Below are 71,278 nucleotides of genomic sequence, written 5' to 3'. Positions count from 1 at the left end.
CATAAGAAGCAATATGATGGTTCTAAGTTCCTTAATGAAATGACGATACAAAATCACAAGCCCAAGAAAACTATGAGCCTTATGAATATTCTTAGACTCAAACCAATCTACAATCATTTGGATTTTTTTTGGATTAACAAAAACTTCCTCATGTGACATTATAAACCCCAATAAAATCGCTCAATCCGTAAAGAAAGAACACTTAAATAAGGTGATCTAAATGTTTTTCCATAGTTTTGTTATAAATAAATATATCATCAAAATACACCGCCAAGAATTTTTTCAATAAATAGCCTAAGCACCTATATCATTACTCTCATAAAAGTACTTAGCCAAAATGTATTAGTAGCCACTCATATAAGTCATTCTTAGTCTCAAATATAATTTTTCATTCATCTCTTGGACAAATTCTAAAATGATGATATTCGCTCCTCAATTCCTCGTCTTTCAACACTTTCCTTACCTTTTTAGGTGGTTTATTTGAATAATTTTCTACATTCTCTATGGCCACTAAAGCAAATGCAACATGCTTTTCATAAACCTTTTTATCAAATTTCTTATGATTTATTATGTTGGGCCCCCTCTTTTTCACTTTTTCCTTCTTCTTGCTACTATTATTAGGCTTTGGTAGTAATCTAGTAAGTTAAATCTTTTTACCATAAAAAACAAAATGAATATGAATTTGATCATTCAAAGATGGTAATGTCTAAATCATATAACCAAAGCCTATCTAAAATGATGTGTCCTGCATCCATAAAAATTACATCACACCAAATCTCATCATGATAATCCAAGATCTTTATAGGAAAAAAAACATATCTTCTTAATTATTATGGATGTATTGTTAACTCAAGGCATGTTATATGTTTTAGGATGCGAGATAAACTTTAAGCTTAAGCAATATGTTATCAGAGGAAATTGTATTGATATAACCCTCACTATTTATAATGATCTTGCAGGATTTATCTCCACATTTAATATAGGTGTAAAAGATAGCATTTCTCCTTCAATCCTCAATTCCTTTATGCTATGTTAAGGCATATCTAATTACACTTAACTTGGTTGTCTTCCATCCCATAAAATCTTTCTTGATCTGGCAAATATTGATCTAACACATCCTAGTAGTTTGAACTCATTCTCCTCAACATCTAGGTCTTGAAAATCATCACTCATATCCTCTTAATCCTTTATTAACAAATTATTGGGACAACTAGAGGAAACATGAATAAAACCTTTATACTTAAAAATTTAAGTCATTGAGGTTATCTTAGATGCTTAATAGAGAATACCCTTACCATTATTTTCCTAAGCATTTAAGCAATAGTAGGATTAGGTTTACAAGGTAAAGCACTCAATAAAGAACTATTATTACTAAGTTAGAACCTAGAAGGGATATGTAATAGCTCGACCTAACTTGCCATATATTGTCTGCTTTGGGCCTTAACGTCCTCACAGTTTTGTTCCTAGTGACGCGAGCCCACTTCTAAACCTGACGCTTCAAAACAAGTATGACAAGTCTGCAACCAGCACTCTTAATAAAGTTAGTTACCACTCTCTCACCTGCCAATATGGGATATTATAATCCACCTTGTCATATATTATCTGCTTTGGGCCTTACGACCCTCACGATTTTATTCCTAGTGACGCGAGTTCATGTTTTAATCTGACGCCCCAAAACATGTATAACAAGTTAGCAATTAGCACTTTTAATAAGATCAATTATCACTCCCTCACTCGCCGATGTGGGATATTATAGGATACTATAGGTTTCCTAACATCTTATACACTGACTTTTTATAACCAACTTGCAGTTTTGTATTAGGGTAAAAGCTTCATCAATGGTGGACACACTCTAAGCACAATCTCTCTTTTAAAGTCATCATTCAAACCTTTTTTGAAATCTACTTAGAGTCATTATCTTATCCTTCCTAACCATTCACCTCTTTCTATACTCATTAATTATGTCATATATTTATTAGTAGACTTATTTCCTTATCTAAAGTTATTCTACTGGTCTAAGAGATTTTTCCTATAAGAATGATATAGGTTTTTCTCTTGTAACTTAGTTTTCACCTCAACTCAATCAGTAATAAGAGATTGACCTCTCCTAACCAAAAACTTTTCTATACTTTTCTAATGAAGTTGAGCAATACCACTAAGTTTTATTTTTACAAACCTTACCTCCTATTCTTAGACAAATTATACTAATCAAATAATTGATTCATGTTATGAAACTAGCTATCAAAGATACATGAGTCAAGTTAAACCTCAAAAGTCAAGTCAAGGCTTCTATCTTGATATGTCTCATTACTCGATCATCAAGGTCATTGTAGTTGTGGTGATCTTGATTATGGTTATATTAGTGATTCCTAGGGTGAACTGGTCTTTAATGATGGTTTTTAGAATGCTTATTGTTAAGGTCATCAAAGTTATTGTGGCTTTAGTGGTAGTCATGTTGATAGTTTTTATGAGTTATTCTTCAATGATTGATCTATATTGAAGAACAATAATTTTTTTTAGTTGTAACCAAAAAGATTAAAGGGTTTTTTTATCAAGTCTATATCAATAGTTGATTATAATTCAACACAAGCCTTAAGAAATCAATTAATTTCTAAAAACATTACTAAAAGTTGGGTCCATGGTAATTGTTGAGTTCTAGATTGTTCATTAAATGACCACTCCGTCAATGCATGCGATACTAATCCTAAAACTATTATTGAAATCACAAATGACACTAGTAAGTAAAATGCAATATAAAATTAAAGCTGATGTTTAATTATTTGTTTATCTTAAAGGCCATATAGTTTATCTTGAAAAATAAGTAATAATATATTAAACCAGGGAAAATAACATGCAAGCAATGTTTGTCCTTTAAATACACACAAGTAGTCCAAACACAATATTCCAAATTTCCTTACAAATTTAGCCAAGCTCTCTAATTAATTAAAAGGGTAGAATATTCAAGATAAATGAATCAATAAGCCAAAAAGTTAAGATAGCTCAAATTGCAAGACATGTTATATATTTTTATAGTCAAGCATAAAAGAATATTATCAATTTTAATTCTTGTTCAACAAGTGTAAAATATACCAAGAATAATGATATTCAATGGTTAAAAAAAGTTTGTAGAGGCTTAATGACCAAATTATAATGAAAATATGTTAGAATTCACTACATATTATGCAACACTAACATGGTAAAGAATGATGACGTTAAGATGACATTGGATTGGTGAATTAAAATTCCGCTGCCTTCAGTGGATTATTTTCCTTCTGTAGAGTGTAATTATAAATGATGCAAATCTTCACAATCACTAGCTGGGTTGATCAATTCTTCAAAAGAAACACAGTGCGGATGTTCATGGCACCCTCACTTTAGGAGCTCACCACTGGATATTTGGAGAAGCATTCTCACGTGCTTTCTTCTTTGGTAGCAAGTTGACAGAGCAAGATGAGCTATGGTTACTTTTCTGTATAAAAGGCTTGGAAGTTTCAGCATTGACTGAAGGTCTTCGATGAAGTTGAAGACTTGCTTCAAGTACCGCATTGGGGGTTGACTTCCTTCCAAGTTTTGGTGATCGAGGTCGTGTCAGAGGGATCTGCAAAACATGAATGATCTGTAAAACTAAAAAAGTAATGCATCTAAGCCCAGATCTGCAAAACTTGTTCACCCCTGGCCCTATGACAAAGGAAAACCTTCTCATCCACGGAAGAAATACAGGCAGGATCGGATTTCCGTGATTAAACTTCTCAAGTACGCCAACGTAGGAAGTTATTTCCAATGACTGAACTTCTAGATTATACCTACTTAGCAAGTTCGATTTCAAATTTCATAGTATTAGGTTCTTCTAACTGTTAAGCTTATGCCATAACAGTTCTAAATTACAAATTACAGCAAAATTTAGCTGCTCGATGCACCTCCCATTGACCATGAAGTCAACTTTATCATATAGAGAAGTTGGGCAATAGATATAAGACGAACCTTCGTCATTGAATTGTATGGAGAATGTAATCCACGATGCAAGTCATCACTTGGTTTCCCTCTGAAGACAGCACTCTGTCTTAGTTTCTTAAGGTCATGCTCTGCCTTCTCCTGGGCAACATTAACGGGAAAGATAACTTTTTGAAATTGGCTTTATCAAGAAACAAGGATAAAATTGAAGTCCACAGTTGTAATCATAAAACAACTTTAAAAAAAAAATATTGCATGGATTTTATAACAAGTTTGTAAATTTCCAAAGGATTTTGACCTGCATTTCAAAAATACCAAACATTTTGGTTGGAATCATTGGGTACCAAAGGAAACTGATCATTTTAACATTGGTAATTCACATGCCACCGTACGAACACTACAATAAAGTTATGTGAGATGACCTTAGGTCTCGCAAGCAGATGCTTTTTTTCTGTGTCCACCTTTGCATTGTTTTTCTCTCCTAGCTTCTGAAAGAACTAGAACAGCCAGTAAAACGAGATATCAAAACCATGACATTATTGCAAGCAAGGAATTAATAGAAAAACTACAGAGATTAATCTTGCCTCTTTTCGTTTTGCCACTCTTTCTTCACTTCTAAAGCTAAACGGAGAGGATATAAGTGGAGGTCGTGATTTGCTTCCTTTTGCACTTGATGATTTCGAGCAGCTGTAGTTCTATAAGTTTAAAATAATGTTGAACATAGGAAAAATGGTGCTTCTCTGTTCTAGTTACTAATTATTCATTCTCCACGTGGAATGAGCAATCAAGATGAAGAATGCAAGACTGCCACAAACTTAAATTTAATTTTATGTTTTTCAGCTATGGACATAAATTATCAATGATGCATTCAGTGTGTTATACTCTCTAGTTCAGTAGAAGCAAACATGACTGTGGCATGAGTAACATGGTACAGACAAAAAAGAACCATTCAGGAAACCCAGGAGCAAAGTCCATACTCTGAAGAGAGGGTCTGTGATATTTCACCAGGTGTAATTTTTCCTGAAACTGACTTGTTGAGCTCTGACTTACTTCTGCGAGGATAAACTGTGTCAATTATAACAATTAGAAAGGGCCAGCTGCTTGTGTTTGTAGAGACAAAATACCTTCTATCTTGTGAATGCTGAAATATTAAAGGAAGAAGCTTTGATACACCATGAACAGATCCCTGCAGTTTAGACATAATTCATCTTGGTGGGTTACAAGATTCTTACTGGTGTGAGTAATAATTGAAGTGTGTGCACGCATGAGTGTCTATACTGCATAAAATGATTAGCATCAAATGATCATGGTATGAGGAATGGAGATACCCTGGTTGGATTTTCTGGAGTAGCGGACCTGTCTTTAGATAATCTGACAGAACTTTTGTTGGTGTCTTGCAAGCGAGAAGCAAAATTGATTGACACATGGATAGATTTTGAAGTTGCTCTCTTTTCACCCACCAATTCTCCAGCAAACTTCTTACTGTTTGGAGTAGCATTTAGTCTTGTGGAACTTGACAGTTTGGCAGAAGACTTAGGAAGTTTCGATGCTCTACTCTGACTCAATTTGTTTGATAAAGAACTCATTTGCCTTTTATTTTTTGGTAAAGCTACATTCTCCATTTCAGCGGCTTCCTGATTGGGATGGTTGTTTACCTTATTGGGCATCTTCTCTTCTGGCATGGCCACAATAATGTCACAGTCATCAGCATTTTCAATCTGCTTTGAATTTGCCACGTGAATAGAGTTTTCCACCTCAACATTCTTTTCTCCTGTCACTTCAAATCCTTCCACCTTTGCATTTTCTGAATTATCCATTTGACCATCAGCATAAAATGCATTTGCTTCAGAAGAATGAACTAGGCCAGCATCAAAAATCCCCTCATCTTGTCCATTGATGATCACTTCATTGATTGCTTTAGAAAACTCCAAATTAACATGAGAACTGCTGGGAGCCTTGTCTGCAGCTTCTACTTCAGGAACATCGTTAGATGCAGCGTTTGCTTGCTCAAGCAAGGCTGCTGCTTTCATGGCTGCCCTCTTCTTGTAATAAGCCTCGAAATATGCCTTCTTCTGAGCAACAGAACCTGGCTTGGAAAACTGCTCAACTTCTTCTAAGAACCGATTGTGACTAAAGGTTGACCACTTCTCCCAAGCCAAAGATTCTGACATAAATCTCCCGAACGAGATTGATTCAGTCAGGGCTAGAATGGGATTGCCCTGGAACTCAAAAATATTTTACATGTTTGCTCAGTGATTTCTTTGATGCAACTCATTATTATCTATTTCAAACCAATGATATCCATAAAACAATTAACACAAAATGCAAAGAAACTTCAGAGACTCGGTGTCTTCTTTATCAACTGAAACAAAAAAGAGCCATAATCTTGATGGATGCCAGATATATTAAAAAAGCCAACCATACTAAAGTCCAAAAGAAGTTTCAACAATGGAAAGAAAAAAGGCAATCATCAACACGAAAATGCCCGAAAAATGAGATTTAACGAAAGCCAATCAAGGCTGCATTTAATCAAATATATGCAATTCTCCGGAAAATATTAGCAGTTACGGAAAATAAACGGAGAGCTTTAATCACTTCCGTTTCAAGTGTTCAAAGCATTGAACAAAATCAAGAACAACAGTAATTAATTCAATAAAAACGAGTAAATCCTCAAGCATTATGGTCTGTTTGATAACCCAAAAAGCTAAAGGAAAATGAGCAACAGAATCTCACAACAGCCATTTTTCCATTTCACCAAAAACCCCAGTAGTCATAATTTTTTTCAAGATGTCTCAATATCAGAGGCAAAATCACAAAAATTGAAGCAAAACCCACAAAATATTACTAAAAACAACACCAAAAAAGGAAAACCATTCCTTCAAACCCCAGAGCATGATAAGACAAGACATGAAAAAAATAATAAAGCAATAATGCTTGAAGGACTAACCTCTTTGGCTTCTCTGGAAGCACTAGATGGATGAGAAAAGGACCTCATAAGACAAGCTGATTCTCCCATTTTTTTTTTATCTATCTATACACAGAAAGCGAATCCCACAAACAAAAATGCTCTCTTTTTAATTCAAAACCCTTTTCGCTACCGACAGCAGGTACGTAGAGCTTATCTTAGTTTTAGTTTAGTTTATGGCAGAGTCAATCACTGGTCTCCCTTTAAATTATGAAAATCAGGGTGTAGGCTCAAATGGGTCCATCTCATTTCATGTCTTGCAGGCAACAAAGGCAAGAAGAGAGCGTAAGAGGCAACTCAGTTCTTCTGCAGAGAAAGGGAACCTTCTTCCTCTGTCAGCGAGTGAGTGAAGAGACCGTTGTTGTTGGGTTGCCTTTCTTTCACTTATACTTTTAACAAAGAAAAGACTGAATCTTTATATTTTGATTGATGGATATATTTCTTCGGGACCTACCTGAACAAAGCTCCTAACGTCTAGTTTCACTTGTAAAAAAGCAATCATGTGAGAGGAGGGGATGGTGACAGATAAAGAGAATCTGATGGATTTTACTTATGTTCAGTGTGGTTTCGTCCATTAATTTGAATTTGAAGGGAAGAGAAAGGTCGAGGGGGACAGACAGAGAAATTATTAAAAATATTAAAATAATATTTTTTTATTTTTTAAAAATATTTTTTATAAATCATATCAAAATCTTTCAAAAACATAGAAAAAAAAATTAATTGTTAAAATTGAGATTAGATTTTTTTTTGTTAAAATTTGATTTTTTTTTAATTATTTTTTAATATTTTTAAATCATTTTTATATGCTAATATCAAAAAGAAATTTTAAAAAATAAAAAAAATATTATTTTAATATATTTCCAAACAAAAAATATTTTAAAAACCAACCTCTATCATATTCTCAAACACCTTATTAGAACTCATTTGGTATTATACTAATAGTTGCTTTTCAAAATATTTTTTTCTTTGAAGATGATTGAAATAATGCTTTTTTTTTAATATTAGCATATCAAAACAATATGAAAACACTGTAAAATATTAATTCAAAATAAAAAAATAAATTTTTTTTCAAAAGCATTTTTAAAATACAAAAACAACTCATTGTCAACAATTTTTTTCTACAATTAGGTAGTGTTTGTAATTATGATAACTATTATTTTTTAAAATATTTTTTTACTTGGAAATATATTAAAATAATATTTTTATATATTTTAAAATTTATTTTTAACATTAGCTTATCAAAATAATACAAAATTATAAAAAAATTCAAAATAAAAAATTCAAAATTTTTCAAAAATAATTTTAGAAGGTAAAAACTTATTATACTCTTTTAAGGCTATATTAAAGGACCATGTTTAACGAATAAATAAGCTTTCATATATTTATTGGTCAATAAAATGTTAATATATGATATGATATATTGAAAATATCTTGTCATAAATACAAGATGTTATCGATCAAAATCAACTAATAAAATAATATCACATGGCATTAAAAAAAAAACTTGAAAACCCTACAAATCTCTATAAATAGAGGGTCTCACCTTAGACAAAAAAAAAAAGAATTCTCAGAGATACAAAAACAATTTCAAGATAAACACTTCAAGCAAGAAAACTCTTTCAAAACCTCTCAGGCCTCCTTCATCTACTATTGAAGTCTACAAAGAATAAAACTCTATTGGGTTAAGCATAAACGTCCTATAAAAGTTCTTCAACAACATTTTGAAGATAAATAAAATATACCATCAAATCACCAAATCTTGCTTTGCAATACACGCTCAAATTTACATTCTTGCAAAGCACAAAGGTTGGCTTGATTTCACAAATAAATCAAGTCATCACATATCAAATCCAAAAGAGAAATCAAATGTTTGTTTATTCTTTTTGTAAGAAATTTTTTATATAAGGATTATACCTAGTCATATATTTTAATAAAATCAAATATTTGTAAACGTGTGCTTATCTAATTTTAAATACTCAAAATTGTGTTCATAATTTTCTAATGACTCCATTGGGGAATCTTTACCTCACATCTCTTCCCTTTTAGAAAGAATTTTCAACAACCTCTTGATGATAACTAGAAAGAATATAATCATTATTGTCGCTTTCAAAAGCAATAAGGGTACTAATTCAAGTTGCCGACGTGCCATTAAAGATTCTTCAACCTCGCCATTGAAAAGAAGAACCATCACCAAGTTGTATGCATAAACTAAGTCGATTCTTAAGCTAATGTCAACATCAAATTCAAAAAAAGTACGAGAGCTCACTTTAAAAATAAAGTTACAGGTAACTCCACCATAAAAATCAAGTAGGGCACATGGACTTCTCTTCGACACTCAATATGACTACTTCAACAATTCTCCTATAAAGACCTCTTCATATCGATCACCAAGTAAAGATTTAGGTTTTGGCACCATGTTAATGATGATGACTGGATTACATCTTTAAAGGATCAAGTGACTAACTTGACAGAACTCATTAAGAGGCTTTCAACTTCACTCGAGGAAAAAGACTAATAGATAACGAAGCTACTAAACAAACTTGAGAGCATGAATGAGCGAGGTGAATTTTTGGTTACCAAGGCTTTACAAATGGATCAAATAGATGTCATTGAGGATTCTATAATCGAAGCTATAAGGAATATCCATGATATTATCGATGGCTTCTTCATTATGAATAAACTAAAAGAACTTATCAAGGAAGTCATCACAGACCAAGTAGAAAGATCAATTTAACCTTTATATTTTTATGTAAAGTTTGACACGTAAAAACTCCACATGCTAAAAATATCTTTGAACTATCAACCATTAAAGTTTTGACAATTCAATGACAAAGAGAATCCTAGGCAACATATAACTCATTTTATGGAGACTTGCAATATGTCAAAACTGATGGTGATCTCATGGTAAAACAATTTACTCATTCTTGAAAGATAATATCTTTGACAGGTACATTAACTTGAAGTCTGGTTTAATTGATAATTGAGAGAAATTGAAACATGATTTTCTTAACAGCTTCTACAATGCTTGTCGTGTGGCTATCATGATTAAACTCACCAATACATGTCAATAGAAACAGTAGTTTGCCATCAACTATATTCATCGGTGGAGAAACCTTAGCCTCAACTTTAGAGATTGGATTAACAAGACTTCTATGCTAGGTATATGTATTTAAAGGATGCATTCGGGACTAAACTATATATTACAAGGCATTAAAACAAAATCTTTTAAAGAATTAGCTACTCAAGTGCACGATATAAAACTTAGCATTGCTATAACTAAAAACTTATCATTGCCTAAGTAAAAGCCCAAGAGAAATAAGCATAAAGGTCATAAATTCAGAAAGAGTACTCCAAAGATTGAGGGAAAACAATATTTTATAATTAATTATACTTCTGTAAAGGTATCAACCAAAGTAAAACAAAATGATCGTATAACACTGATTACTTTTTAAAAAGGTAAAATAAAGAAGTTAACTTTAAAAAGGCAATAATAAAAAAAGTATCCATTCCCTAATTCAGACATATCAAGAATGCTAGATGATTTGCTCGAAACAAATCTTATCGAGCTACTAGAGTTGAAATGGTTTAAAAAAGCAAACCAAATGGACAATCTAAATTATTACAATATCATCGCTTGATCAACCATTCCGTAAAGAAGTGTCTTATCTTAAAAGACAAGATCATAAGGCTACATGAGAGTGTGAATATTGTTTTTTATGATAAAATAACATCTTCTAATATCACAACTATTGAAAATTTAGGTTCATATCAATTACTCTTAGTAATAAGTTTCAACTTTTTTGAACTTATGATACTTGATGTTCTTTTGCTTACAAGTTTCACCACATCCTTGAGTCAAGCCTCATGTATAACCATTATATAAAAAATTAGTAATGTGAATCCTAGCTCATCTAAGAATTGCAATAGTGAAGGACAAAATTTAGTCACTTGTAATAAAGGAAGAAAAAAGCACACACGTGTGAAATACTACTTTGGTTAATTTCATAAGTATTACTTTAATATTTTTAAAATAAAATACTTTTTAAAACTCATCCAAAACAAAATCTACACATTCCTAAACACTCATATAATTTAGAATGGAGAATCACTTGTAGAAAAAAGGATCATTCCTTCTAAAAAACACGAGGTATAAGAAATTCTTCACTAAGTAAATGTTTCTATTTTCTTTCACTCATTCCCTTCTTATTCAATCAACAAAATAAAATATATAAAAACTCTAAAACACATTAACAATAAACTATAAGAGCTCACCAATTCATTGTTTCAATTATTATAACTACTCATCCTTGTATTTTTTTTCATATTTTTTTTTAATCCTCATGTACTAATTTGCAATAACACCTTGTATTTTTTTTCATATTTTTTTTTTAATCCTCATGTACTAATTTGTTTCATGATTGCCTAAGTATTTTGTTTTTTGTTTGCTTGTCAGGGTCTTTTTATTTAGTAAAAAAAAAATCTTTTCGTTGGTTTTGCACTCAATCTTGCAAAAAAACTATTTTGATATTTTGTATTCTAAGAGATTAAATCTAGAAGGATTGTAATTGACAATTAGGGGAAAAAAAAAGTAGCCCTTAAACAAAAAAAAAACATGAAATTCAGTTGTGGAATTCAAAGATAGAGAGAGAGAAAAATAATCATTGATGCTATGTAATTAAGAGGTAGCCACCACGTGATACCTTAGATGAAAGATCCTATCAAGATGAGTTCAAAAACAACAATGAAGACCGCCTTTAAATGTTGGAAGAAGCCAAATACACCATCCTAATATGACAGTTTTCTTATATGTTAGCACTTGTATTGCACATGCTATATTTTTTTTACCCTTTTTGTTCATTCAATCTCATATTTTATATCAACTTTTCAATTGAATCTTATTATACTCGAGCCCAAATCCTCTTCTTTTAATGTAGTCCTTGTTTCTTGAATAACTTTTTAATTTAGTGTTGAATTTGATCCGACTCTTTAGTCTAAAAGAGGCTTAATTAAAAAAAAATAAAGAAATAAGAAGAAAAGAAATATTCACCCCATCAAGTTAGCTCACTATAATTGTGTTCAATTTAAGTCATGAATCTAATAATTAATTCCGGTTGATAGGGTGTGATTTATTATCTTAATATGATTTTTTTAAAACTAACTCATATTTTTACTAATTAATTAGTTTTTTTTTACTTGTTAAATTAATGGTGTCACGCTAATTTCTTTTTTTTTTTGAAAAAACTTGTAGGGACATTATTAAGACCTGAATCCAAACCTTTAGCGTTCTCGAGCAACAAAACTAATCAAAGCTGATAGTCTTAAAGATAATAGTATTCAAAGCAAGAAATTTTAGAAATTTTCCCACATAAATTGAAAAAAACTTAGACTCATGGATTGCATCATCAAATTGGGTTATAAGAGATATATTTGGTTATCAATTTTTGTTTACCTCTTATATTTTTTTATGGTTTTTCCAAGTATTTATTATTAAAAATAAAGGTAATTTAGCTTAGATCTAACCAGAAATTTTCCCATATAAACCATTGTCTTGAGACTATATTAAGGCAATAAATTACTTACAATAATATTTTTTATTTGTTTGTTTTGATAGAAAAATTGTGTACCTTGTAATTTAATAACTCTTTAGATTATTAAATTTCAAGTAATAAATTATGCGAGTAGCTCAGGTAATTCATCTTGGTTTAAGTTTTCTTTAAAAAATTAAAATAATATTATTTTAAATTTTATTTAAAAATAAATAAATTTTAACCGAGCTAATTAAATTGCTCAAGTTTTATCAAGTAAACCATCTAATTTTTTTAAAACCCTACCAGAACAAGTTCCCAGGCCAAGCTACACAAATTGAGCCAGATTTAATATCACTACATTCTTTTATGTCATATCTTAATAATATAAAACACTTAATAGTAGTATTATTTAGAGTCCTCCATTTTATCTCATTTTTTTTATATAGTTTAAGAAACTAATTTTGAATAGGTATTTCGAGATCCATAGCGTTACTCAAAATCAAAAGTCCATTTAGAGCACCAAAATTATAAAAAGGCTTGTTTTTATAAAAACTAAAATAAAATTGTAAAAGGCATGATGCATAGTCAACTAACTAATTAAATAAATAAATATTGTTAGAAAAACAAGTTGATTCTTAAAATTTTATGATTTCATTAGTTAACATGTAGTTCATGTATCAAATTAAATTAAAATTTTAAAGTTAGAAAACTCAATCAAACTCAATTAACCTTATTTAAATTTGATAAAATCAATAAAATCAAATTAATTTTATAAGTTTGAAAACAATTATTAAATTATGCATTCTGATAACTTGTATCTTAATATTTTCATTGTTTCAAATTTATATTTTACAAAAATTATACAATTTAATAATCAAGGGCTTGATTTTAACTATAATTATTATAATTTTTTTAACGATACAAATTATTTATAGATTTTATTTTTGTATAATTAAAATACCAATTCATTCTTCATAATTTTTTATGTAAATTATTAACATCTCAACTGATATATTATTTTATTTTAACTAGTAAATATATAGAATAAAAATTGTAAATTAGTATGCTTAATCCTTAAAGTAACTAATATTAAATGATTTATTAAAATTTAAAAGAATTTTTTTTATAAATAATAAAGTAAATCTAAAAAGTAGAAAAATTAATGTGAATAAAATAAAAGTGTTTCAAATTTTTTATTGTTTATTTTATTATTTATTTTAATTATAGGAAAGTATGAATTACATTGATTGAGTTTAGTAATATATAATTAATTAAAATATTTTATTTACAATTTTACTATTCAAATTTGCTATTAAATTTTAAATTTATATTATATATTTCATGTCATGTCATGTCAAAAAATTTATGATAAACATCTATCTTGGATGGGATCCCATAAATTTCGTTAGCACAAGGTTTTGGTTCCCTTCTTTTGTTTTTTGTCAAACGTTTGAAACATATCTTGCGATACAGTTATTAAAGGAGCAAGCCATTAACGGAACCAATAAATTAAAAGTAAATTTTAATTTATGCTCCTCTTCTTAAGAGATTAGTTTGTAGCAATCAATTCCCACAACTTTCATCATAGTTTCGATCATATCTATCTGTTTATTTACATCCATTTTCAGAGGTGAGAAGAATGAAAAACGCATGAAAATCTGAATTTCATCTTCAAGATTCATAGCAGAAGTTGTTCTACCAACTGTTCTTTCAATTTACAATTTTCATCCACAAAACTGAAAACATAAGCTGACACCAGAGGAAAGAAGAAGGACAAGCGAGGAGCCAATTTCTAAGCAATCACTGAACATTGATATCATGAATCTTGGCAGTGGCACTAGCTTTGGGTATGGTTATATACAAAACCCCATCTTTAACTTCAGCAGTGATCTTCTCAAATTGAATATTCTCTGGCAGCGCAATTCTACTGCTATACCTGCCATAACTCTTTGCAGACCACTCTCCCTCCTCTTCTTCTCCATTCTCTACGCCATCCACCGTCTTCTTGGGCACCTTTTCAGCCTTAACAACGAGCATCTTCTCCTCAACCCAAACTTTCACATCTTCTTTAGTCATTCCTGGCATATCAAACCTCATTTTGTAGACATCTTCACCCTCTTTTATCTCCCATGGTGTCCTTCCTCTGCTGTACCCACTCCCCTCTACAGGTAATGGTGATGGCCACCCACCTGAGTAGACAAATGGGTCCTCCATCACCCTCTCCATTGTCTCCATCATCTGCTGCACTGTTCTTGCAGTAGGAAACCTGTCCCATAACCCTGCCAAGAAAGAAACCAACAAATTCAGTGAGCGTCTCAAGGTTTCTTACCTTCTAGTTTGAATATTGCATGAGATGTAGTTATTGATTGATTACCTATTGGTGCAGCAGGGGCCACTCTTTTCTTGTTTTGAGATTGTTGAGGGTTCTTCCTGGCTCTCTGCAAGTGGTCAAGATTCTCTCTGCTCTCTGCTGCCATGGCCTTAATGTAGTTGTTGCTCTTGTGGTTGTGGTTGTAGCTAAATGCTATGCCATGAAGGTTTCTTGAAGAAGCACCCTTCATTGATGGCAGAGGAAGAGAGAGGCTTAAATTTGACAGTGCGTGAGACATTCTGATCTTTGTTCAAGAAATATAGCAATTGATCAGCGGTGATTTCCAATTGGCCGTCGATGTCAAGCAATCAAGATGGGTATAAAACTGAAACTTGCTAAGAATTTATCGGGAGAGGATGATGGAGTGATACTTAAAGGAAAGAGTAGAAATTTCTGGAGAACGTTATGTGATAAGGAGGCATGGGAATGGGAGCAGCAGGGATTTTGGTACTCTTCTGGAGTTCTCCAGAAAGTTTTCTTCTTTTTTGGCTGAGATCATGACTGGGCCTAAGATGAACGAAGTGACATCCTAACCCTTCCCTTTGCCCGATGTCTGCCCCAACAATTCTTTATTTTAAATTGATTATTTAAGGAATAATGTTTTATTACAGTGAATTTATACAACATTTTATCTGGGTATTTCAGTATATTTTGAAATTGTAATCCTGACATGAGGATGGATAATTTTCAACTGAAAAATCTCTGCTATGGCCTTAAATCTCCCCATTTTGCTTGTTCATTCTCCGCGAGAGAACTGCAATTTTTAACAGTTAAGTGAGTTCATATAAATGTATATTTTTTTCCTTCAGTCGAATCAAGTACTGATGTTTTTGGGTCATCGCCTGGCAGTAGCTTTGTTGGACTGTGGGCTATGGAGCTGTATTAGCTTGAGACAGATACGGGCTGGTTTCTTGAAAAAAGAAAAGAAAAAGAAATTGTGCGCAGATAATCAAGCACATGAAGGATTTGATTCTTTGGATTTAATGGCATCAGTTCACCATTAAGATTATCCGGTAAAAAAGAAGAAAGAATAAATGGAGAGATGCGGTGGAGATGGTAACTCACAGTAGAAAAGGATGGGGAGATGACTTTTTTTTTTGTCTACTTTTCTGTCATGCTTTTTGAAAATACTTCAATTGTTCGAGGTTTCATGATTTTTTAATTATTATTTTAAATATAATGATTATCTTATAAATAAATAAATATTTTTTATTTATATTTTTAGTGTTAATTTAAAAAAATATAGAGTGTTATCCACCTTTAAATTTTGGATTTATTTGAAATTATGATGGCAATGATAATTTAAAGTGTTGTTCATTTAAAAATATATTAAAATAAATTTTTTTAATATCAGCACATTAAAATAATCTAAAAATATAACTTTTTATTTTAAATAAAAAAATTATAATTTTTTAAAAATATGGTTTACACTACATTTCAAAACACAACTTTCAATTATAAGACATAATATTTAAAACTTTAGTTGCAAAAAAAAAAAAAAATCAAACCATAAAATACTGTACTAATTTAAAAAAAAACATTAGATGAAAAACTATTTTCTAAATTTTCATGTATTTGCTTGTCATTAGAAAAGTTGATCAACGAAAAAATACTTTACAGTCAAAGGGAAATTTGACTTGATTTCCTGAAAAATTTAGGAGAAAAACACTACCAAACACTGAAAAGTATTTTCCAACTTATTTTTCATTAAACTACTAAATATAAAAAAATAATTCATTTTTCTGAAATTTACTTAAAAAAAATTACTTTCTAACAAACAAACGAAGCCGAAGTATGTTATTGAACTCACAAAAATTCTAAAAGGGTCATACCTATTTACCACCTGCATCATCATTAAATACATCAACAACTGGTGATCAACTCCTAACTTAATATTACTTGACCTATTTATTAATATGTATTTAGTATTATGAATTCAAATTTGATCCTCTTTTTTTATTGTTATTTATTTTATTTGAATTGATTGTTAATTATTTTATTTGAAATAATTTATAAAATGTTAACTATTATTATTTTAATTTCTTCATCTTTTATTTTTTTTAATTTTTTAGATTTGATCTCTATTATCTTGATTATTATTTATTTTATTTGAGATAATTTATGAAATTATATATATATTTTTAAATTTCATTCTCATTTATCATTTTAATTTGTAAGATTTGTTTCTCATTATTTTAATAAACTTGAGAAAAATAAAATATTAATAAGTTATTTTTCAGCTCATTTTCCATGACATAACCAAACACTGAAAAGTATTTTCCAACTTATTTTTCATTAAACTACTAAATATAAAAAAATAATTCATTTTTTTGAAATTTACTTAAAAAAAATTACTTTCTAACAAACAAACGAAGCCGAAATATGTTATTGAACTCACAAAAATTCTAGAAGGATCATACCTATTTACCACCTGCATCATCATCAAATACATCAACAACTGGTGATCAACTCTTGACTTAATATTACTTGACTTATTTATTAATATGTATTTAGTATTATGATTACAGTTACATTTCAAAATATTTTTTATCTAAAAATATATTAAAAATTATTTTTTATTTTTTAAGGTTTAGAAATAATCTAAAAACACAAACAAATATTAATTTGAAGCAAAGAATTTTTTTAAAAAAAAAAACACTTTTGAAACACAAAAATAAATAAATAGAATTTTACATTTTATATGGTTAAATCAAATTTTTTATAATATATATATCAAAATTTAATGAGGATATTTTTTTTGTTGATAGTGTTATTAAATACAGATATATAAGTCAATATTAAAACTTTTTTATTTTTATATTTTATTTAATTTAATTTTTTAATTAAATTATGGGTTTTCTTAAAACTTTTTTATTTTTTTATTTAATTTTTTAATTAAATTATGGGTTTGATTCAATTTAAATTAATTAATTTTATAAATTTAAAAATAATCTGATTAATTAATAAAAATATAATTTATTTTAAAAAAATTAAAATAATAATTTTAAAAAAATATATCAAAAGATTCAGTCTCCTCACCACCCGTATTATGAATTTTATTGGATTAAATAACACTTTTATAATCTATTTTTATCAACTCCGGTCCCACCGCTCTCAATCATCCCGTTTGCGAATCCGTATCACTGCTTTGTCGTTTAATGCGTCATTAAACGGGCAATAGAAAAGTGTGTTCCCGTACTGTTTCTGCTAACATTAATGGCTACCGCAGTCACTGCAAAGCAATTACTAAATTTAATATTACATTTCTTCTTATTAATGAGTTCACCTTATAATTTATATATATAAAAAAACCCTAAATAAATCTCGCAATCACTAGAATCATCAACGCTTGCAGCGTGCTCTAAATTTGTCTCCTGTTTGGTTGTTGTTTATTTTTTTATTTTGTATTACTTTTTTTATTTATAAATTATTTTGATTTCTGGTATTAAAAATATTTTTTTAAATATAAAAAAATATTTGTATTACTTTTTTTTATTTATAAATTATTTTGATTTGCTGGTATTAAAAATATTTTTTTAAATATAAAAAAATATTATTTTTATATTTTTTAAATAAAAAATACTATAAAAATTAATTATAATTATGAATATACTTCAAATTAATTTTATTTTTTTAAAGAAGACGCATCTTAAACATGTTTTCTGGATGATTACATGTTTAAAAATTTAAAAATTATTATTTTAAAAAAATAAAATTAATTAGTAGTTTAAAATAATATAAATTTATTTAAATTTAAATTTTAAAAAACTTTTATTTAACAAAGTTTTTTCAAAAAATAATATAAATCACGTTTTACTACCTCACTCATATAATAAAGTCATATAATAATATAAATCATAATCCCCGTCAAAACCATAACAAAAAAACAATTAGGTTTAATCCTATCTATTACCCATTTTAAATTAATTAGGTTTAATCCTATCTATTACCCAAACTTTAGATTGATTTAATAACTTCGATTCAAAGCTTTGTTTCAACGATTTTTTTTTTAATATATTAAAATAATATTTTTTTAAAGTTTATTTTTAGTATCAACAATCTAAAATTAAAATAAAAAATTAATTTTAAAAATATTAGTTTATTTTAAAAACATTTTTCAACCACATAAACTAACAGAAGGATTACGCTGTGCCAAGCTAATCCGGTGAAGTTTTTCGCAAGTGGAGAAGATGTGGAATCGCGTCGCTTCTCATCACATATGCAGATTTTTCGATTGAACAACGATTGATGTGTGTGTCTCACTCATCTTCCTTCATTCAATTACTATAAAATACTTAAAATTTCCAGATATTTCCATTTCTCTCTCTCTCTCTGTCAACTGCAACAACAGCGACAACAAAAACAAGGCCACCACTTTTCGCTGTTGCTTGCTCTTCCTTTCCAGTACTGTTGCTAGGGAAATCTCACAAGATAGACAGAGACCTACTTTTGCTTAGCTTTAACTTGGTTCTACTGATCGAAGTCTATTTCCTCTCTTTGTGCCTGGATTCCAAAATCCTAACAAAAATCCCACATGGGATTGGGGCTAATTGGCAAAGCAAGGTCGACACAGGAGAACATTTTCAAGTCTCAGCAATCAGTATGGAATCGCAGCTGGGTCTAATTGAGAAATCCTTCAACACCAGATACTCTCCCTGGGTCCGAGAAGCTCTCGAGGAATTGCCCCACAATTTCACCATTACTGACCCCACCATTTCGGGTCACCCTATCGTGTTTGCAAGCCCTGGGTTCCTGAAAATGTCGGGTTTTCGGAGAGACCAAGTGATAGGGAACAACGGCAGGATGTTTCAAGGTCCCAAGACGAATAGAAAAACAGTTATGGAAATCCGGGAGGCAATTCGAGAGGAGAGAGCGGTGCAGGTCAGTTTATGGAATTATCGTAAAGATGGGACGCCCTTTTGGATGTTGTTTCAGATGAGCCCTGTTTTTAGCAAGGAGGATGGCAGGGTCATTCATTTCATTGGGGTTCAGGTGCCTATATTGAGAAACAAAAGATCAACCGATGATGGGGCCGATGCTGCTTGGAACGAGATTGTTTTTGGTTCCTGCAGGAGAGAGGTTTGCTCCGACTCTTTGGTGGAACTGGGACGTGTTGTGGCTTTGGATGCCTATACCAAGTGTAGAGGTTTGTTTTTGTGCAGTTGTTTTACTTTGTCATATCATTGTATAGCTTCATCATCAAACTTTTTGGGTGCACATTTCAGTTTTTTAAGATGATTTTCCTCTGTTTTGGACTTTTAGTCTTGCTTCTTTAACTTGCAAAGTCAGGCTTTGCACTGCTTGGGCACTATAATGTCTTTAGCTTTGTCCATTTTGATTAACAATCATCGTCCTTGTTTGTTTACACCACAATTTTCTTGTTCAGGTTTCGTAGGTTCCTGATTTGGTCTAATCCGGACTCTTCTCACTAGTAACTTCTGGTTCTGGCTTGGCTAACATTTTATTAGTCTCGATTTATAGGAGTAGAGACTGAAGAGCCATGTGAGGCAAATGACCTAGAGAAGCAAAGTGCTGCAACTGCCATTAACAGCATCTTGTCCGTGCTGACCCTCTACAGTGAGCCTACTGGCAGACTGGTGTGTGGGAAAAGATGTAGCTCACCTGCGGCAGGACACATTAATTCATCTTTAAATATAGCTCTTGGTAGAATCAATCAAAGTTTTGTATTGTGAGTTGTTGCAAATTCCTAATTTTTATTTACGAGCAGAAAATGTCTTAATGGATACTGCTAACCTCTTTGCTTTGTGTTTCTTGCAACATATATCTGCTTCCTTTTCAGGATAGATCCACACCTGCCTAGCATGCCTATAGTTTACGCAAGTGATGCCTTCTTAAAACTGACAGGTTCTTAAATTTTATGAATCCATATTCATCACACACAACCCCATATTTTAATTTCATTCATTTACCTAGATCGATCATACCATTTAGTTTGTTAATATCTGAACAACACAGGTCAGTCAGCTACTTATATCGCCTCTTTACTTCTATAGGTTATGATAGACATGAAGTGTTAGGGTGCAATTGGAGATTTCTAAGTGGAGTTGGTACAGATTCCTCGGTTTTGAATCAGGTACAAACTTTTTCCATATGCTTGATGACATGGAATAGAGGTTCTTAATACGAGCTTGGCAACAGAGAAGGGTTAGAGAAATGTATGTGTACATTAGCAATGACAATGGTACAAAGCATGTGCTCGGGTTTATATAACCCAGGATATGAAACATACAAGGAAAGAAAATAATCCTAAATAATTATATATATACATGGGTGCCAGTTGAGCTATAATCTCATTGGCCCTAAATATTTACATATTATCTCACAATTATCATGGCTGGATGCCAACCTAAGATTATGCTAACAGCTGTATTGACTGAAAAGTTTTGATTTTGCTAACTGTCCTCCAGATACAGCAAAGCATTCAGGCTGAGCAAGCATGCACGGTGTGTTTCTTAAATTACAGGTTGACACTTGAGTGTTCTTTCAATGTGTTTGGGAGGAACTGAATTTTATTGATTGGTTCTAACTAATAGTTTTCCCTCTTTAATATTAGGAAAGACAATAGTACGTTTTGGAATCTTCTTCACATGTCACCTGTTCGTAATGCTACTGGCAAGGTACTTCTACATGGACAATTCAACCGATCTATTATAATCCTCTTTGATGTATGCATACACGATTATTACTAGTTGTGGTGAGCTTAACTATCAAAATGCCTACAATCAAGCTTGGTCCCAAATAGATCTTTCTTTCTCTAAAGAAGACTTACCATCACCTATTTCCCTTTTCTGCCTGTATCATATCCAAGCACTGATAAAAATTTATCAGGCATCAAGGGGTGAAAAGAATGCTCAAAATCTAGTAAAAGCAGGTCAAAACAAGCACTAAGCAAGCAACATAGACTGATGCATATATGGTATACCCAAGCCTGCTCTACTAGTTGATTGCATCTCCAGGCTCTTTGAGAATCATTATTGTTTTATTAGTGCTCGCAATACCTTAAAACTAGAGATACATATGGGGTTTACCTACAACTGGAATTTCACTACACTAAAGCCATGCTCTCTCGTATTTTTATGACTATCCAGGATCAAAGTTTCCATCTTTATGGTAATAGAGATGTGCTACTAGATGAAAACCTGTAAAGAGAAATGTAGTTAATAATCACGAACAATTTTCAAAAAGAATGTCAGCTTTGCCTTTGGGAACTTTTAGTTTTAGACCATGATTCTTGGTTGTATGGCTCAGTCTTGAACACGGTGAAAAATGGAAAGGAAAAAAGGCATCCAATGATAAATGAAGTTGGAGGAAAACAAAGGAAAAGATAGGCGCACGCAACTGCTTAAAAAATGATTGTTGGCGAATTGAGTTCATTCTAGATTTCAAGATGTCTAGATATGCTCTGGCCATGTTTTGGATCCACTTTATCGAGTTTTCATATATTTTTGTTTTGATATTCTAATTCATACTTAATCGAAAAATCTTGCATTCGAGCAGATGCCTACACCAAATTTGAATATTGAATGCTAAGCTCGTATGCAGTGTTTTCTAGGTGTAGTCCAAGGCTACAACCATGAGCTACTTGTACATGGTAGTTTCTTGTAAGCTGGAAGTGTTAGTGAAGGGTGCCTGAATTTGTAATTGATTAGCACACTATGAGGAATGTTTCTTGGAATGCAGATAATGGTCACTTACTCTTTGTTTTCTTCTTTATCATGAATGTCAGAGCCTGCATGATCTTAAGTCAATCTTCATTCTTGTTTCGCCAAGTGCTTTATTTTGGTTGTTGTCTCTACCATTTATCAGAATCCAAGCTTTGGAAGACAAAAATAAAAATAAAAACTCAAAACTCTTGCATGCAATCTTCTCTCACTGTGCTTATCAATGTTCAGATAGCATACTTTGTGGGTGTTCAGATGGAAGAAAAATGCAATAGCCAGGACAGACGTGGGCTGAGCCCTGAGACTAGGCAGCTTAGTGCTGTTGGTGCAGTCAAGGTAGCTGTAAGGAGTTTATCTATGGGTGCTAGCTGCTCCAAATCATCAGATCGTTTCAATACACTTTGAAGCAGATGATTACCAGATGACAGGACTCCCTCACCATGGTCCATCTTGTTAGCTGTATAATTTCGTATAAAGCTAGCTGCAAAGGTTGAAATTAGGAAAATAATTTGCTCCACGGATTGACGTTTTCGGACACGCAAATTGTTCATATATGAAAAATATCTTGAAGCAACCTGGGGACCTTTGCTCCAACTTCTCAATAAATTCCAAATGTATTGTTAGTAGCGTTTGCCAAGTTCTAAGGAACCTTTGAGGGCAAACAAAAGTGTCAATCAGCGTAATAGAGGCGGAAGTTCCCATGAGAGAGTTAATATTGAATACGGTTATCGTATAAAAATACTAATTTGAAATTATTACATAATGGTTTTTTTTTTTTGGTCAAGTAGTCTTCTAAATTATAAACAAAAACACTTTATTTTATAATTGTTTAAATCTAAACGAAATAAAAAAAATAAAAATCCCTAATAATCAGAATATGAATAATAAAACCAACATAAAAATATTTTTTAAAAATTAAATAAAAATAAAAATAACTAAAAAAACAAGTAAACTTCATCTACGAGTTGAAAAATTATTTTTACCTTGATTTGAGAAAAATTATTCTTACCTTGATTTGAGAAAATTATATATATATAAACATGAAGAACATCTAGAAAATTACAAAAAACTAGTGAAAAACTCAATTGAAAAGGATCAAAATATAAACTAGTGGAGACCCATTGAATTGAAAAATTGAATTTGAAAAGAAAAACTCAAAATTAAATGTTTAAAGATTTAATTAGAGTTTTTTAAGATTTAATTGAATTTACTGAAGGCTTAACTACAATGAACTTTATTTGATTATTTAAAATGATACAATAGCAAATTTCAAGTTTGCCCTGAAAAAAATCTCAATAATAATTAAGGATATATCTACCCATGTTTCTTGATACAAGAGTAATGGACATTTAAAATACCAAAATAAAAAGTGAAATTTTAATAATTACTGAATATCTTTGAATTTTTAAATTTTAGTTCCTCCGCAATACATGGGTTATGGATAAACTTACTTTCTTCTTATTTTTTTTAAATTAATATCTTTTAAACCAAATTCTTAATCTAACAAATTAAAATTTGTTTACTGTAGCAAAGCCACTATAGTAGCCCGAGAAAATTTTAAAATATCATAAGATTATAACAATGATAAATAAAGAAAAACGATATAATTTCTCTCATATAAAGTATACAATAAAGTATACCAGAAATATTATTTTTTTTTATACAACTAATTTATTCCCTGGAATATCTAAAAATTAATCATGATTTTTAATAATTATAATACTAAATAATAATTTTTTATTCAACTAAAAATTAATAAATAAAAATCGCTAATAATCAGAATATGAATGATAAAACCAACATATAAATATTTTTTAAAATTAAATAAAAATAAAAATAACTAAAGAAACAAGTAAATTTCACCTGCGAGTTGAAAATTTATTTTTATTTTGATTTGAGAAAATTATTTATACACACATGAAGAACATCTGGAAAATTACAAAAAACTAGTGAAGACTTCAATTGAAAAGGATTAAAATATGAACTAGTGGAGATCCATTGTATTGAAAAATTAAATTTGAAAAGAAAAACTCAATTTAAAAATTCAATTGGAGTTTTTTAAGGTTTAATTGAATTTACTGAAAACTTAACTACAATGAACTTTATCTAAAATATTATTTAAAATGATATAATAGCAAAAAAATTTAAATTTATCTTGAAAAAATTCTCAACAATAATTAAGAATATATTTATCCATGTTTCTTGATACAAGAGTAATGGACATTCAAAATACCAAACTAAAAGATGAAATTTTAATAATCACTAAATATCTTTGAATTTTTAAATTTTAGTTCCTTTGCAATACATAAGTTGTGAATGAGATCAAATTTTTAATCTAACAAACTAAGATTTGTTTATTGTAACAAAGCCACTAGACTGACAGAATTTTAAAACACCATTAGAGTATAATAATCATAAATAAAGAAAAACAATATAATTTTTTTAGATAAAGTATACTAGAAATGTTAATATTTTTTTTATACAACTAATTTATTCCCTGGAATATCTAAAGATTAATCATGATTTTTAATAATTACTAGATAATAATTTTTTATTCAACTAAAAATTATCCAAACCTGCCCAGAAAAGTTCATCGCGCTCTTGCAAAGGTACAAAACCTATGGAGGTTTTTCTCATTGATTGAGACTCTTGGGTCGGCGCCCAACCATTATATTTTTTTACTCAAAACTTTAACTCTCATGTTTTTATTGATTCATTAAATGCGAGACACTTAATAGCTTTATTTTCAATTTTTAAAAGTAAGAAATATTTGAAAAAAAATAAAATTTTATTTTTTAAAAATAGGAAACTATTAAAAAAATAACCTGGATTTTTGGTATAAATCATCCTCCAAATTAATTAAGGGGGTGACGCAGTTAACCGTGCTTTTAATTTTTTTATTTTATTTTTTATACTTTAAATTAATTATTTTAATGTTTTTAAATTGTTTTTATGCATTTATATAAAAAAATTAAAAATTAAAAATAATATTTTAATATATTTTTTAAAAAAAAGCTTTGAAAAATAATCTTTCCTAGTTCTTGGGTACCGCATAAAGCCTTCTGGGAACCAAAACAGAACAGCACATTGCCTTCCTTTATGTAGAATGACAATATGGAAACTTTCAGTGACATGTTCGTCACTGAAACTGATACAACATCTGCAACACTCTAGAATGAACAATGACAGAGAGGCACCCCAGAATGATGAAGACGGCCTAGAAAAGGTTCGTAATGTAGCATCTAGCCGAGATAATTGGTGAGTGTGATCTCCAACACCTTCATTACATTAAAGCTGTCATAAAGGAGACCTTGGGCTTAAAGTGATAAACCTCCATTTTTCGGGTGCAAAAATCCTTTAAAAACCACATCTTGAGCTCAGTTAAGAAAAAGTCTCAACCTCTCTTGAGCTTAGTTAATGAAAGAATTCAATCTCCTTTGAACTTAGTTCAAAGAAAGAGCTCAATTTGATGGGCAAAATTATATTTTGAATCTTCCAATCGCTACACCCTTACGTGCATATACCCTTACCTTACATGCACATGAAGATACTATATTTTTATTAATATTAATAATTTCAATTAATATTAATATTATATAAGAAATAGTGTGTAAAATTCTTTTAAAGACACATTATATTTCTATCAATATTAATATATATATCAGAAATTTTCTATCAATATTAATATGAGCAATATTAATCCTTCCTCTTCATAATATTTTTATAAATTATAAATAAATTATAAATCCTTCAACTATAAAAATTTGAAATCTTCATTTTCCACTTTATATTTATTTCTAGAGCATTTTTCAGTAATATTATTATATTTGTTTTTTAAAATTCATTTATTTGATCATTGAAGAATCCTCAAATTTACCAAAACAGATCTTTTAAAGGTATTTGATACCTACTTCCAACTACCCTAGTTAAAATGATTAAATTAGATTTATAGAACTAAAATATTAATTGATTATTTAAGATATAAGTTTTACCTCCAATCTATTTGGATTTTTTAGAACATCATCGAAAAAGAAAAAAAGGTTATTTAAACAAAAGAAAAAAAAATTAATAGGAAAAAAAACACAAATTCTTTCATAGAAGATATCATGATAAGTGGTGAGTTTCTAGGCTCTCGCTAATAATCATCCTCGTTGTATTCTTGTGTTCATATGTCCATAATCAAAGGTATTTTCATTAAAGACAGAGGAAAACACAAGAGTGTACCCAATTTGCGGAGATCAATCAATATCGAGATATTGCATATAAGAGCAGAAAAGCTAAACTGAATTTAGATGCTTCTACAGAAGGATATATAAATTCCAGTTTACCAACAGAAATCTTTGAACCCTCTTACCACTTTGTCTGTATTGCCCCATACTTTTCAAATTCAAAGAAGCAATTGTCTCTGCGATTGTCAAGAGTTTGGTTTCTTCACCTTTTGTCTTTAGCTCTGCCATTCAAAACAATCATACTTGTAAACCGTCGTAAAATTTTATATTTAAGACAACAAGTAGGAAGTAAGAGAACGGAGAGTGTTTTATTAATGAAAGTATCAAGCTAACATACGTTGGCCTTTTCTTTTGAAACTTCTTCTTCTTCAGTTGCAGTTGAGTTTAGTGCTGTGAGCTTCCCAAAAGATTCTTTTGCATCGCCAAAGAAGTCTTTCACTTTATCAAGCACTGTTTTTAGTTTGTCTTGAGTTGGAAGCTGAAGAGTGGATTCAAATGTGCCAGGATATGCAAAGATAAGTCCATTGATACACAAACAATCAAAACCCACAAACCATATGGATCGGGGCTGGAAAAGGATCCCAGAGAAGAATAATGCTAACCTCAATGACATCCGTTATGGAAAGAGCAGCTCTCAAGTTACCATTTTCCTTCATATTCAACAGAAAAATAGAAAACAATTAGGCAACAAAAAAGTTGAACTCTTCTTTATTGTTCTACAACAAAATAAAGATGTTGATGAAACCTTACAACGAGCTTGTAACCATATCTGAATTCAGTTGCTGACCGCAATACTCGATGCTGCTTAAATGCTGTTTTCTGTATCTCCTTCTCATCCTATTTGAATTACAGCTTAGCAGTCAGAAGCACATAGGAAGAACGATGGAGAGCAAAGAAAAACTAAAACTAAAATAAAATTAAGGCACCTCAGTCAGAACCACAAGGAAAATGTCAGCCATCATTCTGATTACAGAATGAATTCCAATTTAATTTTGTTTTCTCTGTTTTTTTTCCTTCCAAAACAACATTTTGGTGTGGTTGTGTCTCCCGAATCACCATTAAAACTGGTAAGAATAGTCTTAGGGAGGCAAGGCAAACCACCAAACACTAATGAGATTATGAAAAAAACATTAAACAATGCATAGTTTGTCGCAAAGAGGGCACTATAGCAAATCATAACGTAAAGAGTAAGAATTCCATAGAAGTTAGTGTTAGAAATGTTTGCAGATTCCAGCTAAACCCTAAAAAACAGCTCAATTGGAGAGGCAAAGAAGATCACGAAACAGTAATGAGTTGAGGATTTCCTCACAAATTAGAAACATCCAAACAGAGGAAAATAAGTTCTACTACTTGACAGGTAAACCCCATGTAAGGAACAAGAAGGCCAAGAATGAATTGTTCAGGAAATTTTTCCTCAAAACCCAGGAGATAAATCGTGTGATAAAAAATCAACAGAACTTACTTTGTAAATAACTGCAGCAAGATTTCGAGCAAGAGTATCTTTGTAGATGTACTTTCCCAGAAAATTATCTTTGGCAGCAACCATGATTTTGGCAGTGGTACCACCTGTTATAAGACTAAGCGGGTACCATAGATAAACCTGGAGACAAGAAAACAAGAACATAACCATAAAACATACATTTATACATTCTATTGTTGCGTTGAAATGTCAAGCATATAGCAAAAGTGTAAAATTGAAACAGCTATCATTATTATAATTACATAATTCAGGAAGAAAAAAGCCAAGAAAACTCATTGAAAAAGTATCGAAACGAAATGATGTAGGAAACTTCCAGTAACAGCAGTAATCCAGAGTTGGAATAAGGAGAGAGAAAGAAAGAGAACAAACATTGGCCGCGCGAATGAAGATAAGAAATTTGGGGTTGCCATCATCCTCAATCTTGGGCAAGGAAGGTGTTGGAGGTGGTCTTTGAAACTGACGTGTTTGAATTCCTTTCTTTCCTTTGGCTTTAACAACCAGTAACATGTGGCCTTGGCCTTGCTTCTTGGGAGATGTTTGCGCCGTCGACTTCCTAGTAGAGAAGAGAGAGTGCTTGACTAACCCTCCTCCATCTTCGTGCGGTGACATTGTTCTTGATGACGGAAGCCTAACCAGAGCGTTTAGAGACATGCCCACCTCCATTTTTCACTTCGCTTCTATTTTAGCACTCCTCTCTTCCCAAAATCAACAAGCAAAAAGCTTGCTCTTTTTTCAGTTCTGTAGAGGAAATCTTATCCACGGAAACATGAGCAGTGAGCACGCACCGCATCCCAGAGACACACACACACGGATGACGAAGAGCCAATGTCTGCCTTCCATGTGGCGGAGGTATGGCCTCTATTTAGCACCTGGTGGTCTAAAACGGTGCGTTCCATGACCTTATTATTATTTTGATCAACATTGATATTCAGCTTGCAAGCAATCACCTGGATTAATTTCACATATTTTTAAAGTTAAGATTATTAATTTTATAAATTTTTAAAATTAAAATTATATAAATTTTTAATAATCTTATAAAACTCTAACTAATAATTTTAAAAAATTAAAACTAGAGACTCGAACTAATAATTTTAAAAAATTAAAACTAGAATCTTATCGGTTAAACTATATATATAGTTTCATGTTATATTTTATCATGTTAGTTAAGTTTAAATTAAAAAAATATAATTTAATATAAATCTAGAATATAATTAGTTAAACTATATTTTAAGGTTATATTATTATTATTATTATATAGTTTCATGTTATAGTTTATCATGTTTAATCAGTTAAACTATAACTTCAAGGTTATATTATTATTATTATATAGTTTCATGTTAGTTAAGTTTAAATTAAAAAGTTATAATTTAATATAAATCTAGAACATAGTTAAACTATATCTTCAAAGTTATATTATTATTATAGTTTCATGTTATAGTTTATCATGTTACTTGAGTTTAAATTAAAAGGTTATAATTCAATACATTATGTTACGTGAAAAGCGCCAAGAAAAGAAACTTGGAAGCAGCCAGAGAACAATTGAAGTAAACTCTTAAGAATCTATTATTTAGTTTTTTTTTTTTAAAAAAAAAAAAACTACCGTGCTTGTGAAATATGGAGAAACTGTGGCTCTCCTTCATCCAGGACAACTGCAGATGCACATGCATAAATCAGCAGATTAAATGACCTACCAGTCAGGAGCTATTTTTCTGCAATAATAATTTATACATGATGATCTGTATGCAATGCTATGGAATGCATTTGCAGTGCTCGGCAGAAATTGTACAGCACAGACATGCTATCTTATATTGCTAATTAAACAACCAACGTGGATAACATATCATTACCAGCTTGGCACCAGCAAGGCGGCGATATGTGCATCTTCAGCACTGGATCAAGCTTACATAAAAGTAGGTGGACTTATAAGGGGAAATTCGGATCCAAACAGTGCGATTCAAGAATCAATCAAACTTGCATTATTGCTCAAACGTGTACACCATATATATTAACATTGGGCATAGAGTCGAACCAAAGCATGTTCCTCTTTCTTCATTCACTGACAGAAATGAAGGCATTATGGAGATTAAAAAAAAAAAACAAGAAAAGAAAATACACTCTTCCCTGACTATCCCAAAAGAACAGTCCTACAATGGCCACGCACTAGAGAGAACTGAGACGTGAAGTCACTGGCACGTAGAGGTTTCAGCATGCAGCAATAGAGGAAGGTTTGGTGGTGAGAACCGACAGCATCCAGACAATAGCAGGCAGAATATCATGGTAAAATAAGAATCTGCATTACCATTCACGCGGAGTAATGATAGCAGCAACTTTTAGACCTTGTCTATAGCAGTATACATTCAGAAAACATGTGTTAGATACAGGAGAGTGCCCGGCAGTTAAAAAAAACAATGGTACACACAACGAAAGAAATTGAGCGCGCAAAGGAGCAATGCTTAGAAATGTGATCTGTGATGAAATTTAACACCAGAAGGATGTGATCAGTGATGAAATAACACCAGAAGGAACAAGATGAACCTGAGTTTGATTTATGAAGCAGAACTGGCAGGAGCACAGAACAAGGTAACTCCAAAGACAGCAGAAAGGAAACAGCATATAGAGGCAATGCCGAAGTCCTATGAGCATCCTCAGAGACAGAGAAGGCCAACAAATCCAAGAAGACATGAGGTGTGGCAAGAAGCTGATATCAGAGTATCACTGCAATTCTACTGTTTACATGCAAGAGGCCTGAAACTGAGCTCACAAAGTAATGTTCCTTTAATATCCAATGAGTAAAATTTTCATCAAAATTCAAGTGAGTCCTGCACTCAGACAACCGCAGTATACTTTACAATAAGAGACAAAGACCGTTCCCCTAAATAGAGAACTTGACAAATGAAATAGAGCTAGAAGCGCTGGCTCTATTCCTCGGTGTACAACAGTGCTCATATCTCAAGGGGAAAAATAAGAAAAAGAAAAGGAAAAGAGGCACCAGAAATCATAAAGACAATGATCCTGCACCTACTGAACAACTCCTTCCCCTTCCTGCTCACTTTCTTCTTTTCTGCTCTATTCAATAAGAAAACTCATGGCCTCTGAGTGATATGTACTTCTTGACCCATATAGAGACATCCTCTGCACATGCCTGGGCCTGTGGTGTCTGGAGAAGCACATCAAGAGTAGCAAACTCATGTACAGCATCCTTATAATCAAGAAGAGGTGCATCCACATTAACTTTCCGTAGTTCCTCTGAGTAGGCAATGGCTCGATCTCTCATTAAGTCATGCTCAGCAACAACTGTTATAGTCGGGGGCATGCACTTAAGAGGTGGCTGCCTCCCGGCAACAAGAGGGTTAGCAGCTGGGTGATCTAGATTGAACTCTTCCTTTGGTAAGAAGAGTTTCCATGCCAGCTTGCACATGGTTTTATCATAGAAATATGTGCTTGCCAGCTTAATCTCAGAATGGGTGGGAGTTCTTCCAATAAAGAAAGGAAACATCAGGATTTGTGCCACCACCTTAACTGGATCCAATCGCTTCCCAGCCTCTACAGCCTTTCTTGCCACATAATCTGCTATGTTCGCACCAGAGCTCACCCCAAGCAATACACATCTGTTCTGGTACCAATACAAAGTCAGGGGAGGATGCTTCATTAAAACAGAAGGAAAAAGACAGCCATTGAAAAAATTTTGAGCGACCAAAATGATATTTGGTGATAATTAGTATCGTCTAGCCAGAGTGATTTTGCTGAACAAGCACAATAGTGAACAACTTATATTAGATATCAGGATGGATTCGTCTAGCAAACAACGATCAAGTAGCTTCTAGAAACTCTTCTTACAACAAGAATGATATGTTTAGCATGATCAAGAGTTTTTGATTCTTGGGAAAATTCTGCCAAAAACACCAAGGCCCCAAAGACACTCGGACAGTTCACATGTATTTCAGGTACAGAAGTAGTACAGTCACCAGATCCACATTCTACAATATTCTCCAGTATAAAAATAGATCTACATTGTATCATGGAGCTATGTACAATTGAGTGAAAGAAGATCTTTTGATGATGTTACAATAAGACCACTGTATCCTGTAAAACTTGCAAACCTCTTCAGCAATTTAACAATACCACATCCCTTATTCCAATGCAGAGCTGGCATACTCTCAAGCAACAAACCAATGCATAAACAATATAATTATTAAATGAATTCAAAACATACCCATTTGCACACGATGCTTAGCTTACAAGCAAACTCAATCTTTATAGAATTTTATGTTTTTGATAAAAAAGAAACAAAATGAGTACCTGGAAGTATCTCCATGAGCAGCCAACCAAGGCTCCACCATGGAAGCACCGAAGCTGTCAAAGATATGGTTCTGAGCACCCAATCTCCCACAAACAGCCAAATTAGACTGCTTCGCTAACCAATTCAAAACCTTGAACCCATCTTCGAAAGCCCCCGGATACTTGGTCTCTGGTGCCAATCTATACCCAACAGCCACCACAATCACATCACACAATTTCGCTATTCTCCTGCAAAACGCATCGTTTCCCACCGATTCATTGCTCCCGCTCACAACCCCCCCTCCGTGGAACTGCAACATCACCGGCAACTTCCGGTGAGATCTTCCTTCCACCGGCGAATAGCCACCGTAATTGGGAATTTGATAACTAGAAGCCAATGAGGAGGTGACAGCTGTATCGGGAAGGAAGATCCGGAGAGAAAGAGAAGAGTAGGGATTGGCACGGATGTCTTTGGTGGCTACACCATCGGTAAATGATGGGTTGCTAGCGGCGATGGATTCGTGGGGCCTAGAAGTAATGCCAAATGGGTTTGATTTGTTGGATTCTGGGGTTTCTATCAAGCCTTGTAGGAGATGCTTTTGTTGATATTTGAAGATGACACTATAGAGTTTTACCATTAAGCTTGGCATCTCTACAGAGAGCGAGAGAGAGGAACCGCCGGGATCTGGATTTGTTGTTGATGAATGAAGATGGTGGGAGAAGCGGGCTAATGAAGTTCCAGTCCTCCAGCTCTCCTTTGATTATCAACCAGGTCTTGCAAAGTGTTTTTTCTCATTTTTTCCAGTCCTTAAATCTTACTCAATTTATCTATTGAGTCCAATGCTAACCCTTTTTTCCTTTTTAAATTCTCTTCCATGTTAACCCCCATTGCTAATCCTGGAAAAACACAGTCAAGTTCTTGGGTTCTTTTTAAGGTTGTGCTGTTATGAATATTTTTACATTAACTATATATATATATATATATATATATATATATATATATCAAGTTTAGCAAATAATTAACATATAATTATACTTTTTTTTGTCAAGTGGGAAATATACGAGAAAATAAACATTATACTTTTAATTTTATTTATCAAATCAAAGTATTTTTTTTCTTTTTCCATGTAATATTTCACTTGTCCATATCATTCTCTTGTCAAAGAACTTAATTGGATCATGCTATGGAATTTCTTTCGATGAGGTTCACAATAAAATATATAAAAGAGATTTTATATAAGAGAAAATGAAAATCAAAGCCAAAAATCAACCTTGCCAAATATTGATTTCTCATGACTAAAAAGAAAAAAAAAAAAACTATAAGAGAAAGGAACAACCAACACTACCATTTTTCAACAATCCATCAACAATTCTTTTGTTTTTTTAAAAAATATCATTACAATCGGAGAATTTTCTGACTTCAAATCATCAAAATTTTGAAAAAAAATCTTGGCAGCCAAAGAAATCCATCATAGGAAATAAAACAAAAGAAAATATCAAAATTGAGTAAGCACGCTTGATAAACTAAAATGAAACCAAATGAAAATTTTGAAAAAAAATAATAATTACATCGAATATTCCGAGCTTCGGATCATCAAAAATTTGAAAAAAAACAAACATTCATAGCTGTATAAAAATTCCATCATATATAGGGATACAAAACAAAAAGAAAAAAAAAATTAAAAAAAAAATTAAATCTAAACTCTAATATATGATTGGACTAAGAGCTTGTTTGTCAATATAAATGTAGTTATGATTGCTAATTTTTTGTGTCAAAATATATATTAAAGATATTTTTTATTTTTTTAAAGTTATTTTTTATATCAGTACATTAAAATAATTTAAAAACATAAAAGATATATTAATTTAAAATAAATAAAAATAAAAAAATTATTTTTTTAAAAAAACTTTTAAAACAAATAAATAAACATGCTATTAGTTCAAAGTGTATAAACATAATCACTTTTTTCATTTTATACATTTCCTTGAAGAAAAAAATGTGTTGTTAAATTGGAGATAATACACTCTTTGTCCTTATTTGATCCGCCGACGGTTGTGGCTTTCTCTTTTATATTGCTTTGCTTGCTTAGTCTTCTTACGTTTTCTTTACACATCTTCAAATCATCACCATAAAAAAGTACGAGGAAGCATATAATTGTTGGTTCCTAGCTTGTCTTTTCCACTCCATGGAGGAGGGAATCAGACCACCTTGAATCTGTGAAAACCTTGAAGGTTATGTTACAAGGAGAATGAAGAATATCGAATACATAAACGCAAAAATACAAGAGAATAATTCAAAATTTATATATAAAAAAAATCATTACAGACTCGTGACTTAATTTTTTAAATATAATTTAGATTATTTTTTAATAAAAAATAATTTAAAATTTATTGAAAAAACAAATAATTACATCAAATATTCCGAGCTTCGAATTATCAAAAATTTGGAAAAAAAACATTCATAGCTGTATAAAAAATCCATCATATATAGGGTTACAACAAAAAAAAATTCAAAACAAAAATAAATTAAAAAAAAATCATATCTATAAATCCTAACATATGATTGGATTAAGAGCTTGTGTCAATGTAGTTATGATTGTTAATTTTTTATGTCAAAATATATATCAAAGATGGTTTTTATTTTCTAAAAATTATTTTTGATATAGTTACATTAAAATAATTTAAAAACATAAAAAATATATTAATTTAAAATAAATAAAAATAAAAAATTTAAATTTTTAAAAAATACTTTTAAAATACATAAATAAACATGTTATTAGTTGAAAGTGCATAAACATAATCACTTTTTTATTTTATACATTTCCTTGAAGAAAAAAATGTGTTGTTAAATTGGAGATAATACACTCTTTGTCCTTATTTGATCCGCCGACGGTTGTGGCTTTCTCTTTTATATTGCTTTGCTTGCTTAGTCTTCTTACGTTTTCTTTACACATCTTCAAATCATCACCATAAAAAAGTACGAGGAAGCATATAATTGTTGGTTCCTAGCTTGTCTTTTCCACTCCATGGAGGAGGGAATCAGACCACCTTGAATCTGTGAAAACCTTGAAGGTTACGTTACAAGGAGAATGAAGAATATGGAATACATAAACGCAAAAATACGAGAGAATAATTCAAAATTTATAAAAGAATCATTATAGTCTCGTAAATTAAATTTTTAAATATAATTTAAATTATTTTTTAATGAAAAAATAATTCAAAATTTATAAAAAAATTATTTTAATCTCATAATTTAAATTTTTAATTGAGATTTTAAGATATGATTTATATTATTTTTTAATATACTCATTAAATTAAAACCAACACTTTGAAATTGAAACTTGTACACACTCATACTATTTTATACTTAATTTTTACCAAATAAATAAAAATAATAAAACTCAAATTTGTGACTTGTCAATAAAAGCTTGTCATCCTAACCCTATTTTGTGTGTTAGCATCCTAAAAAAAGAGAGCATAATGCTGGCAGACGCATCGAAAATGGTTAACAAGCTGTTTCTAAAGAAGACATGCATGGTAGAAGCAAGCTCGTTAAAAAAGGCCGATGGAGTCTGTTTGGCTTTCTTCAAAGCCACAGGATAACTTGATTTGCTCTATGATTTCAACAAGGGTTAAATTATTGGCAGAAGCAACGCCAGTCAAGTCACATACGCAGTTGCAGCAGTTACTGTGTATGTGGCTTAGGCAAGACTCTTATACAAAGCTATAAAATGCACTGTATACTGCTCGAGAAAACTCTGTAGTATAAACTAACATGTATCCTTGATTTAGATCGCGCCGGCAAGGAGAATATATATATATATATATATCAAAACAAGCAGTACTAAATTCAAATACAAAACTTTGAATTCATCCAACCCTTAAAAAGTCATCTCAATCTATTATTCTCTAATATATTTTTTAAAATAAAAAAATTTAAAATTTAAAATTACTTTACATAAATTTATATAAATTTATATTTAATTTTTATCAAATAAATAAAGATGATAAACTCAAACTCGTGACCGTTTGATCATCAAGATTTTGATACCATATCAAATAATCATCTCATTCCAATAACTTAAACTTTTACGTGAAATGTAAAGATATAATTTGTATTTTTCTCTAACAAAAATATATTATATGATTTTATTTAATAATTTAATTTTTTATATTAAAATGATTTTCTTGATACTCGATTGGCTAGAGCCATATATAAATGTATTATTATGAAGTAATGTAAAAGTACATTTTGATGTCAATAAAAGCTTGTCATCCTAACCCTATTTTGTGTGTTAGCATCCTAAAAAAAGAGAGCATAATGCTGGCAGACGCATCGAAAATGGTTAACAAGCTGTTTCTAAAGAAGACATGCATGGTAGAAGCAAGCTCGTTAAAAAAGGCCGATGGAGTCTGTTTGGCTTTCTTCAAAGCCACAGGATAACTTGATTTGCTCTATGATTTCAACAAGGGTTAAATTATTGGCAGAAGCAACGCCAGTCAAGTCACATACGCAGTTGCAGCAGTTACTGTGTATGTGGCTTAGGCAAGACTCTTATACAAAGCTATAAAATGCACTGTATACTGCTCGAGAAAACTCTGTAGTATAAACTAACATGTATCCTTGATTTAGATCGCGCCGGCAAGGAGAATATATATATCAAAACAAGCAGTACTAAATTCAAATACAAAACTTTGAATTCATCCAACCCTTAAAAAGTCATCTCAATCTATTATTCTCTAATATATTTTTTAAAATAAAAAAAAAAATTAAAATTACTTTACACGAGAATATATATATCAAAACAAGCAGTACTAAATTCAAATACAAAACTTTGAATTCATCCAACCCTTAAAAAGTCATCTCAATCTATTATTCTCTAATATATTTTTTAAAATAAAAAAATTTAAAATTTAAAATTACTTTACATAAATTTATATAAATTTATATTTAATTTTTATCAAATAAATAAGAATTATAAGATTTAAATTTGTGATTATTTGATTATTAAAACTTTAATATTATATCAAAAAATTATTTTAATCTAAAAAATTAAATTGTTAGATAAAGTTCTAAAATATAAGTTATATTATTTTCTAATATAAAATGCATTAAGGTGAAAATGTATAGCATCCAATTCAATCCAACATGCACAATATTATGAATATATCCAAAATGGGAAACATAACAAAAGAATGTTCTCAAATCTTGAAAAACCCTACTATCAGACAAACACTAGATCATGATTTTCAAGAGAAGAAGATCAAAACCTTCTTCCTAAGTCCTCAGTAATCAACAAATTAAGATAATTAATAAGCTGGAAACTATGGTCCCCCGAATAGAAAATGATGCACATCGTCAAAAGAAAAAAGAAATAAGAAGAAACAAGGGAAAGAAGGGGGGAGAAAAGCTGTTACTTGAATGTATTAAGCTGCCCTTTCCTCTCCTAACGCCTCCAATATTATTTTTCTTCCTTTTGGCTTGTATATATGGTTTAATTAATACGAAAATCAACTCATGACCTCCAAGGGATATGTACTTCTTGATCCATATATATATATACATCCTCTCTGCACAGATATACCGGGGCCTGAGATGTCTGGAGAAGCATGCCAAGTGTCGCGAAACCATGCACAGCATCGATCCTTGTAATCTAGAAGAGGTGCGTTCCGCAGTTTCTTCAAGTAAGCAATACCCAGGTCTCTCATAAAATCATCCAGAACTGTTAGTGTGGGTGGCCTTTACTTAAGAGGTGTCTAACTCCCAGAATTTAAAGGGTTGGCAGCTGGGTGATCTAGCTTGAGTTGTTCCTCCGGTAAGAAGAGTTTTCATGCCAGTGCACTTAGCTTCAGAGTATGTTTATATTGTGATAATAATTTTCAACAAAAAAATAAATTAAAAAAAAAAAAACGATGTGCAGGTACTTATACAAGTGTAGGATTGCCGGTTTGTCCTCGGAATGTGTGGGAGTGCTTCCAACGAAGAAAGGAAGCATGAGGACTTGTGCCACCACCTTAACAGGATCCAGTAACTTTCCAGCCTCTACAGCCTTTCGTGCCAAATAACATGCTATGTTCGAGCCAGAGCTCACCCCACGCACTATTCATCTGTTCTGGTATCAATACCAAGTCAGGGAGACTGCTTCATTAAAACGGATGGAAAAGAAAGCCATGGAAAATGTCACCAAAATGAACATATATATATTGATGCAAACTGAAGGGATTCTGAGTATTAGGATGATATGATCAAACACAATTAGATAAGAATCTAACCTAAACATACTATATATATATAACCTAACAAATAGTTTATGAATGAGTGAAATAGAATTAATTAGGTTAAGAAAGAAATCCGAGAATGCTAATATTGAGTTAGTATTTTAAAATGAAAATATGAGATATTTAGTTTATGAATAAGCAAAATAGATTTAATTAGGTTTAAAAAGAAATCTGAGCAGGCTCAACTCTAATAATTAGATACGAATCTAACCTAAACATATTAACTCTAATAATTAAATAAGAATCTAACCTAAACATATTAATAAGATATTTTATGAATGAGTAAAGCTTAACTTCAATATTATTTTTAAATTTTTTATTTAAAACAAGATATTTTAATTTAAAATAAAATAATTTTGAAATAGTGATTCATTAATCGATGGATTGACTTGTGACAAATATAATATCATCTTAGAACTTATTTTGATTTTTATATTTTAAAAAAATTATTATGACAGATTAAATTTATAAAACTTATATTTTTAATATATAGATAACATGTTTTTCAAGCATGTAAAACCAGAGTAAGACTTCACTGATTCAACTTCAATAATTTATTTATTTATTTATTTTGTTCAACACAACGAGTTTTAAAATATAAAAAAGTATGGTTTAAAATATTGACCCATCAGTTGACAAAGAAATCTGTGGAAAATATAATAACTATCTTAAAACTTATATCAATCTTTTTATTTTTTTAAAAAATATTTTGTGTTGATAATTGAAAAATACTACGATTAATCTTGACTCTTGACTCTTGACTTACACATAAATTGGATCTTTATCCAGTTATATGGTCTCCTAGACTGGTTCGTTAAGATCCCCAAGAACCAGAGCATGAAATTTCATCCCGACGCTAGGTGGTAACAACAAAAGACTTGATCCAATTGTCAATTTAGCCTAAGGCTTAACCCCAAAAATATCGTTCCAAGATTTCTGATATTGTTTTGGGGAGAAAAAGATTGGATTTTTCTTACATGCTTGGCACGGGTTAGACCCAGATTATCGAATAAATCATACTAAATTTAATAACTGCAGGTCTATTATAAAAAAAAAAAACTAAATGATATGGGATTTCACATATTTATATAGGTATAATGTTTAATTAAAAAAATCATGAATAGCATTTTAGTATTTATATGGGTATGATGTTTAATTAAAAAGATCATGGAGAGCGTTTTAGTATTTTCACATTACCTTTTCTATTTTTTATTTAAAAAATTATTAGTATGTATTTCACAAGACCTAACGAGTGAGTGGCCCCATGCCATTAAAAAATACATGAAACGCCTTCTAGAGGCTAAATTTGATCGTTTGTTGTTTAGATAGATATGCACACATGTTTTCTTTTATATAGTACAATACATATAAATAAATCATGGTTGGATTGTCATCTATAATTAATTGTTTGTATTTTTTTTTTTAATAATTAAAATGTATAATTATTCTTTGTTTGTTTGATGTTTACTCGGGTTTGGCAAGAGTAAACTCTAAGGTATTGTATTGATACCAAATTTAAGTCGCTTAAATCTTCTATGATTGTTAAATATGATGAGTTTAAAATATTCTTTATTATCTTAATATTATCTTGACATTTAAAAAAAATATTGATGGGCCAATACTGTTTAGTATTAAAAGTGCTTGGGTGGTTGGATGTTGTGGACTTTCACATTTTGGGTGGATGGAAGGAATTAATGATAAGCAAGCATGCACGCATGCATGCATATATATATATATATATATATATATATATATATATATATGTATATATGTTAATACAAAGAACCGAATTTCAGGACATAATCTTCAAACTTCCAGTATAGTTCTCCACCGTTTTAATTTTATTGGTCCAGCACGAGTTAATGACAAGGAGTACAAAGGAATTCTAGCAGAAGAATAAGAGGAGCGGGTAAGAGAGCAATTCAAACAATATTTTTTAATTTCTCATGCCTGGAGACATGGATGACATACTGTATTCAAACATTTTGGAAAATCCCTTTTAATATTCCAATTTCACACACACTGTATATGTATGATAATCACTACAAGTTAGAGTCGGGGATGGAGTGGATACAATAAATTCTGTAAAATAAGAAATCTTATACGGTACGTTTATTTGAATAGTGACACCTCTGCCCTATCATAACCTTTCTTGTTCACTTTGCCCTATCACGTTCTTTCTTGCTTCTCTTAATCAAAGATCTTCAACATGATTTTCTCCAGTTTCGAATGAAGTCTATATTGCCTATCATAATGAAAAAGACCTCATCTCTACCCGTATATATATATATGATTTTCTCCAGTTTCGAAAGAAGTCTATATTGCCTATCATAATGAAAACGACCTCATCTCTACCCATATATATGGGTAGAGATGAGGCATACATATATATATGATTTTCTCCAGTTTCGAAAGAAGTCTATAAGTCTATATTGCCTATCATAATGAAAAAGACCTCATCTCTACCCATATATATATATATATATATATTACGAAATTAGGAGACGAGTTAAAGTCAGTTTGAGATCTCTCACATTGAAGTTGATGACTCCCAATTAGCTGTATTTGTGAATGTTTTCTAAATTGTGGCTTTGATATATGTAAGTGGGGCGACTCTATCGATCCAAGTATGTGAGGATATAAATTATAAAATGTTTCCTATAAAACGAGTGTTCATAATTATTATTTTATTCTAAATTAGTGATAAGGGTATCTATTTCTTATTCTTTATACATCAAAGGACTTTAAATTATAAATATGTTTGATAAAAAATGATTTGAAACCATTTTTTTTAAAATTAAAAGAAATGTAGAATTTGTAATCAAAATCTACAAGATAAGAATTAAAAACTTCAACTTTTGATATAAAAGAATTCTGATTTAAATTAAAATAAATATATTAATGACTCTCTTTTTTTTTAAAAAAAAAGAAGTTAATAAACTAAAATTAATCATATAGAACATAACCTGAATATCTTCCTTGATTGAATCTTAAACAAGCCATCAACAATGAAATTTATATATTCATGAGAAACTTTTTCCTCACGTCTTTTAGAATTAAAGCCTTTTATGTGTAATGAGGTAGGGAACAAATCAAGTACTTACCTCCAAACACGTACGCATGGCCCACGAACCACAGTTGGTGGATGGTTTTTCTTGTGCAATTTTCATGGTAGAAGCAGCTCTATATAAGAGCTTCGCACCTAAGGTAGAATTGCAAGTGCACAATTGATAACTACACACAAATCTGGGTAACGACCAAGTTAATTAGTAGCTGAAATGAAGATTGAAATTGAAGTAATCTCCAACGAGATCATCAAGCCATCTTCTCCAACCCCAGATCACCTTCGCCATTACCAGCTGTCCTTTCTTGATCAAATCTCTCCCCCAACCTATAACCCTATGCTCCTCTTCTATCCAGCAGACGGTGATGTCAAGATCAACAACATAGAGAAACTTAACCAGATCAAGCAATCCTTGTCTGAGGTCTTAAACCTTTACCATCCCTTAGCCGGACGTATTAAGGACAACCTTTTCGTAGAGTGCAACGATGAGGGCATTCCATTTTTCCAGGCAGAAGTCAAGTGCCGACTTCCACAAGTTGTTGAGGATCCAGAACCCAGTGAACTCAACAAGTTGATCCCATTTGCACTAGATGATGCTGAAGAACTGCCTCTAGGCATCCAGTACAACATCTTTGAGTGTGGTGGAATTGTTATTGGTCTGTGCATCTCACACAAAGTTGGAGATGCATCATCACTGTTCACGTTTATCAAATATTGGGCTGCCACTGCTCGTGGAGAAGCAGATCATATATCAAGACCAGAGTTTATCTCTGCAACTCTCTTCCCACCTATCAACATATCAGGGTTTAAACCATCCACTGGTATCACTAAAGAAGATGTTGTGACAAAAAGGTTCGTGTTCCGCTCCTCTTCAATAGAGCTGCTAAAAGAAAAATGCAGCACTGCAAGTGGAAGCTTGGAAAATCAGCGACCACCATCACGTGTTGAGGCCTTGTCAGTATTCATATGGCAACGCTTCACAGCTGCCACTAAAGTAGAATCAAGACCTGAAAGAATTTACTCCATGGTTCATGCAGTGAACCTGCGCCCGAGGATGGAACCTCCGCTCCCAGAATACTCCTTCGGAAACTACTATCGGATTGCATTCACAATTCCATCCATTGATACTGGCGAGGAAAACTACAATCTTGTTAGTCAGATCAGAGACTCAATTGGTAAAATCGACAAAGAATACGTGAAGAAACTTCAAAAGGGCAGTCAGCACTTGGGCTTCATTAAAGAACAAGCTGCAAGATTTCTCAAAGGTGAGGTGGTTTCTTTGAACTTCACAAGCTTGTGCAGGTTTCCTTTGTATGAAGCTGATTTTGGGTGGGCGAAACCTATATGGGTAGGCTCTCCAAGTCTCACCTTCAAGAACCTAGTCGTTTTCATGGACACTGCATCAGGTGATGGAATAGAAGCACTTGTGCACTTGAAGGAGGAAGACATGGCCAAATTCCAAGAGGATGAGGAGCTGCTTCAGTATATTGTACCACCCACATGTTAAAATTATTAGTATATTGGTAAGTACTTTCCTAATTATGTTTGGTCCTTATGGTGGTTTTCGACTGTGTTGAATCAATCTGGGTAATATTATATGCTTTTCGATGTATTATTAATTTATTATGTAAATTCAACAAATTAAAATAAAAGAAGAAGAAGAAGAAAGAACTCGCAACATAGAAAATGGCAAAACATGAAAATCAAAAGGGACCTGATGAAAAGAGATTTGGATCCTACATGTCCGTTCGATTATGTTTCAAATTGTTACCGTTTATATTATAAACTGAATGTTATGTATTCAATTTAAATTTAATATTTTAAATTTATCAAAAATACATGATTATGTTTCCAAGAAAATAGAATATCTGATCAATTCATTTAAAAGAATGTCTTGAATTTGTCAAACCCTCCATTTGATGCGCGAAGAAGAGGTAAATTGCTTGAAATTGGTTGGTGCAGCTTGTGGAAGAGAGAACATGCGCCTGCAATGCAACGTGCCTTACCATTTGTACATCCAACAAAACAAAGAAACGATACAGCAATAGTTATCGCAGCATAACCAACAAAACAAAGAAACGATACAGCAATAGCAATAGTTATCGCAGCATAATAATATAAAAGTACTAATTATTCTAACATGTTACAAGCTCCTTATTTCTTAATAAATTTATACTATTAGGACTATGAGAACGAATCCAAAATACAACATTGAGAAATATAAAGCGAATAACATATTCTCAATCCAGTATGATTTTATTAAAATTGAATTATTACCTACTATGTCTGATAATTCATACTATTCCATAGAATCGTCCATACTATTTCATAGAATGTTCCTCGCCAAACCTTTCAATAAATTTTTTCTTTAATCATTCTTTATGTTACCCATTTTTTACCACACATAATATATATATATATATAAAAAAAAATACAAGAGTATATATATAAAGAAAGCCTAGAAGATTATTTAAAATTGGTGGTGGAGGACCAAGATGACAAATAGAAAAGTTGGAGGACTAAAATGTATAATATTGGTAAAACTAGCAACCCAATTTTAGTAGAAAAAAATCACCATTGGTGAAAATATTTTTTTTCTAGGGTAAAGAAACACAAATTTAGATGGGTAAGGATTCAATAAGAATTTTAAAAGTTTTAATTAATTTTATTGAAGATTTAATTGCAAGAAAAATTTATATTTGAAGTTAATTTGTAGCTTTAATTAGAAGAAATTAAAGTTTGGAGGTCAATTCGCAAATTTAAATAGTTGAATTGGTCAAATCAAGAGTTTAATTACATAAATATTAAAATTTGATGAAAAATTAAGGACTTGATTTGTCATAACCTAATTTTTTAGCAAACACAAATTGATTAAAAATGATGAAAAATAATGAAAATAATTTGAAATTCGAGTTAAGACAACACAAATTGAAAGTGTGAGAATCAATAAAGATGAAATTATAAATTTGAAAGTCAATGTGGTCAAAAAAATAGAAGAATTAAAAAGTTTGGAGACTTAATTAAACTTGAAATTAGTTTAATTATTGAAATTAGAGGTTTAATTGAAAATGAGACTTAATTAAACTTGAAATTAATTTAAATATTGAAATTAGAGGTTTAATTGAAAACGTATCAAAGTTTAGGGCTGATTTGGGTCAAAATTAAGAGAAATTAAAGTCTAAGGACCGAAGTGAATAGATGGTGATACTATAAGGAGGTTAATTGATTTTTATAGGGGTAATTTTAAAAGAATTAAAAGTTGAAAAGTGAATTAAAGACTAAAACTAAGCACGCGGAGCCTATTTTAGGCTATAAAGAGCATTTTTAAGTTTGTAAACATGCTGAGGAAAGCAAGGATCAATAAGGAATTTGCTCCATATAGACATGTTCCTACCAAATACCATGAAGAAAATCATTTTTAACACCAAATTGACAAAGAGGCCAACCATGAGTGATGGCTAGTGAAAGCACTACATGAATAATGGAAGCATTAACTATTAGACTAGTTAAGACTAGGGAGTTGAGTGTATCCTTTGGTAACAAGACAGGCCTTAAATCGGTCAATAAATTCGTCAGACTAATACTTTTTATTAAAAAAACCATTTGAAAACCACAATGTTTGTTTTGTGAGGCCGAGGAACAAGATCTCAGGTGCAATTTTCATGAAAAGCATTGGATTCTTCATCTATGACAGCAAGCCATGTAAGGTTTTTGGCAACAATCTTGAATTCATTGGGCTCAAATGTAGTGAGGAAGACATGTAAGAGACCGAAGACATGTTGATGTAGATAAGTGGGATAATATGGTTGGAAAATGTTTGTTTTAACTCGAGTGACCATCGAGTGGGAGGATAAAGCAATAAATTAGCCATGATGATGAACTTAAGCTTCAGAATGTAATGGACCTTATGCTGAAGGATCAGGGGCTTCAGAAGAAGTTGGAATTTGTTGTGTGGAAAACATTTGATTAATAGAAACTTGTAGAGGCTCAAAGAAAGAGTCAGAACAAAGATGACATACATGCGATTGAGACCGAAAAGGATCAAGTGGAGGAATTATAGGCAATGAGGCGATAAATAATGATGGGTTATAGGCATGCATAGGCTCACTAAAACTAGATAAAACTAAGAACGCAAGAGGTTGTAAGGTAGAGTTAGGTATTAAAGGGAAATTGAGTTCATCAAATTTAGCATGGTGCATGACATGGATATAGGAGGTAAGGGGGTCTAAATAATAAAAACTTTTATAAAAAGAATTATAGCCCAAGAATATATATGGAATGCTACGTGGATAGACTCTATAACCAAAAGGATGAAAATTGATGTAAAGAAGAGCTTTACCATGTAGAATCTTAAAGGGAGAAAGATCTCCAAGAAGTGGGGTAGGCAACCAATTGATGATATAATTCGTTGTAATAAAAAGGTCGACCCAGTAATAAATAGGTACTCTTGAATTAAATAAAAATACATTGCCCATTTCAGTCACATAGCGATGCTTGCTCAGCGCATTCATTTTGAAAATGAGTGTGGTGACAAGACTTTTGGTGTTGAATACCAAAGGAGTGGAGTTGAGATTGAAAACGGTTGCTACAAAACTTAGCATCACCATCACTTTGAAAAATTTTAATCTTTGTAAGAATATTGATTTTCTACAAAAGACTGATATTGAAGAAAAATATCAATAAAATCATATTTAAATTTCATGGGATAGAGTCATGTAAAACGAGAGTGATCATCGACAAATATAACGTAATATACAAAATCCATTTTTGATTTAATAGAAGTTGGGTCGCAGATGTTGCAGTGAATAAGACCTAAAACAGAGTTGGATCGAGTATTATTAGTAGAAAATAAAAGTTTATAACTTTAGCAATCTGACATGTAACATAAATAACAGGATTAAGCAAAATAAAAGGAATAAATGTCCTTTTTTATTTAATAAAAAAATAATAGAGTGCTTAACATGACCACGATGTGCATATAATAGATCATACAACGCTGTAAGGATATATTTATTTAGGAAAGAAATGAAAATAGCATTGCCTCACTTTAGTACATAAAGACCAACATTATATCTTCCGATTGTCACCACTGTTCTTGTGATCTTGTTCTGAATAATAAAAGAAGAGTTAGTAAATATAACCAAAATAAAAAGTCTTTAGTTAATTTATTAATGAACATAAAATTTTTGGTGAGATGTGTTGCCAATAAAACATCAAGCAATTTCAAATTTGAAGAGGGTTAAAAGGTACACGTACAGGTGTTCTAGCCCCATCAAGCAATTTCAAATTTGAAGAGGGTTGAAAGGTACACGTACAGGTGATAGGAAAAGGAGCCTCCTTTCCCACAATAACCTTATTCTTACTAATATGTTGCATAGAGGTGGTGAGTATAGTCTAATCCACTATCATGTGAAAACCATCAATGAAACCAATACAATTTTGGCATTGAAAAAAAGGAATAAGCTGACTTTTTCATAGCAAAATATTTGGGGTCAAAAGCTTAATAATAATCATATGAACCATGATATTAAAGAAGAGAGGCTTTGCCATGAGAAAGAAGAGGGGAAGATTTTTAGAATTTAACTTAGAAGAGCTCTAAAACCTTGGCATTGAAGAAGAGGAACGAGATGGCTTTTTCATAGCAAAATGTTTGTGGCCAAGAGGTTAGTAGTGATCATGTGAACCAAGATATTAAAGGAGAGGGGCTCTGCCATGAAGAAGAAGGGAGGAAGATTTTTAGAATTTAACCTAGAAGAGTTTTGATGCTATAACAATGTTTTGAAAAAACCACCATATTTTAAAATAGGGATTACGTTTTATTTATATAAATAATGTTTACAAGCATCAGTTAAAAAGGAGAGAATTATATTATAAATATAATAAATTATATTCCTATAATCATGAGCTAAGAATTAGGAGGGGATTACGGGGAATCCCCGACAATCGATCATAAGAAATACATCAAATTTGATCTAAATCACTATAAGTTAAAGTCAGAGAATAAAAAACTGTTTGCAGTGGTGTGTAAGGGAAAGGGGGAAGGTGGTGTCTTATATTATATATACCGTGAGAGAAAAATTAAACAAAGGAATACATCACCCTTGAAAAGCATAAATTATTAAATAAATAAATAAAATAGTATTGAAAAATGCAATCAAGATCTAGCTGCGACAAAGGAGACGACGTTTCCCTGTTTAACAATGAATTAAATTAAATCATAAGATCTGTTGACGTATAGTGAAATCTTTTACTAGCTACACCCCTCTAATTTTCTTTTGAAAATTGTTTTAATTAACACAGAATTAAAAACGTTCACATAAATAATTTATGGCTTGTCCATGCCTGTGGTCTTTTATTTTTCCTTCTTAAGTTGTATTTCCAAATTACCTGTCTTATGGTCTTTCTGTTTTGTTTCATTCCATAATGTTTCTTCCCATTAAAAAAAAAAAAAAAACAATGGTTACACGTTTTTTATGTTGGTTGTTATACTAATTAGAAATTGTCTAGAATGTTATTGAGGTTGTTTTAAAAAAAATTAAATTAAAATGTATTAAAATAATTTTTTTATTTTTAAAAATTATTTTTAAAATTAGTGCATCAAAATAATCTAAAATATAAAAAATTAATTTTTAATAAAAAATTAAAATTTTCAAAAATAAAAGTTGGCCAAGTTTTCAAATGCTCCCTTAATTATCTTAAAAAAAAATTACACTATAAATAAACTAAATATATATATATATATATATATATATATATATTAGTACATTAATTTTTTCAAAACAAGCAATTTCCGTACAAACTCAATCAATTATTTGATTATGTCTTGTTTGATTTTAACTTGTTGTCGGCGCACCAACTTCACTTTATGTCAATCAAGCACTCGTTTTTGTTCACGTAACTTTTTTCAATCGAGGCAGTTTCATCAATATTTTTCTTTTTTTTTAGTAAAGTTACTCTCCAAATTAATGTTATATTTAATAAATGAAAATATCCTCAATTAAAATAAATCATGTAAAAAGAAAGCTCTTTTAATTAATATCTGTACTATGGTTAAAAACTATTTTATGATTAATTAAAATAAATGAATAATTTACTAATTTAATTAAGATATTTATCATGTATTTGGTATGAAACTATTCGATTTACACAATCTCATGAAATGAGAAAAATTAAAATTCATGTATTTAATTGAGAAAGGCTAAAAGTTGGTATGTTATTGTTGTAGATTTCTTTGTGTTTTATATTTTAAAAGTGTTTTAAAAAAATTTAATTTTTTTTATTTTTTTACTTTATATTATTTTAATATGCTGATGTGAAGATTGATTTTTTTAAAATTTAAAAAATATTATTTTAATATATTTTTAAATAAAAAATTACTTTAAAAAATAATCTTCAAACTCCATCTAAATATATAAATATTAGTATATATAAGCGTAATTCCCCACGAGAAAAGTACCACTCAACGTAACGTATGACAGCAATATAATACTCCCATGGCCATGTGTGGTCTAATTAATTCATCTTCTATAAGAAAAGATAAAAGTTGCTCTCTGGGCACGTATTGCAGTTTAACCTAGCTACCTGCTACTAGATAAACTATTCCTGTTTGTGGTCGAGAATTCTCCAAGAGAGGATGAAGACTGAAATGGAATTGATATCTAGAAAGATAATAAAGCCATCTTCTCCAACCCTTGATCACCTTCGCCATTACCAACTCTCCTTTACCGATCAATTATGTCCACCAGTGTATAATTCCTTTGTTTTCTTCTATCCAGCAGATGATGCTGACACCAAATTCTACAACCTTGAGATTCTTGAACAGCTTCAGCAGTCCTTGTCCAATGTCTTAACTCACTTCTATCCGCTGGCCGGAAGCCTTAAAGACAATGTTTACGTAGATTGCAACGATGGGGGAGTCCCATTTCTGCAAGTACGAGTCAACTGTAAGCTTGTTCATGTACTTAGGAATCGAGAACCTGGTGAACTCAACAAATTTCTCCCATTTGAACTTGATGGGGACCACGAATTTCTCTCAGGCGTCCAATTCAACATCTTTGAATGTGGAGGAATCGGAATTGGTTTGTGCATCTCCCACAAGATATCAGATATCTTTTCTTTTTTGGTGTTTTTCAAAAGTTGGGCTGCCACTTTTCGTGGTGAACCTGACCAGCATCTTCCACATTTCGAATCAGCCACACTCTTCCCCGCCAGGAGTCTCTTTGGATATGACCCAAGAAATGCTATCGTTAAAACGAATGTTGTGGCGAAAAGATTTGTTTTCAGTAAGTCTTCCATAGAGGCACTTATAGCCAAATACTATAAAGCGACAGATTCAGAAAAACTGCAACGCCCATCTCCTATTGATGTCTTATCGGCTTTCCTATGGGGCCGAATCGTAGCTGCAACCATGGTAGAATGGAAAACAGATACAGCCCATGAACTAGTGCAATACATGAATCTGCGGTCAATCATGTGCCCGCCACGATCAGAATACTCCTTCGGAAACATCTCCTGGGTTGCCACAACAGTCCCATCTGTGGGTGAGGGTTGCAATCTAGTTAGTCAATTAAGAGAGTCGATTAAAAAAGTAGATAGTGAGTACGTGAAAACACTTCAAGGAGGGGGCACGTTGGGTTCGGTGGGAGAGCAAGTCCAAATAGTTGCGAGAGGGGAGGTGGTACGTTTCACCTTCACTAGCATATGCGGACTCCCTATATATGAAGCCGATTTTGGGTGGGGGAAGCCAATATGGGCTGATACTCCGAGCTTGACTTTCAAAAATCAGATTGTTTTTGCGGACACTGTATCTGGTGAAGGAATAGAGGCAAAGGTGCACTTAACCGAGGAAGACATGGTTAAATTCCAAGATGACAGGGAGTTGCTCGAATTAGTTGCTCCAACTGGATGCTAGCTAAAGACCTCATATCTATCATGTTCTGAATAAGTTAAATGTCATGTTTAGCACCAGAGCAAGTGATATGATACACACACTCACACACACACACACGTACCCAATGTGAATCCTATCTTAAGTGACTGCATGTACAACTTGAAGCTGAAAGCATATGCTCTGTCGTTTGATTCTTCATTGATTGTTGGCGAGTCCAATGTGTATTCGGACAGACTCTTTATTATTTTTTTGAATTTACAATTCCTCTGTACTGTAATTAACGCCTAAAGCCTAATCAAAGAACTTGCCCACGTGTATTCTTTTGTTTTTTCCGCCGTTTCCACAAAAATCCAATTTCCCTACATTTTTTTTCCTACTATCTGAAGCCACTTTTACTTTAAAAGACTAAAGACCAGCTTTGAAATACAAAAGCCTACCGAAAATGACAAAAGTAGCTTGATTCCTAGAAATGACCTATCGACAATTATAACATACTTTTTTTATTAAAAAAAGGTTTGTTATATTTAATTATTTTAAAATTTTAAAAAATTAATAGAGAAAAATTATTTATCCTATAAAATTATTGAGAATAAATAAGAAGCTGAGTTTTGTTCTAATTTTAATGAGTTTTGTGAAGATCATGGTATAAAAAGACTCTTAAGACCACCTAAATTCTTACAACAAAATAGTATGGTAGAAAAAAAAATAGATGTATTCTCAATATAACAAGAAGCATGCTTAAAATCAAGAAAATGCTTAAAATATTTGGGTTGAGGTTGTAAATTATGTTATCTACTTTTCAAATAAGTATTCTACTAAAGATTTGAATAGCATGACTCCACAAAAAATATGAAGTAGAAGAAAGCCAAGTGATTTTTACTTGAAAGTTTTTGGAAACATTGGTTTTATATATGTAGAAGATTAAGTAAAAACCAAACTAGATGACAAAAATAAAAGGATGATCTTTGTATGTTATGATCAAAAATCCAAAGGATATAATATTTATAATTATAATAAAAAAAAATGATGATTAGTAGAGATGTTGAGTTCAATAAAAAATAAATATAGAATTGAAAGGTAGATGATAGTAAAAAATATGACTTCCTATCAATTTTTGATGAAAATGAGAAAAGATATGAAAATGATCAAGAACCTAGATAATTAAAGACCAGCTTTGAAATACAAAAGTCTACCGAAAATGACAAAAGTAGCTTGATTCCTAGAAATAACCTGTCGACAATTATAACATTTTTTTTAAAAAAAAATATGTTATATTTAATTATTTTAAAAAGTTTAAGGAATTGGTTAAAAAAAACTATTTATTCTATAAAATTATTTAGGATAAATAAAAAGATAAATTTTGTTCTAATGATTTTAATGAGTTTTGCGAAGATCATGATATAAAAAAACTCTTAACAGCACCTAGATCCTTACAACAACAAAATAATATGGTAGAGAAAAAGAATAGAAGTATCCTCAACATAGCAAGAAGCATGCTTAAAATCAAGAAAATGCCTAAAACATTCTGGGTTAAAGCTGTAGGTTATGTTATTTATTTTTCAAATAGATGTTCTACTAAAGGTTTGAATAGCATGACTCCATAAAAAACATGAAGTAGAAGAAAGCCAAGTGATTTTTACTTGAAAGTTTTTGGGAACATTGGTTATGTACATATAGAAGATCAAGTAAAAACCAAACTAGATAACAAGAGCAAAAAAATGATATTTGTAGGTTATGATCAACAATCCAGAGGATACAATATTTACAATCATAATAAAGAAAGATGATGATTAGTAGAAATGTTGAGTTCAATGAAAAATGAGTATAGAATTGGAAGGTAGATGATAGTGAGAAATGAAATGAGTATAGAATTGGAAGGTAGATGATGGTGAGAAATGTGACTTCCTATTAATTTTTGATGAAAATGAGAAAAGATATAAAGATCATCAAGAACCTATAATTACACTTCCACAAACACTAGTGAGCGCAACTTCTCTTTTTTTTTTTCTTGTTCCAGTAAAAGCTCAAGTAGTGACACTCCATCAAGTCCACCAATAAAGATGAGGATACTTGATGATTTATATGAGGTAACTAATCTTATTGATAATGTAACATTATATTGTCACCTTGCTAAACGTGATCTTATAGTGTTTGATGAAGCAATAAAAAAAGCAAATTAGAGAATTTTGTAGAAGTGATGATTGCATCAGTTGAGAAAAATGACATATGAAAATTGATTCCTAGATTATAGGGAAAGAAACCAATAAGTGTTAAGTGAATTTACAAAAAAAAAAATATCAAAAAAGAAGTAAAAAGGTACAAGGCAAAGGTAATGGCAAAAAAACTATAGTCAAAAGTATGAGATTGATTATAATGAAATATTTATTCCAGTTACTAGATTAGAAACCATTCAATAAATCTTTTGCTATTATTGCCCAACATAGATAAATAATCTATAAAATAAATGTTAAATTAGCTTGATTTTCTTGAAAAGAAGATCTACATTAAGAAACTTATAGAATATAAAGTGAAAGGATATAAAGAAAAATAACTAAAATGACTTTTTATTCATATTGAATATTCATAAGCATATTAAGAAAGAAAATATGCATATTAAATACATATAAAATTATTTATAAAATAATTGTTAATATTGTCATAAGAAGCCCTAATATTATTTTAAAACTATGGCACAAACAAATAATTATTTAAATATCATTTTCAAAAAAATCTTTTTATAAAATGAGAAAACAATAAAAGAAATTAAAAGGCAAGCACGACTAGGCTTCAAAAAGATTTAAATAAGGAGAAATACACACACACACACAAGATATCCTCTCTTTTTGTTTATCAAAAGCATTGTTTTAAAAGGAAAAAAAGCTTATCATAATATTAAAAACAAATAAAAACAAAAGCATCATTTCAGTAATTTTTATCCAATTATATTAAAATTTTAAGAATAATAAATGTGAGAAAAAAGTATATGAAATTCTACAAAAAAAAAAATAACAAAAAAGACTTTTTATTCCCATTGAATATTCATATGCATATTAAAAAAAAGAAAAAGAAAATATACATATTAAATAAATATAGAATTATTCATAAAATAATTGTTAATATTTTCATAAGAAGCCCTAATAATATTTTAAAACTATGGCATAATCAAATAATTATTTAAATTTCATTTTGAAAAAATCTTTTTATAAAATGAGGAAAAAAAATAAGAGTCAAGCATGCCTAGGCTTCAAAAAGACTCAAATAAGGAGAAAAACAAATATATATCATACCTTCCCTTATTCATGACTTTTTTTTTGTTTAGTTTTTTTTATGTTTTTTTGACAAAAAGATATCAAGAAAAGTTATAGCAGTTAAAATTGATCTTCCTCATAAGAAATAAAAGATAGATACATATATAAGTATTTCATCTCTTGTCGCGTGGCACTCTTCAAATTTATTTTATTTAATTTTATGAAAATTAAAATGGTTATTCACAAGAAAGTCAATGATTTAAATTCTATAGAAAATATATAAATTTTAGACTAAACTCACTTTTCTAATTAATCAATGTTTTTACAAAACATTATTTTTTATTAGTAGCGTGGTTTCTTTAATAAAAACTAAAAACAATCTAAAAAATATTTTTAAAAAAATTCAAATGATTTAAAACAGGGAGTAAAAAAATATATCTCGTTAATAAATCAATCCCTTCCCTTATTCATGTATTTCCTTTTTTATATATATAAAAGCATGTTTTTTTTTTGTCAACAACAATGTTTTTTTTTTAAAAAAACTTATCATAATCTTAAAAAGATTGTTTTAAAAAATTTAAAAAATATGATTCAATAATTTTGATCCAAATATATAAAACAATTAAGAAAAATAAATGTGAGAAAATTATATAAAATTTTACAATAAAAAATAACAAAATATATTTTTTATTCACGTGCCTACTCATAATCATAGTTTAAAAAAAAACTAAGCATATTAGACACATATATAATTATTCTAAAAACAAGTATTAATATTATCATAAGAAGCCTAATATTATTTAAAAACTATGACATAATCATATAATTATTTAAATATTATTTTTTTAAATAAAATATTACTATAAAATGAATAAAACAATAAAAATTTAAAGGTCAAGTATTTCTAGACTTGAAGTGCAAGATAGCATGTCTAGCACACATGAAAAGTCTAGTTATGTTTGGGCTTGGAAGGCTAGAATAGCGAGATTGTTGTTTTTTTAAAAGGAGGATGATGCTTTTTAAAAAAACTAAACTAAACTAAACAAACAATGTGTATAATATTTTCTAGTCATCTTTTAGTGATGAAAAAATAGTGGTCTTAAGTTTTTGAATCCTAAAATCCAAATTTCAACCTTTTTAAGTAAAAATAATTATATCAACCTTTAAAATCCATTTTATTTTTACCATAAAATATATTTTTAATTAGGCTAAAACCTCTAAATTAAATCAAATTAAAAATTCTATCAAGTCTTGATCTACTTTTCCATGTATTATTGAAGATAAAAACCATTTTCATTGAGTTCTCATTTATAAACATCAAAATCATAGTTATTGGTGGTTACAATATGATCACCGAGAGTATTTTTTTATCTTTTTGTTACAATATGATCACCGAGAGTATTTTTTATCTTTTTTAGCAACCTTTTCTCTTCTGTTGTTAAGGACTTGAAATGCCAAATAAATAAAGTTTCTTGACTAAAATATAAAAGTTAAAAATATCAAATTTACAAAATATAAAACTCTAAAAACCAAATTAAATTTTTACATGCTTTTTGAATTGTGCATATGAGAAGAGGTTTTGTTTTAAATATGTTAGTTTTAATTCTTGTTTTCTTAATTTTTATATTTAGAACAAAATAAAATTTAATTTTTTAAAATTGATCTTTAATTTAATATTAGAATATTTAATGATATATTATGCTTGAGAGAATTTGAAAATCAAAATAGACCCCACCACATAGAACCTTGACAACATAACTTTTAATGATTACAGTAAAAAGAAATAAAGTTGGCCAAAATGTTTAGATAAAAAATTTTCATGGCCTAGGAAATAAAAAATTGGCTATAAATAGTAAAATGAGAGTGTAAACACACTAGATAATTAATAACATGCCAAAATCTTTATTTTTTTTATAAAATAATTCTAATATCAAGGATGAAATTAACTTTAAAAAATTTATCTCAACCCAATTTTTTATCTAGTTCATATTTAAATTAAATTGTGTAATAGATGTCCTAACATGATCTAGTCAACTTCGTCAATCCAAATATAACCTGATCGAATGATAAAAAACATGATTGAGAATGAAATTGAAAAAGAAAATTGATGAAATTAATGGAAAAAAACTCTTTATCTAATTCAATCTAATATGAGTTTATAATTAAATCATATAAAAATTATTCTGACATAATTCAATTAATTTATTGGCTAAAAGCAACCCTGACTATTATTATAAAAAATTACAATATTAATAAAAAAAATGAAAGGGAAAAAAAAGAAAAGCTAAAAAAAGAGTGTGAATTGAGAAAGAGTAATAGTGAATCTCTATCAACTTTCCCAAGTTTTTTTCATTGTATTAGAGTAATAATTTTTATAGAAATTCATTATAATTTATTCTTTTAAAAAATTGAAAAAAAAATAAAAACTCACGATTCCATATCCGGCATATGACACCACACCGCATTGAACCCAGAAACTGTAAATAAGACTTTGATTAGATGCGCTGAGAAGCAAGAATCATTATAGAACCATACTTCCATGGAAGACACACACCTCCGTAATTCAACTCTGCGTCTTTTTTATTTTTCATTTAACAAGGGAAGAGTGCACTGAACAATGCGTGCAAACTTTGGTCGTCTCAACAAATCTTCCAACTACTCTCCACAAGAGACAACAAGCAACCAGCCATCCACACACACACAATGAAAGTGCAATTAGCTTACATAATTACAGACTGAAAACCACCATAGACGAGGAGAAAACTAACAAAGCCTATTTCCAGATATACTTAAAGAGAAGACATGGGCCTGATGAGGGCCGCGGCGGTACAAGGTCACTGTCAATCACAACAAAGCAAGACCTCATGTGATGACGAAGACTAAATAAGTCCTAGCCATCTGGCTTATCCATCAATCAATAATTAATCATCATAGCGATATTGAGTTGATCAGATATTGACCAGGACGTTCTTCCTATATGATCCAACGGCCTGTGAAATGCCAATCAATACAGCCAGGTTGTCTATAAATATGATGTGATGAGTACTTTACGTTACTTGTTTAAATTTACTATAAGAATAATAAAAACAGACTATGTCTTAATCCTTTACCTACAAAACAATTAACAAAAAAAAAAAAAGCAGAAGGTTTCAAAAGAATAGATAAACATAGTATTCATATGATACAACGCCTAGTTGATCGTAGAGGGTTGGGAAGAACATGGGATGACGTAGGGGTGACTCAATTGGAAGCAAATTATAAATAGGTTAAAACTTTGAGAAATGTGGAGCAAAAATAATTGAAAATGTTAGCTTTCGAGATCCTTGCGTGAGACCACCTGATTTTTTGCCGACGTATATACTTAATTACTTACTTTTAGTTTGAAAACTAAAATCTTTCTGCAAATTGAAGTTAACTCATTAGATTAGCAAAGGCTGTGGCAAAGAAAAATCTACCATATCAATAGAGTATTGAAACTTTTGAGAATTTCAAGATTAATAATGAAAAGATTACGACTATAGAAGCCTTGAAGAAATAACTTTTTTAATCACTATATGGAAGTGTTGTTTTTCCTTTATTAAAAAAAATAAAAGAAATGGTTTTTTCATTATTATTCATTAAAATAATGCTATGGTTTGGTTAGAAAACAAAAGACAGTGCTATTATAAAAAAAAAATGATCCCTTCATTTTTTTTCTAGATTTTAAGTTAGGGTTTTGTCCAAGTTCTTTTCTAGATTATTTAGTATGAATTGAATATTTTATCTTAAAATAAATTTCAATCTTTATTTCTGATTTAACAAAAAAAACAAAGAGAGTCATCCAAGAAAAACAAGAGTGAGAAAAAGTTATTGGTTAGTTAAGATTTTGGTCATGAAAATAATCATTTTTGGTTTCAATGGATTTCTTTGAACAAGATAAGTTCCATTAAAAAGTATTCTTTGACCTTTTATCATTTCTCAAAGAGTAAATCAACATTAGAGAAGTTTTTTAGAATTAAGTTGATTTCGCATTTTAGATCGGGTTCTTCCAAATGAGTTTTTAAAGCTTTTATAATGTTTCTAGGTGTTTTCAAATGAAAAATGGTTAGAAATTGATTTTTAAAATTCAAAAAATTAAACCTTAATTTTCTAACTACTATAGTAGTGGTGAAAAACTAAATTTCTAAACATGTCATTGATTTTTTTTTTAAAAAAAAGAATCAACATAAGGGTGTGGGCTTGGACTTTTAGGCCCTTTACTAGGAGCACGAGCTTGGGGTTTTTTTTATTTTTTCTTTAAAATTTTAATTCAAATCCTTCTTTTTTTATGTTTTTTTAGTTTGAGATATTTTTTATTTTTAATTTTGATTAAGACCCTCCCTCTTATTTTTTTTAGATTGTTAATCATTCAATTAAAAAATATAGATTTCAAAAGGCAAGTTTAAGAAATTTGATACAAGTTATGACTTAGGTTATAGATTAAGTGGGTTAACTCAATTTAACCTAGATCTAGCCAAAACATTGTCGTCCAAGTTTATATATATATATATATATATAGAAAATGCTAGGTCGATGTTGTTTTAATTTGTCTTAATTTGTCTCCAACCAAGAAATCAATAAATCAATATTAAATCTTAAATGAAAAATAATAAATTAGAAGGAGAATTATTGTGATTTGTGATGAATATCCTCCATTAAATTAACTTAAATTTTAGATGGTATAAAATAATAAATTGGTATGCGAAATATCAATCTAATAGCGAATTGTGTAAATTCTCCAATTAGATAAAATAATTAATTAAAGGAAAATATTTTATAAATTGTGATGATGATAATGATAATAATGATGAAGAGGAATTTTAAATAAAATAATGTATGATTTTATATGCAAAAAATATTAGTTGTCAGTATAATCTCCGTGTACAATCATTGGTATCATATTTAGATATTTGGATGTAGACTATGGATATAGATATAGTCTGTTGTTGGACAAAGATTAATAAGATTTGATAGTATCATAGTTTAATATTTGAATATAAATTATAAATACAAGAATTGAATATTTTATCTTAAAATAAATTTTGATCTTTAATTTTGATTTAAAAAAAGAGAGAGAGAATCATCCAAAAAACACAAGAATGAGAGAAAGTTATTGATTAGCTAAGATTTTGATCATGAAAATAATCATTCTTGGTTTCAATGGATTTCTTTTAACAAGATAAGTTTAAAGTATTTTTTTATCTTTATTATTTCTGAAAAAGTAAATCAAGATTCGATAAAATTTTTAGAATTGAGTTAATTTTGCAATTTAGACTGGGTTCTTCCAAATGGGTTTTTAAAGCTTTTATAGTGTTTCTAGGTGTTTTTAAATGAAAAATAATTAAAAATGAGTTTTTAGAACCCAAAAAATTAGATCTCAATTTTCCAACCACTATAATGGTGGTCAGAAACTAAATTTCTAAATGACATGTCATTGATTTTTTTAATAAAAAAAAACAAAGAGAAATCAACATAAGGGTGTGGGCATGGGCTTTTAGGCCTCTTACTAGGAGCATGAGCCTGGGTTTTTTCTTTATTTTTTTTTTTAAATTTTAATTCAAATCCTTTTTTTTATGTTTTTTTAGTTTGAGTTATTTTTAATTTTTAATTTTTAATTTTGATTAAGACCCTCCCTCTAATTTTTTTAAATTGTTAATCATTCAATTAAAAAAATAGATTTCAAAAGGCAAGTTTAAGAAATTTGATGCAAGTTATGACTTATGTTATAAATTGAGTGGGTTAACTCAATTTAACTTGGATCTAGCCAAAATATTGTTGTCCAAGTTTTTTTTTTTTATATAGAAAATGTTAGGTCGATGTTCTTTTAATTTGTCTCCAACCAAGAAATCAATAAATCAATGTTAAACTGGGTAATTCTTAAATGAAAAATAATAAATTAAAAGGAGAATTATTGTGATTTGTGATGAATATCCCCCAATAAATTAACTTAAATTTTAGATGGTGTAAAATAATAAATTGATACGTGAAATATCAATCTAATAGTGAATCGTGTAAATTCTCCAATCAGGTAAAATAATTATTTAAAGGAAAATCTTTTATAAATTGGGGTGATAATAATAATAATAATAATATAGAGGAATTCTAAATAAAATAATATATGATTTTACATGCAAAAAATATTAGTTATCAGTATAAGCTCCTCGTACAATCAATGATATCATATTTAGATATTTGGATATAGACTACGGATATAGATATAGTCTATTGTTTGGACAAAGACTAATAAGATTTGATAATATCATAGTTTAATATTTGAACATAAATTATAAATAAAATATATAGTTTATCATTTGATCAGAAAATAAAATGGTTGATGAGTATCATAATTGAACTCTTAGATATAGGCTCAAATAGTTTTATGAAAATATTCCCTATGCAAGGGAATTAATATAAATGCATTATGCTCACAGGATAGAAAGACAATATTATACAATCCATGCTTGTAGGGCTAAGAAAAAAATTTAAGTATGTGGGAATTAAATGGAATGCAATGGTGGAAATTATAATAAGAAAAATTGAATGCATCACAACAGTAAAAAATTAAATAAATTACAATAGTAAAATTTTAATATGTAATATTTAAATGAGTTGTAATAATTGAATTTAACTTGTGATATTGAATTGTCCATACCAAGAGAATTTATCATGTGATATTTGAATTGAATAGGTTATAAATGGGCATAGGGAAAATAGAAGATGGAAAAATATTTGAATATATTATAAATAGGCATAAGGAATATATTAAGGTATAAAAATAATTGAATATGCCATAATTGGGCATAAGAAAAATAAAAATATTGAAATGTACCATATATGGTCATGAGAAATAATTGTCTTGGAAAAATATTGAATTATGCCATAAATAGGCATGAGAAATATTCAAGTTAAAAAAATAAATGAAACTTACTACAAATAGATACAAGAAATATTTATATTTGAAAAAAATATTTGAATGTATTATAAATGAGTCTAAAAAAATAACCGAGATAAAAAATATATTTAAAGAAGTTAGAAAAGCATAAAGTATATGAGAATTAGAAAAAATGTATGTACAGACCAGAAGCATATTAAATTTGAAAATTTATATAGATAAACTAGAATGAATATAATAAATATTAGAATTAAAATTAGTATTGATAAGCCCGTTAATATAATGGATGAAAAGATAAATTAATAAAATTAGTTGGCTAAAATAAAATAAATATTTGTGAAAGTTGAGAGGCATGTAATTGAAATTGAAAAATAAAATGTGGCAAGAACTAAATATGCTCGAGATGAAAAGAGGTACAAATAAATTATAACATGAAAAGAAAACATGATATAAAAATATTATAATGAGTCGACCATATGCTCGAGATGAAAAGACGTACAGATAAATTATAATGTGAAAAGAAAATATGATATAAAAATATTATAATGAGTTGATGAACATAAAAAAAGAAAAAAAAGTGAGAATGTATTATAAATGAGTCTAAAAAAATACCTGAGATAAAAAAATATATTTAAACAAGTTAAAAAAGCATAAAATATATGAGAATTAGAAGAAATATATATACAAACTAGAACCATATTAAATTTGAAAATTTATTAGATAAACTAGAATGAGTATGATAAATATTGGAATTAAAATTAGTATTGATAAGCACGTTAATATAATGGATGAAAAGATAAATTAATAAAATTAGTTGGCTAAAATAAAATAAATATTTGTGAAAGTTGAGGAGGCATGTAATTGAAATTGAAAAATAAAATGTGGCAAGAACTAAATATGCTCGAGATGAAAAGAGGTACAAATAAATTATAATATGAAAAGAAAATATTATATAAAAATATTATAATGAGTTGATAATATGCTCGAGATGAAAAGAGGTACAAATAAATTATAATGTGAAAATAAAATGTGATATAAAAATATTTTAATGAGTCGATGAACATGAAAAAAGAAAAAAAAAAGTGGAAAATTGTATTGAAATGTCCATAAAATATAATTATTTCTTAGATTTCCAACTTGATATTCAGTTATAAAAGCAAATAGCATTGCCATAATTTTGATATTTATTGGGATATAAAAGCCAAATTTTATTAAACAAGTACTTTAAATTTTGAATTCTCGATCATAATTTTTACTTTTAAAATACACATTTGAGCACTACTAAATACAATTTTTTGGCACTATTGACAATGATTACAAATTTTTTTGTATATAAAAAAAAAGAATTCTCGATCATAATTTTTACTTTTAAAAAACATATTTGACAATGATTACAGATTTCTTTTTTATATATATAAAAAAAAAAAAAAGACGAAGAAGAAGATCCGGCAAAGCGTGAGACAGCCGACCTATCTTTGGCACTACTTGACTATATGTTTAGGGCTTCAAGGTTTTGATGTATATTGTTTTTTTTGGAGGAGCACGCAAATTCTACAAATGTCTCCTCCTTTTACACAATTAAATTGAGGTGCGCTTGAAAAATTCGATATCATCACCCATGGCTAGCTCTCCAAACTCTTCAGCAGGCCTACAAATTGTTAACGAAGCACCATCCCCTTGGATTATACTCACATAGTTCTTATCAAATTCTTCGAGCTCTTTTCTTATTCGGCTGACCAAGCCCTGCAGTTCTAACTGATAATCACCATCCTCCATGGATGCTACGTTAATATTCCACAAGCAGTTACCGGCATAGTTTTCTGGTAAAGGTGGCATTTTCATTTTTAGCGTAGACTTTCAAGCTGGGAGACAGCATAGACTTTTATTGAAACCCCAAGTTTGACTTTGATGCAGTCATTGCACATTTCCAAATAAGTGCTGATGCAGATTCCACCCGAACGCTTGTTCTGGCGGCTTTAGCCCTGAGAGCAGTAATCTTCGAAGCATCAAACAAGAACCTTTTTGTGATAAATTCTCGTTGCATCAGTTGCACTGGCAGAACTGTGACTGGCAGATCCATTGGTGGGAAAAAAGCACCCATGAATAACGGACTCACCACTTCTCTTGAGCTGAGAGCAACTGCGGCCCAGCACTTGATGAATGTTGCTAACGTTGATGCATCTGCAATTTTGTGTGGAAGGCACACCCCAAATGCCAAGCCACTAAACTGGCTTGGACAAGTAATATTTGACTACCTATGGCTGCTTCCTTGGATTCTATAGCTGCAGGCAGGAATTATTTTAACATTTCTGTATCGGGGTTTTTGAGAATGTCAGAGAGGATACATTTGACTAGACCCTCAATATATTCAGCCCCATGGTCATCACTTTCGATGGAAGAATCGTCTTTGAGGCTGTCTGCGAGGGGGTAAAAAAGAATGACAGAGAGGTCTTCAGTAGGAGCGACCTTTCAGTGGCTTTGGCAAGGTGATAAGCATAATTCATGGGGTAAAAGAAAAGCAATGGAGTGTAAGATATTGGAATGAACTTGTCAACAGGAAGGAGAGGGTTCTTAGCTAAAGGGGCGTTGGAGAGGATGGTTTGATAGTTTTTCACTGCATGATCTCACCTCTCATTGCAACAGACATCGTGTTCCTGCTGTTTTTTGAGACGAACACTGCCTTGCAAGGATAATTAAATATAGTTTTTCAAGAATTAATGGGCTAGGAACAAAAATATAGATGAACATAATTGCTAGCCCTAGGTGCATAAAAACGAACTAGGAATCCACAACGAAGATCCAATCGGAGGTGGATTCGTTTTCCAGAAACATGCCTGCTTCTGAAAGACAGTGACCAAGGTACATGGTTAGAAGGATCAAAATTAGAACACCATAACCATAAATTAAAGTGGAAATCAACGACATGAATATCAATTATATGGGAGATGCTGAGATGTCCTGAGTGAGGAGACAAACAAAATCCAAAACGATCCATCAGAGAAAGTCTCTTTGCAATTAACCCCATTCAAATCTATCGTATTAGTAAAAAGCACAACTCACACCCACAAAAAGTTTCACTTTTACACAATAAAACAAATATATGATACATGCAAATAAGAAATGAGATCAAAGTGTTTGGTAAATACACAAGACCAAGCTAAAATCAAGACAGTTCTTAAATCACCTGTGTGATCTATAGCTTCTTCATGTGACGCTCTAAATATCAATTACGATAAAAATTAACAAAATTACTAGTTTTATCCCTCTCCATTATCAATGTGAGTTCAGCTATTAGCTCTTGGCCTTACCCTGTATAAAGTCCCCCGAGCAAACAGCAGAGTTGTCAGCTACATTGCTACACAATGATATCATACCCTGAACATCTTGACGTTGGGAACCAGAAAAGAGAAATCGGGCATGGATCCATGAGAACATCAAACTCATAAAACATAATGACCATCTTGCCACTCTGAGACCAGTCAATGAAATTGAATAATTTTATACAACATATGGATAACACTATCTCTAGCCGGAAGATGCTAAGGCGGGTATAGCCCAGGGAACAAGGACCGCTTCACTACTAGTGGCTTTTGTTGCCGCAATCTCTTCTAAGCGCTTCCAGGTCGCTTCTTGTTTTGTTTTGATCTCCTCTGCCTTCGCTTCATTTTCTTGAAACTGGAGTAAGCACTCCTCGAACAGCTCAGGGTCAATATCAGCAAAGATCTTGCGAACATTAACTGTTAAGCTCTGCACCACCTGATTCCAGTGGTTACGTCCATTTTTCTCCAGGGCAGGGAAGATAATGGGGAGTATAGCTTTGCTGTTCTGTCTAATTAAGTTCTCGGTATGATCATTGTTCCACAAGTACAAAGCCCTTTCTGCCACCTGTATGTGCAAGAATTAGTAAGCTTACCTTTGAATTAGGAAACAAATGCCATGAATGATAAGCAAATTACAAGAGGTCAACCCGAATCTCAATATTTAAAAAAAATGATAAAAGTAGATAAACAAGACTACAATAAGAGCAGAAAACATTTACAGTATGCCCCTCAACCAAGACTTTTATCCATGGTATTCCAAAAAAAAAAGGAAAATAATTCAGAAATGAACACCTTGGTTGAATCCAAATCGATTTAATTAATTAAAGTTAAAAGCTTTGGAAGTCATGGCTATTGATCAGACTGCAATTTATTAAGCCTAATTTAAAAAAACCTAGACATACTATTTGCATTTGGTGATTATGAAGAGATAATATCTGAAGATGGCCTAATCACTAGCAGAACCATCACTACAGCCTCTTGCCTTACAGTTGGCCCTGCCAATGATAAAGCAATTCCCGCACTAGAAAGAGGGGATCAAAACAGTTCTGCGGAAACTAGTTTATAATATAATTTGACTGATCTCCACATGCATCATTAATCATTTAACATCCAGACCAATGAATAAACATCAAACACCACAAGCACAATCTGAAATTGTCACCTTCACCACTAGCACATTACCCTCATACCACAAACTATTACCCCTGGCACCAAAATTGCATATACACCTACAATGCCACCAAATTAATTATTCTGCCATCTGGCACCATCACTCATAATACCATCATTAAAATACCATCACTGGCACACATACCATCATCTTTGTTAAGCCTAACTTCAAGGCTACAACTGATGTGGAACCTATAAATCATATATGGCCTAGTGTTGAAACAAACATGTTTAGTGTGTCTAGACTGCTTGAAGACATATGCCATGGAGAATGTAAGGAACAAAGCAAAATCCAGAAAAGGACAAGGAGAGATCAGAGAATGGCCCCACGTCAAGTGCTTCCAAAATTGTCATGACAACAGCACCCTAGGTTAACACATGTCAATTGCTATTCCTTAAATATAGAGATCCTGAAATCTTCTATTTACTACACTTTTGTTGCAAGTGCTGCAGCTTCTTTTGTTTTTTGATCTACATGTATTCAAACAAATAGTGCATGATAACCAGTAATTGATTGATTTAATCCACTTTATATGGCATTTCATTAGCAATAAAAAAATTGACTTTTCAACTATTCATGTTTCATTTATCTGCAACATAAGTTGAAAACCCAAGTCTGACTCAAGACAAGAGCAAAAAAGACACTCCACAAGAGCAAATACAGCACCCTAGGATGACACCTGCCAATTGCTATTCCTTAAATATAGAGAGCCTGAAATTTTCTATTTACTACACTTGTGTTGCAAGTGCTTCAGCTTCTTTTGTTTTTTGATCCACATGTATTCAAACAAATCGTGCGCGATAACCATTAATTGATTGATTCAATCCACTTTATACGACATTCCATTAGCAATAAAAAATTAGCTTTTCAACAATTCATCTTTCATTTAAGCACAACATAAGTTGAAAACCTAAGTCTGACTCGTGACAAAAGAGCAAAAATGGCACTCCATGTACAGTTCTTAGGAGCCGGGACCAAGCTGCCAGAGCATTCCAAAATATAGGCTACCCCTGAGGAGCACATGGGTCCATCAACCATCCATGGGATGAGAGACACGCTATGGAAGACTGCATAGGCTACAATCCCTTTAAATATCTGCTAAAGAACTGCCCTAAGAAGCAGCATGTCCCCGGGAAATAAGAAAAACAATCCTAACCCATAAGAACTGCCTGAACTAATATTGAAGTAGCAGTGTTCCCTCTCAACATAGGGTACTAATTTATAATATAGCTTGTGCAGAGGAAAACTGACTCAACACAGAAGAAAAGGCTTATATTGACTCCTATGTTTTTGGTTCTCAACTACAGCATGTTTAATTATAGGTGGTTAAAAAGAGAATATAGCTCAACAGTCAAGAAGTATTGCAGGACACACCACATGAAGACACACACAGAGAGGAAAATCTTGAGAACGATGAATATGTTTCTTCAAGTCTTAGATGTTAACAACATTCATAGTCTCATTCTTGATAGGCTATATTTGTTTACTTAGCAATACCAGTTTCGCAACCAACCATGTTATCAGCTTAAATTTATTTAAGTTTTGAGTACAGTACCGAGTAACACAGCTTCTGCATGATTTGCAATCACCACAGACAGTTTCCTAAGAACTATACGTTTCTAGAGAGGCCATCACCCCATATTGAATGCACATGATTCCTTACTGGTGGCTATTATTGGCAACTAGATTTTTTTTTATTATAATTACTTTTCTTGAATGTTTTCAGAACTAGCACCATCATCAAACAAAGGAGAGGACAAGAAACAAAAGTTGAACCAAGGTTAAACTAGGATTGAAAAACTATATATATTTATTAAAATATGTCGGAGACTTAGGTAAGTTTTCAGGAACAAATCCAGAAAAAAGAAGTGTGAAACTTGGATTCAGTTCAAATGTTAATATAAGCCAAAGACCAACCTGCAAGTGACCAAGAGTGTAAATGAAAGAGTATCCATCTTACTATCAAATATATGTCTAGTCAAGGAATTAATTCCTTTATTTTCCTATTATACCAGTTAAACTTCTAAATACAACTACTTCTCATTAAACAAAGGAAGGAGAAGTTTTTGAAAATGTGCAAAAAAAAAAATTGGCATTGTGTTGTATTTATTGAGATTTCTAAAACTGTATGAAAAGTCAAACAAGACAATCTTTGTTGCACAAAGGGAATAAGTAATACTTACCATCATACTAGTCAAGCCCGGGCCATTTACCGATTCATGTCAGCCAGTTTTTCACCCAATTCGCAAAATGGTTATTAAATTCAACTAGAACTGTAACCCAATGACAAATTCCCGGTTACAGCAGCTCCAATTGTGGAAAGCATGCCTTTATAATTCCAGTTTCTATATTTGACAGGTAAATACAATTATAGTCCATGTGTTTTCATAATTTTCTATTTGCATACCACTAGTTCAACTTTTGTATATCAATAACATGAAATTCTTTAAAAAAACATGCACTGAGAAGCCCAAATCATCAACCAGTTAAAAAGTCAACCTATCAACTAATAGCATAAGCATTTGCCCGGGAACACACATCGCACCAAAGACATCAAATTGTACAGAATCTGGTCACTACATCAGTGGCTAACATGAATCAGTTGCCAAGTCACCTCTTTTAAAACCTTAAAAAATTAAATAATTAATTGAAGATAAAATGGAAATAGTTACAAAAAAAAAAAGACTGAGGCGAAGTGCAAAATTCTTAAGCCTACCACCAACGCAAAAGAAATAAATCTGGCTCAAAATTCTGAAAATTGCACAATTTTAGCATAACAAAATTACGCTGCATAGAAAAGCAAGATGAAGAACACTTTGATATTTGAAGACTGGACAACAGCAGTCAAAACAGACCAGAAGCTAACTGATGCAATAGCCAGATACCCTAGAAATTCTCAACAACTCAGCCGTGCTTCATCATGGCTTGAATAAAACATTAAATTCTTGTCAAATCAAAGATGAGAACGAGATAACTTTGATTGTTCTTCATAGAGAGGTAACTTTAATGATCCTTTATCTGGCATTAGAGAGGTAACTTTAATGATCCTTTATCTAGCATAGAGAGAGAGAGAGAGAGAGAGAAGATATTTATAGTATATTACCTGGAAGTGTGAACTGCTCAAGCAACGAGCTATTTGACGAAACAGGGGTACCATACATCTTTGGAATTCTGCTGGTTGAGTTGCTTCTAAGACTTCCTCCAACTCACTTAGGAACATGACCTCCTTGGAACTATTAGTAATTGGCCAGTACTTTGATAAACCTCTTATAACAGTGTCAGCAAGCTTGCAGTCTTTCTCCACAAACTGTGTGATGCAGTATGATAATTGCTGATGGTACATAGGTAAACACTTTGGCTTGTGAAGGGGGATCAGTGCCCGAACAAGGAACAATTTGTGTTCTTCTTTTAGCGGCAAAGCAAACCCATTGATTATGCTACCCAAAACCTCTAAAAGCTCAGCAATCCCATTATGCTTCTCCGTTTCAAAAATAAAACGGAAGAAGATATTATTGATAGCCTTCCTGATGAATGGGCGATGCACCATAAATTTTCCATAGATACGATGTAGAATTGTCTTCAGATACTCTCTCTCCCTTGGATCCTCAGAATCAAAGAGATCTAACAACTTGAGAACAAAAGAGTGATCAACGTACCTCTTAGCCAACTTTGCATCTGTCTCAGGTGATGCAACAAATCTAAGAAAGAATTCATACACAATTTGCAAGTGAGGCCATGCTGGGTCCATCATGGGCTCCTCCTCTTCCAAATCAAAGGCCTCTAATACCTTATTCTCCCGGGTCTGTGGAGTACGCGGCCTAAATAAATTAACAGATACCACCTTTATAACTTCTTGCATGACAGTTTCCGTGAACTTCCCGTTTGCAGAAGTAACATAATCCACGAGCTCAAGCAACGTCTGGCGCTTGATATCCTTTTCTTTCAAGTTTTTAGTGGGATCAGCAAAGTCAAACACCACACAGCACAAGTTGAGCTTTCTAATAAACAAGTTTTGCTTCTCAGAATTCGGGACATCCCTGAATGTAGGCAATGCTTCATACGGTGGAGGCACTGAACTGCCATTCAGCTTTGGATTCCCAACCTGGGTAGGCTTCATTCCATGACTAAAACCTAAATGAGGAGCAGAATCAAGACCAGGAGGAGATGAGTTGTTTAAAGTTCCAAGTCTGTTGCTCTGGAAATCACTGGTGCTTTTAGAAGCTGAGGAAGTATTTGAAGGAGCAATTGCTGGACCCCCAAATTCACGATTCTCGGATGACTTGGAAGGCTTCTTGGGAAGCCTACCAAGTATTTGTTTGATCATAACTAAAAAAAAAAAATATTCTACGCGCACAAGGATCAAAGTTGCTGTTAAACCCAGGCGCATACAGATTGTCCCCTGAAGCAGATTTCAGTCCATTAAAGGACAACACAAACCCAACTTCAGAATCAGAGAAGAGCAACCAGATGCATAGAATCCATATCAAAGGAAACCACAGAAGAAAACAAACCCAGGATTGCTATCAGAAATCAAACAAAACCCAGAAGCATTTTTTATTGCAGAAATCACCATCGACTTGGCTGTCCTTTATTGGCTTTTTGAAAAGCTAAAAACTTCCAAAGATGGGAATCGAGAGAGACCCTTTAACTTGAAATTCAAAAAATTAAAGAAAGCAGATGCAGAAACTGAAGCGATAGAAAATCATGCATACACAAACCAGTAGTATCTCCTTCGTTGAGTTCTTGTAGACCAAAAACCAGCTGATTCAGACAGTGATACGATCTCATCTGGGCTTGATCACAAACAACAACAAAAAAGTAGCTTTTTTATCATATTAGACAGAATCGAAATCCATAAGTTATGAGGATGGGAAATAGGAAAGTTAAAACAGAAAAACAAAGAGGAGAAGAAGAAACAGGAATGTTTAATATTTACTTACAGAAGAAGCAGAGACTTCAAAAAGAAGAAGCAGAGCACGCAAAGCTTTTATTTTTCTTTTTTCTTTTTCTTTTTCTTTTTCCTCGATTACTTTGGGCCAGAGAAGAGACAGAGAGAGAAGGAGACCAAAGTGACCAAACCAACCCTCTAGACACTCACAGTTTCTAATCCTAAAGCAATGCCACTCTCTCCATCCATTCGGACAATAGTTTTAACTTTTAAGGATAATAATTACGATAATAATTACGATAAGATATCTTTAACTTGCGTTATGGTTGATATTAAACGGGGAGGAGAAGTAAAATAAATTTATTTTTAAAATAATTGTAGGATGATTTTTTATATTTTTAAAATAATAAATATAAAAAACATGTCATTTTAGTCTTTTATATTTTTATTTCTTATGTCTTAAACAATAAATTAAATATTATCTAAAGGTGTTTTTATTAGTGTATTGATCACAAAATATGTTCCATTTACAAAGTTTCTATATTGATCACAATATTATCCTTCTTTTGTGATCTTACATTTTTTTTTTGGTTATTCATCCCCTTTTTTTCCAAATGATTAATAGAACATTAAGTTTCATGTTCAGCCAAAAATAAAAATTTATATCCAGATTATATAATTTTCATAGTCAACCAAGAACAATTACCGGATAATTGATGCAGGATTTGAAAACTAGAACAGAGTATTTACAGTGGTTTTTTATATGTTTATCAGTATCCTAAATTATCACAAATCTGTTACTTTTAATCTAATTGTGTTCTCAAAGTAGTAATGTGTTGGAGCAGCACGGAAAAGTGTTTTTCAAAGTACATTTTCATTTTGTGTTTATATATTTCTTTTAATAATTTTATTATGATAATGTGGAGATCATTAGGAATATTTAAGGTATTGATCAAACTAAAACATATTTTTACAAGAGGATTAATTGGAACTCAAGTTCAAAACTATATCCTCTGACTGAGGG

The 71,278-nt window shown here is 30.9% G+C and overlaps 8 protein-coding genes and 1 long non-coding RNA gene across 18 annotated transcripts; 4 read left to right on the top strand and 5 right to left on the bottom strand.

Moving 5' to 3' along the window:
• Nucleotides 1-3,127: 3,127 nt before the first annotated feature.
• Nucleotides 3,128-7,399, bottom strand: LOC105138040 (uncharacterized). Its single transcript, XM_011044029.1, has 8 exons — nt 6,899-7,399; nt 5,280-6,170; nt 5,076-5,137; nt 4,929-5,003; nt 4,536-4,638; nt 4,374-4,448; nt 3,982-4,092; nt 3,128-3,598 (listed from the first exon to the last, which is right to left on the bottom strand). Exons 1-8 carry the CDS (start codon nt 6,965-6,967, stop codon nt 3,383-3,385), a joined length of 1,602 nt encoding a protein of 533 aa, XP_011042331.1. The 5' UTR covers nt 6,968-7,399; the 3' UTR covers nt 3,128-3,382.
• Nucleotides 7,400-14,092: 6,693 nt separating this feature from the next.
• On the bottom strand, nt 14,093-15,177 carry LOC105138039 (small heat shock protein, chloroplastic-like). The gene is made up of 2 exons (XM_011044028.1): nt 14,819-15,177; nt 14,093-14,723 (listed from the first exon to the last, which is right to left on the bottom strand). The coding sequence occupies exons 1-2, from the start codon at nt 15,051-15,053 to the stop codon at nt 14,245-14,247; spliced, it is 714 nt and encodes a 237-aa protein (XP_011042330.1). The 5' UTR covers nt 15,054-15,177; the 3' UTR covers nt 14,093-14,244.
• A 139-nt stretch (nt 15,178-15,316) lies between these two features.
• Nucleotides 15,317-15,829, top strand: LOC105138038 (uncharacterized). Its single transcript, XR_844708.1, has 2 exons — nt 15,317-15,584; nt 15,761-15,829. It is a non-coding gene; the product is annotated as an uncharacterized LOC105138038 (long non-coding RNA).
• Nucleotides 15,830-18,959: 3,130 nt separating this feature from the next.
• On the top strand, nt 18,960-23,091 carry LOC105138037 (protein TWIN LOV 1-like). 4 transcript variants are annotated; one of them, XM_011044025.1, is made up of 7 exons: nt 18,960-19,961; nt 20,297-20,504; nt 20,616-20,680; nt 20,830-20,909; nt 21,244-21,299; nt 21,390-21,453; nt 22,753-23,091. In XM_011044025.1, the coding sequence occupies exons 1-7, from the start codon at nt 19,418-19,420 to the stop codon at nt 22,900-22,902; spliced, it is 1,167 nt and encodes a 388-aa protein (XP_011042327.1). In that variant the 5' UTR covers nt 18,960-19,417; the 3' UTR covers nt 22,903-23,091. The 4 variants fall into 4 exon arrangements, with proteins under 4 accessions (XP_011042327.1, XP_011042328.1, XP_011042329.1 ...); XM_011044026.1 differs by lacking the exon at nt 22,753-23,091 and adding an exon at nt 22,379-22,666; XM_011044027.1 differs by lacking the exon at nt 22,753-23,091 and adding an exon at nt 22,334-22,666 and having other exon boundaries at nt 18,961-19,961.
• A 3,542-nt stretch (nt 23,092-26,633) lies between these two features.
• Nucleotides 26,634-28,982, bottom strand: LOC105138036 (multidrug resistance protein). The gene is made up of 6 exons (XM_011044023.1): nt 28,576-28,982; nt 28,189-28,326; nt 27,477-27,563; nt 27,329-27,376; nt 27,064-27,204; nt 26,634-26,947 (listed from the first exon to the last, which is right to left on the bottom strand). The coding sequence occupies exons 1-6, from the start codon at nt 28,867-28,869 to the stop codon at nt 26,942-26,944; spliced, it is 714 nt and encodes a 237-aa protein (XP_011042325.1). The 5' UTR covers nt 28,870-28,982; the 3' UTR covers nt 26,634-26,941.
• Nucleotides 28,983-30,167: 1,185 nt separating this feature from the next.
• Nucleotides 30,168-33,300, bottom strand: LOC105138034 (probable carboxylesterase 11). 3 transcript variants are annotated; one of them, XR_844706.1, is made up of 3 exons: nt 32,506-33,300; nt 30,742-31,814; nt 30,168-30,547 (listed from the first exon to the last, which is right to left on the bottom strand). XR_844706.1 is itself a non-coding variant. In XM_011044022.1 (2 exons), the coding sequence occupies exons 1-2, from the start codon at nt 33,132-33,134 to the stop codon at nt 31,277-31,279; spliced, it is 1,167 nt and encodes a 388-aa protein (XP_011042324.1). In that variant the 5' UTR covers nt 33,135-33,300; the 3' UTR covers nt 30,168-31,276. The 3 variants fall into 3 exon arrangements, 1 of the variants encoding a protein (XP_011042324.1); XR_844707.1 differs by having other exon boundaries at nt 30,168-30,496; XM_011044022.1 differs by having other exon boundaries at nt 30,168-31,814.
• An 8,583-nt stretch (nt 33,301-41,883) lies between these two features.
• Nucleotides 41,884-43,448, top strand: LOC105138033 (vinorine synthase-like). Its single transcript, XM_011044021.1, has one exon. The coding sequence runs from the start codon at nt 42,042-42,044 to the stop codon at nt 43,332-43,334; it is 1,293 nt and encodes a 430-aa protein (XP_011042323.1). The 5' UTR covers nt 41,884-42,041; the 3' UTR covers nt 43,335-43,448.
• A 5,862-nt stretch (nt 43,449-49,310) lies between these two features.
• On the top strand, nt 49,311-51,037 carry LOC105138032 (vinorine synthase-like). The gene has a single exon (XM_011044020.1). It carries the CDS (start codon nt 49,461-49,463, stop codon nt 50,736-50,738), a length of 1,278 nt encoding a protein of 425 aa, XP_011042322.1. The 5' UTR covers nt 49,311-49,460; the 3' UTR covers nt 50,739-51,037.
• A 12,846-nt stretch (nt 51,038-63,883) lies between these two features.
• On the bottom strand, nt 63,884-70,486 carry LOC105138031 (serine/threonine protein phosphatase 2A 57 kDa regulatory subunit B' theta isoform-like). 5 transcript variants are annotated; one of them, XM_011044019.1, is made up of 4 exons: nt 70,307-70,486; nt 70,085-70,154; nt 68,470-69,765; nt 63,884-64,760 (listed from the first exon to the last, which is right to left on the bottom strand). In XM_011044019.1, the coding sequence occupies exons 3-4, from the start codon at nt 69,751-69,753 to the stop codon at nt 64,401-64,403; spliced, it is 1,644 nt and encodes a 547-aa protein (XP_011042321.1). In that variant the 5' UTR covers nt 69,754-69,765; nt 70,085-70,154; nt 70,307-70,486; the 3' UTR covers nt 63,884-64,400. The 5 variants fall into 5 exon arrangements, with proteins under 5 accessions (XP_011042321.1, XP_011042320.1, XP_011042318.1 ...); XM_011044018.1 differs by having other exon boundaries at nt 70,085-70,159; nt 70,307-70,349; XM_011044016.1 differs by having other exon boundaries at nt 68,470-70,154.
• Between the last annotated feature and the right edge of the window lie 792 nt (nt 70,487-71,278).

Source organism: Populus euphratica, unplaced genomic scaffold (genome assembly GCF_000495115.2).
Source record: "Populus euphratica unplaced genomic scaffold, PopEup_1.0 scaffold317.1, whole genome shotgun sequence".
NCBI classification, from domain to species: domain Eukaryota; kingdom Viridiplantae; phylum Streptophyta; class Magnoliopsida; order Malpighiales; family Salicaceae; genus Populus; species Populus euphratica.
The sequence above is the reverse complement of the archived record's forward strand: the minus strand, read 5'-3'. Positions and strand labels throughout refer to the sequence as shown.

Bases quoted from the DNA above. Each gene is read 5' to 3' on its own strand.
- LOC105138040 (XM_011044029.1), bottom strand. From the start codon at position 6,967: ATGGGAGAATCAGCTTGTCTTATGAGGTCCTTTTCTCATCCATCTAGT. The intron at 5,138-5,279 runs GTATCTCCATTC...TCTAAACTGCAG, and splicing joins CTCCAGAAAATCCAACCAGG to GGATCTGTTCATGGTGTATC. The intron at 4,449-4,535 runs GCAAGATTAATC...TGGCTGTTCTAG, and splicing joins GAGTGGCAAAACGAAAAGAG to TTCTTTCAGAAGCTAGGAGA.
- LOC105138039 (XM_011044028.1), bottom strand. From the start codon at position 15,053: ATGTCTCACGCACTGTCAAATTTAAGCCTCTCTCTTCCTCTGCCATCA. The intron at 14,724-14,818 runs GTAATCAATCAA...CTTTCTTGGCAG, and splicing joins GGCCCCTGCTGCACCAATAG to GGTTATGGGACAGGTTTCCT.
- LOC105138037 (XM_011044024.1), top strand. From the start codon at position 19,418: ATGGAATCGCAGCTGGGTCTAATTGAGAAATCCTTCAACACCAGATAC. The intron at 20,681-20,829 runs GTTCTTAAATTT...TTACTTCTATAG, and splicing joins TGCCTTCTTAAAACTGACAG to GTTATGATAGACATGAAGTG. The intron at 21,300-21,389 runs GTTGACACTTGA...CTTTAATATTAG, and splicing joins GTGTGTTTCTTAAATTACAG to GAAAGACAATAGTACGTTTT.
- LOC105138036 (XM_011044023.1), bottom strand. From the start codon at position 28,869: ATGGAGGTGGGCATGTCTCTAAACGCTCTGGTTAGGCTTCCGTCATCA. The intron at 27,564-28,188 runs GTAAGTTCTGTT...TAATTCAAATAG, and splicing joins TTGCTGCAGTTATTTACAAA to GATGAGAAGGAGATACAGAA. The intron at 27,377-27,476 runs GTAAGGTTTCAT...TTGAATATGAAG, and splicing joins GATATGGTTACAAGCTCGTT to GAAAATGGTAACTTGAGAGC.
- LOC105138034 (XM_011044022.1), bottom strand. From the start codon at position 33,134: ATGCCAAGCTTAATGGTAAAACTCTATAGTGTCATCTTCAAATATCAA. The intron at 31,815-32,505 runs GTACTCATTTTG...GTACCAGAACAG, and splicing joins GCTCATGGAGATACTTCCAG to ATGTGTATTGCTTGGGGTGA.
- LOC105138033 (XM_011044021.1), top strand. From the start codon at position 42,042: ATGAAGATTGAAATTGAAGTAATCTCCAACGAGATCATCAAGCCATCT.
- LOC105138032 (XM_011044020.1), top strand. From the start codon at position 49,461: ATGAAGACTGAAATGGAATTGATATCTAGAAAGATAATAAAGCCATCT.
- LOC105138031 (XM_011044016.1), bottom strand. From the start codon at position 69,753: ATGCGCCTGGGTTTAACAGCAACTTTGATCCTTGTGCGCGTAGAATAT. The intron at 64,761-68,469 runs GTAATATACTAT...TTGCACATACAG, and splicing joins TGAGCAGTTCACACTTCCAG to GTGGCAGAAAGGGCTTTGTA.